This window comes from Leopardus geoffroyi, chromosome X (genome assembly GCF_018350155.1).
Source record: "Leopardus geoffroyi isolate Oge1 chromosome X, O.geoffroyi_Oge1_pat1.0, whole genome shotgun sequence".
NCBI lineage: Eukaryota > Metazoa > Chordata > Mammalia > Carnivora > Felidae > Leopardus > Leopardus geoffroyi.
The window spans coordinates 66071814-66132761 of NC_059343.1; the positions used below are offsets into that span (position 1 = coordinate 66071814).

At 37.9% G+C, this 60948-nt stretch overlaps 1 protein-coding gene and 1 non-coding gene across 2 annotated transcripts; one reads left to right on the plus strand and one right to left on the minus strand.

Annotated features, from left to right (window-relative positions):
• Positions 1-12651: 12651 nt before the first annotated feature.
• Positions 12652-58973, minus strand: LOC123594386 (charged multivesicular body protein 1b-like). The gene is made up of 4 exons (XM_045471164.1): positions 58968-58973; positions 29791-29937; positions 28932-29020; positions 12652-14514 (listed from the first exon to the last, which is right to left on the minus strand). Exons 1-4 carry the CDS (start codon positions 58971-58973, stop codon positions 14430-14432), a joined length of 327 nt encoding a protein of 108 aa, XP_045327120.1. The 3' UTR covers positions 12652-14429.
• TRNAE-CUC lies at positions 58930-59001 on the plus strand. The gene has a single exon. It is a non-coding gene; the product is annotated as a tRNA-Glu (tRNA).
• Positions 59002-60948: the final 1947 nt, after the last annotated feature.

The window sequence follows — 60948 nt, forward strand, 5'->3', positions numbered from 1 at the left end:
TCTGTGGTGCCTGGTATGGGGTCTGATCCTTTGCCTTCTTTGTGCTTGTGGTCTCCTTCCCATTTGTTATAAGTCTTCTCAGGAGTTTGGTTCGCAACCACATCTCTGTCTCTCCTACTCTTTTCCATGTGGCCTTCTCTCTACAATTAACTACAGAAAATCTATTGTGCCAGTCTTCAGGTCATTTTGAGTTGGTTGCAGAGATGTGGTTATCATCTAGGTGTGTCAGTGGGACAAGGTGATCTTAGGATCCTCCCCTCCTACTTTGACACCTTCTCCTAAAATCCTACATGTGTTACTTTTCAATTATCAAATCACTTATCAAATTTGAAATTTAATTTATTTTAACAAGAGATAAAAGTTCACAGGTTGTGGAGCTACTGTTCTAAGAATAAAGACATTTTTATTATAATAGATCCAAAAGTGAAACTTGAGGTATATCAAAGAACAATTTTTACAAGATAAATATGTTATGGCTGTTAAATAAAAGTATGAGAAGCCATATTTATCACAATTACATTTCTAGATTTAAGTAAGCTATATTAACAATTTCACAATTTTTATTAAGTCAATAAAACAAAATCTACAATTCCCACCAACAAAAAATAAGAAAAGTGTACTTCATAGATTTTTTAATCTGTAATAATCTCCTCTATGGCTTCTCAGGACATTCCAATATAATCAAATAATTTTACCCTTTAAGTAGAAAGAACAAAGCATCAATTATAAGCAAAATAGAAGATTACCACATTGAGGTCACACCATACAGTCAAGTACTAAAAAAGTTAAATAGGTTTAACCCAATGTATGAATGCTGCAATACTGAATCCATCTATGGCCCTCCATCTTGTTCATATCCTTGTAACAACCTCCATTGGGTCTATGTGTTCTAGACCCCTTGGAGGTCAAAGCTCTGACCAGAATGTGGGAAGATTTGTACTGATATTCCTTAAAGTTGTTTAGTACTAGTCAGTACAGATAACAGTTTCTTCCCCTCCTTCCCCTCTGGGGCACAGATGGCACTAGGACATCTGTTAAATGTTAAAGCCTTTGACCTCACTACAATGCCCTCTGCACACCCCCTCACTCTAAAAAATCTGTGGATTAAGATCTAGACTTTTTGGAGAATAGCTCTGCAGTGCCTGGATCATCATTTGCCCAATACCCTGTCAGTAAGTTACCCTGAATAAAACTGTGTGAATGGTATGAACCGGTTTGCTTTATTTTTTAGTCTCAAAGTGCCTTCTCAGTTTAGAGGATACTTTACTGACTTTCCTTCACCTTCAAACACCCAAACTTAGCAAAAGGGTAATTTCTCATTTCATTAACCAGTGAAAATAATCTTCATTTACACCCATTCTCATTTATGGTAGGAAACATCACATATGACTGGTGAATACTTAGCAAACAAAGAGTCTCCATAATTGCACTCTGAAGGCCTTCATGACTTACAATGAAAATATCTTCTAAATGTATCTTGTCTTCAATAGAACTTCACAAAATATGGGAATTCTTTAATGGATAAATCATGAAGTAAGAAAAAATACCTTATTTACTTTACCTAGATTACTTGCTAAAATATAACTTGGTTACCTCTCCAATTTGGAGACTGTTATATCAGAAAATTGCAGGCACATGTTAATTTGTTTTAGTTGGGTATAAAATACAGACATTCTTGGGGAGATGGCTAGTAGTACAGCTGGTCATCATATGCTTTTCCCTGAAGATGCTGGCCTTTCAGACGCTACTCTTCTTTATAATTTTATGACTTTTTTGTCCCTTCAATCCCCTATATTGTACTCCCAACTTCCATTGGACTAGAAGTTATTTTCAGGGTTTGGCAACACATTTTAATCTAACTTTTTAATTTTTACTTAATTTCTTCCAGTTACTGAAGAGCTGTTTAAGATAAAAGATGAATTCATTTAACCAGGATTTAATAGTGGTTTTAACTTGAGTTGGCTCAATTTTGTTTTCTATGTTGTTATTTTTTGCTGATTGGTTTCAAAACACTTTTTTTTTTGAAAATCCTGGCCTCTCAACAATACTATGGAAAATATAAATGATATTAAGACCATTGAAATTAGTATCCTTAATTTTTTTTTAACATTTATTCATTTCTGAGCAAGAGAGACAGAGCATGTGTGGGAGGAGAAGACAGAGAAGGAGACAGAGAAGGAGACAAAGAATCCAAAGCAGGCTCCAAACTCTGAGCTGTTAAAACAGAGCCCAACACAGAGCTTGAACTCACAGACCGCAAGATCATGACCTGAGTTGAAGTCAAATGCTTAACCAACTGAGCTACCCAGGCGCCTCAATATCCTTTTCAAAATCCAGCCGAATAAGGTTTGAGTAGAAATAAAGAGAATGATTAAAATGTGATTATATTTCATTTCAAAGTATCCAAGGTTAAATTTCTCTGAAATTCTTAACAGTGACATTTAGCAAAGAGAAAAGTTCAAAAATGAGCAAATTTAATTCTTTGATTTAATGTTACAGATTTTTTCTAGTTATATAAGAAAATTATCAAAGAAATTTTTTAATCTAAAAATTTTAAATAAAAGTCATTAGATTGCTAGGTAAAAATTCCAGTAATAATCTAAATTTAAAAGCTGGTATACAGATTAAAAGTCAACTACATTTCTGCTTGAATAAGCAAAGACAAACAAAAACTTAAAACACACACAAAAAATAGCACTCTCCATTGTAGGACACTAAATAAGGTGTTTTTTGGTTACATATATACTAAGTAAACATGTTTTCCTTGCTTTTTTTTAAGTTTGAGCTGATATTATTTAACCTGCAAAAATTTATTATTTTACTTTATTATATGAAACTTATTGTCAAATTAGTTTCCATACAACACCCAGTGCCCATCCCAAAAGATGCCCTCTTCAATGCCCATCATCTGCCCTCCCCTCCCTCCCACCCCATCAGCCCTCAGTTTGTTTTCAGTTTTTTTTAATTTTTTTTTTCAACGTTTATTTATTCTTGGGACAGAGAGAGACAGAGCATGAACGGGGGAGGGGCAGAGAGAGAGGGAGACACAGAATCGGAAACAGGCTCCAGGCTCTGAGCCATCAGCCCAGAGCCCGACGCGGGGCTCGAACTCACGGACCGCGAGATCGTGACCTGGCTGAAGTCGGACGCTTAACCGCCTGCGCCACCCAGGCGCCCCTGTTTTCAGTTTTTAAGTGTCTCTTATGCTTTGGCTCTCTCTCCCACTCTAAACTCTTTTTTCTTTTTTTTTTTTCCTTCCCCTCCCCCATGGGTTTCTGTTAAGTTTCTCGGGATCCACATAAGAGTGAAAACATACGGTATCTGTCTTTCTCTGTAAGGCTTATTTCACTTAGCATCACACTCTCCAGTTCCATCCACGTTGCTACAAAGGGCCATATTTCATTCTTTATCATTGCCATGTAGTACTCCATTGTGTATATAAACCACAATTTCTTTATCCATTCATCAGTTGATGGACATTTAGGCTCTTTCCATAATTTGGCTACTGTTGAGAGTGCTGCTATAAACATTGGGGTACAAGTGCCCCTATGCATCAGTACTCCTGTATCCCTTGGGTAAATTCCTAGCAGTGCTATTGCTGGGTCATAGGATAGGTCTATTTTTAATTTTTTGAGGAACCTCCACACTGTTTTCCAGAGTGGCTGCACCAGTTTGCATTCCCACCAACAGTGCAAGAGGATTCCCGTTTCTCCACACCCTCTCCAGCATTTATAGTCTCCTGATTTGTTCATTTTGGCCACTCTGACTGGCATGAGGTGATATCTGAGTGTGGTTTTGACTGGTATTTCCCTGATGAGGAGCGACGTTGAGCATCTTTTCAGATGTCTTTAGGGAAGTGTCTATTCATGTTTTCTGCCTATTTCTTCACTGGATTATTTGTTTTTCGGGTATGGAGTTTGGTGAGTTCTTTATAGATTTTGGATACTAGCCCTTTGTCTGATATGTCATTTGCAAATATCTTTTCCCATTCCGCTGGTTGCCTTTTAGTTTTGTTGATTGCTTCCTTTGCTGTACAGAAGCTTTTTATCTTCATGAGACCCCAAGAATTCATTTTTGCTTTTAATTCATTTGCCTTTGGGGATGGGTCGAGTAAGAGATTGCTACGGCTGAGGTCAGAGAGGTCTTTTCCTGCTTTCTCCTCTAGGGTTTTGATGGTTTCCTGTCTCACATTCAGATCCTTTATCCATTTTGAGCTTATTTTTCTAATTTGGTGTGAGAAAATGGTCTAGTTTCAACCTTCTGCATGTTGCTGTCCAGTTCTCCCAGCATCATTTGTTAAAGAGACTGTCTTTTTTCCATTGGATATTCTTTCCTGCTTTGTCAAAGATTAGTTGGCCATACTTTTGTGGGTCTAGTTCTGGGGTTTCTATTCTATTCCATTGGTCTATGTGTCTGTTTTTGTGCCAATACCATGCTGTCTTGATGATTACAGCTTTGTAGTGGAGGCTAAAGTCGGATTGTGATGCCTCCTGCTTTGGTCTTCTTCTTCAAAATTACTTTGGCTATTTGGGGCTTTTTGTGGTTCCATATGAATTTTAGGATTGCTTGTTTGTATATAATTTTTTAAGGAAGGTGTTTCATATACAACAAGCTAATGCTGGGGTGCCTGGGTGGCTCAGTAGGTTAAGTGTCTGACTCTCGAATTCAGCTCAGGTCATGATCTCATGGTTCCTGAGATAGAGCCCCATGTCAGGCTCCGTGTTAAAAGGACGGAGCCTGCTTGGGATTTTTCTCTCCCTCTCTTTCTCTCTGCCCCTCCCCCACTCACTCTCTCACCTCTCTAAATAAACTCATTCTCATTCTCTCTCAAAATAAAATAAACAACAACAAAAAAAAACAAGCTAATGCTAGCTTTATCAAAGACATACCAAAAAAAGTCTCTTACACTTTTTGACATAATATATAAAACTATAAATTCTGTCTAGGTGAAAACTGTCTGGAACATCAAAAAGTATTAGAAAGTACAGCAAGGCAAAAGTAAGCATTTCAACATAATATATAAAACTATAAATTCTCTCTAGGTGGAAACTTTCTGGAACTTCTTAAAGTATTGGAAAGTACAGCAAGGCAAAAGAAAGCATTATATACAAGTGGTGTTTAACCATTCTATAACATATGGTGTTCTCAGAGTAACAGGAGTAAAATTCTCTATATATACACACAAAATATTTCAGAAACAAGTGAAGTAAACAAAAGCACCAGTTCTCTAAATTACACTTGATCACAGATGAGCAAATGCACAATACTCTGACAAAAATAAATCACTAATATTTTATTTTTTAAATATGAAATTTATTGTCAAATTGGTTTCCATACAACACCCAGTGCTCATTCCAACAGGTGCCTTCCTCAATACCCATCACCCACCCCCCATCAACCCTCAGTTTGTTCTCAGTTTTGAAGAGTGTCTTATGTTTTGGTTCTCTCCCTATCTAACCTCTTTTATTTTTCCTTCCCCTCCCACATGGTCTTCTATTAAGTTTCTCAGGATCCACATAAGAGTGAAACACATGGTATCTGTCTTTCTCTGTATGACTTATTTCACTTATCATAACACTATCCACTTCCATCCACGTTGCTACAAAAGGCCATATTTCATGCTTTCTCATTGCCAAGTAGTATTCCATTGTGTATATAAACCACAATTTCTTCATTCATTCATCAGTTGATGGACATTTAGGCTCTTTCCCTAAGTTGGCTATTGTTGAGAGTGCTGCTATAAACCTTGGGGTACAAGTGCCCCTATATATCAGGACTCCTGTATCCCTTGGGTAACTCCCTAGCAGTGCTATTGCTGGGTCATAGGGTAAATCCATGTTTACTTTTTTGAGGAACCTCCACACTGTTTTCCAGAGTAGCTGCACCAGTTTGCATTCCCACCAACAGTGCAAGAGGGTTCCCGTTTCTCCACATCCTAGCCAGCATCTAGTCTCCTGATTTGTTCATTTTAGCCACTCTGACTGGCATGAGGGGGTATCTGAGTGTGGTTTTGATTTGTATTTCCCTGATGAGGAGTGATGCTGAGCATCTTTTCATGTGCCTCTTGGCCATCTAGGTGTCTTCCTTAGCGAAGTGTCTATTCATGTCTTCTGACCAGTTCTTCACTGGATTATTTGTTCTTCGAGGGTGGAGTTTGGTGAGTTCTTTATAGATTTTGGATACTAGCCCTTTGTCCAATATGTCATTTGCAAATATCTTTTCCCATTCCGTTGGTTGCCTTTTAGTTTTGTTGATTGTTTCCTTGCCAGTGCAGAAGCTGTTTATCTTCATGAGGTCCCAGTAGTTCATTTTTGCTTTTAATTCCCTTGCTTTTGGGGATGTGTCAACTGAGAAATTGCTGCGGCTAAGGTCAGAAAGGTTATTTTCCTGCTTTCTCCTCTAGGGTTTTGATGAATTCCTGTCTCACATTCAGCTCCTTGATCCACTTTATTTCAGTGAATGGTGTAAGAAAGGGGTCTAGTTTCATCTTTCTGCATGTTGCTGTCCAGTTCTCCCAGCACCATGTGTTAAAGAGACTGTCTTTTTTCCATTGGATATTCTCTCCTGCTTTGTCAAAGATTAGTTGGCCATACTTTTGTGGGTCCAATTCTGGGGTCTCTATTCTATTCCATTGGTCTATGTGTCTGTTTTTGTGCCAGTACCATGCTGTCTTGATGATTACAGCTTTGTAGTAGAGGCTAAAGTCTGGGATTGTGATGCCTCCCGCTTTGGTCTTCTTCAAAATTACTTTGGCTATTTGGGGTCTTTTGTGGTTCCATACAAATTTTAGGATTGCTTGTTCTAGCTTTCAGAAGAATGCTGGTGCAATTTTGATTGGGATTGCATTGAATGTGTAGATAGCTTTGGGTATTATTGACATTTTAACAATATTTATTCTTCCAATCCATGAGCATGGAATGCTTTTCCATTTCTTTATGTCTTCCTCAATTTCCTTCATAAGCTTTCTATAGTTTTCAGCATACAGATGTTTTACATCTTTGGTTAGGTTTATTCCTAGGTATTTTAGGCTTCTTGGTGCAATTGTGAATGGGATCAATTTCTTTATTTGTTTTTCTGTTGCTTCATTATTAGTGTGTAAGAATGCAACTGATTTTTGTACATTGATTTTGTATCCTGCGACTTTGCTGAATTCATGTATCAGTTCTAGCAGACTTTTGGTGGAGTCTGTCGCGTTTTCCATGTATAATAACATGTCATCTGCAAAAAGTGAAACATCATCATTGCCAATTTGGATGCCTTTGATTTCCTGTTGTTGTCTGATTGCTGATGCTAGAACTTTCAATACTATGTTAAACAACAGTGGTGAGAGTGGACATTCCTGTCATGTTCCTGATCTCAGGGGGAAAGCTCTCAGTTTTTCCCCACTGAGGATGATATTAGCTGTGGGATTTTCATAAACGGCTTTGATGATGTTTAATATGTTCCTTCTATCCCGACTTTCTCAAGGGTTTTTAAGAAAGGATGCTGAATTTTATCAAATGCTTTTTCTGCATCGATTGACAGGATCATATGATGATCTTTTCTTTTATTAAGGTGATGTATCACATTGATTGATTTGCGAATGTTGAACCAGCCCTGCAGCCCAGGAATGAATCCCTCTTGATCATGGTGCATGATTCTTTTTATATGCTGTTGAATTCGATTTGCTAGTATCTTGTTGGGAATTTTTACATCCATATTCATCAGGGATATTGGCCTGTGGTTCTCTTTTTTTTGCTGGGTTTCTGTCTGGTTTAGGAATCAAAGTAATGCTGGTTTCATAGAATGAGTCTTGAAGTTTTCTTCCCTTTCTAGTTTTTGGAACAGCTTGAAAAGAATAGGTATTATCCCTGCTTTAATGTCTGGTAGAATTCCCAAGGGAAGCCATCTGGTCCTGGACTTTTATTTATTGGGAGATTTTTGATAATTGATTCCATTTGTTCACTGGTTGTGGGTCTGTTCAAGTTTTCTATTTCTTACTGTTTGTGTTTTGGAAGTGCATGGGTACTTAGGAATATGTCCATTTCTTCCAGGTTGTCCAGTTTGTTGGCATATAAATTTTCATAGTATTCCCTGATAATTGCTTGTACTTCTGAGGGACTGGTTGTCATAATTGAATTTTCATTCATGATTTTATCTATTTGGGTCATCTCCATTTTCTTTCTGAGAAGCCTGGCTAGAGGTTTATCAATTTTGTTTATTTTTTCAAAAAACCAACTCTGGGTTTCATTGATCTGCTCTACAGTAATTTAGATTCTATCTTGTTTATTTCTGCTCTGATCTTTAATATTTCTCTTCCTCTGCTGGGTTTGGCGTGTCTTTGGTGTTCTGCTTCTATTTCCTTTAGGTGTGCTGTTAGATTTTGTATTTGGGATTTGTCTTGTTTCTTGAGATAGGCCTGGATTGCAATGTATTTTCCTCTCGGGACTGCCTTCACTGCATCCCAAAGCATTTGGATTGTTGTATTTTCATTTTCATTTGTTTCCATGTATTTTTTAATTTCTTCTCTAAATGCCTGGTTGCCCCATTCATTCGTTAGTAGGGTGTTCTTTAACCTCCATGGTTTTGGAGGTTTTCCAGGCTTTTTCCTGTAGTTGATTTCAATCTTCATAGCATTGTGGTCTGAAAGCATGCATGGTATGATCTCAGTCCTTTTATACTTATGAAGGGCTGTTTTGTGACCCAGTATGTGATCTATCTTGTAGAATGTTCCATGTGCACTTGAGATGAAAGTGTATTCTGCTGCTTTGGGATGCAGAGTTCTAAATATATATGTCAAGTCCATATGATCCAATGTGTCATTCAGGGCCCTTGTTTCTTTATTGATGCTGTTTCTAGATGATCTATCCCATGTTGTAAGTGGAGTATTCAAGTCCCCTGCAATTACCACATTCTTATCAGTAAGGTTGCTTATGTTTGTGTTAATTGTTTTGTAGATTTGTGGGCTTCCGTATTTGGTGCATAGTCATTTATAATTGTTAGCTCTTCCTGATGGATAGATCCTGTAATTATTATATAATGCCCTTTTTCATCTCTTGTTACATACTGCCTTTGTTTAAAGTCTAGTTTGTCTGCTATAAATATGGCTACTACAGCTTTCTTTTGACTTTCAGTAGCATGATAGATAGTTCTCCATCCCCTCACTTTCAATCTGAAGGTGTCCTCAGGTCTAAAATGAGTCTCTTGTAGAGAGCAAATAGATGGGTCTTGTTTTTTTTATCCATTCTGATACCCTGTGTCTTTTGGTTGGAGCATTTAGTCTATTTACATTCAGTGTTATTATAGAAAGATATGGGTTTATAGTCATTATGACGTCTGTAGGTTTCCTCCTTGTAGTAATGTCTCTGGTACTTTGTGGTCCTTGCAACATTTCACTCACAGAATCCCCCTTAGTATCTCTTGTAGGGCTGGTTTAGTGGTGATAAATTCCTTCAGTTTTTGTTTGTTTGGGAAAACCTTTATCTCTCCTTCTATTCTGAATGACAGACTTGCTGGATAAAGGATTCTCAGCTGCATTTTTTTTTTTTTCTATTCATCACATTGAAGATGTCTTGCCATTCCTTTCTAGCCTGCCAAGTTTCAGTAGATAGAACCATCACTAGTCTTATTGGTCTCCCTTTATAAGTAAGAGTCTGTTTATCCCTAGCTGCTTTCAGGATTTTCTCTTTATCCTTGTATTTTGCCAGTTTCACTATGCTGTATCATGCAGAAGGTCTATTCAAATTATGTCTGAAGGGAGTTCTCTGTTCCTCTTGGATTTCAATGCCTTTTTCCTTCCCCAGATCAGGGAAGTTCTCAGCTATGATTTTTCAAGTATGCCTTCAGCCCCTTTCTCTCTCTCTTCCTCTTCTGGAATTCCTATTATACAGATATTGTTGCACTTGATTGCATCACTTAGTTCTCTAATTCTCCCCTCATTTTCCTAGATTTTTTTTCTCTCTTTTTCTCAGCTTCCTCTTTTTCCATAATTTTATCTTCTAACTCACCTATTCTCTCCTCTGCCTCTTCAATCCGAGCTGTGGTCGCCTCCATTTTGTTTTGCGCCTCATTTATAACATGTTTTAGCTTCTCATGACTGTTTCTTAGTCCCTTGATATCTGTAGCAAGAGATTCTCTGCTGTTCTGTATACTTTTTTCAAGCCCACCTATTAATTTTATGACTATTATTCTAAATTCTTGTTCTGTTATATTGCTTAAATCGTTTTTGATCAATTCTTTAGCTGTCACTATCTCCTGGAGTTGCTTTTGAGGAGAATTCTTCCGTTTTGTCATTTTGGATAGTCCCTGGAGTGGCACAGAACTGCAGGGTACTTCCCCTGTGCTGTCTGGAGTAACTTGTGTTGGTGGGCGGGGCCGCAGTCAGCCCCGATGTATGTCCCCAGCCCACCGCTGGGGCCACAGTCAGACTGGTGTGTACCTTATGGTGTGTGTACCACATATGTGGCACATATGTACCACATATGTGTACCACACAGTCAGACTGGTGTGTACCCTCTCCCAGGGGCAGGACTCACTGTGGAGTGGTGTGGCCCCTGTCTGGGCTACTTGCACACTGCCAGGCTTGTGGTGCTGCTTTGATGGGATCTGGCATATTAGCAGGAGTGGATCCACAAGGTGCAGAGGAGCAGGAAGGGCATGCTTAGATTGCTTTGCCGTTTGTGGTCTCCTGTGGGAGGGGAGGGAGGCAGGCAGACCTGTCGAGGGATGGATCCACAGAAGCACAGCGCTGGGTGTTTGCGAAGTGCAAGCAAGTTTGGTGATGGGGGCTGGTTCCCTTTGGGATTTTGGCTGGGGGATGGGCGAGGGAGATGGCGCTGGCGAGGGCCTTTGTTCCCTGCCAAACTGAGCTCTGTCCTCTGGGGCTCAACAACTCTCCCTCCCATTGTTTTCTAGCCCTCCCGCTCTCAGAGCAGAGCTGTTGACTTATAACATTCCAGATGTTAAGTCCCACCTGCTGTCAGAACTCAAGGAGTCTGGGCCCTCCGTTTTGCAAAGCCAGACTAGGGGGCTCTGCTTTGCTTTGCTGGTGGGCTGCCCCTCCGCCCCGGCTCCCTCCCACCAGTCCATGTAACGCACACCACCTCTCCACCCTTCCTACCCTCTTCCGTAGGCCTCTTGTCTACGCTTGACTCCGGAGAGTCCATTCTGCTAGTCTTCTGGCAGTTTTCTGGGTTATTTAGGCAGATGTGGGTGGAATCTATGTGATCAGCAGGGACGGTGGGCCCAGCGTCCTCCTACACCATCTTCTCCCCTCAGATTTAAGTCACTAATATTTTAAATAGCTCACATTTTAAATAAGATTTAAAATCTTGTCTCACATCTTCACACAAAAACCAACATTGCAACTTTACTTTTTTAAACATTCTGGAGTAAATGGAGAACTTAACAGAACAGAAGCTACAAAGGGAAGTGAATTCAACCTCTAAATGAAACGTGCATGCAAACAGAAATGTCCATCATTACAGAGTTAAGAGTTATTACTCAGCCATCAAAAATAACAAAATCTTGCCATTTACAATTATGTGAATGGAGCTAGAATGTACTTATGCTTAGTGAAATAAGTTAATCAGAGAAAGACAAATACCATATGATTTCATTCATATGTCAGTTTAAGAAACAAAACAGATGAACACATGGGAAGGGAAAAAAAGAGAAGAGATGGAAATAAATTGTAAGATACTCTTAATGACAGAGAACTGAGAGTTGACAGAAGGTGTAGGGTGGGACTTGGGCTGGATGGGTGATGGGTATTAGGGAGGGCACTTGCGGTGATGAGCACTGGTTGTTGTATGTAAGTGATGAATTACTGACTTCTACTCCTGAAGCCAGTATTGCACTGTATGTTGACTAACATTTAAATTAAAAAGTTAACCACATTTTGCTAATTTATGATGTCATATTATAGTAGGAAAATACTATTCATAAAATAAAAACGTGTATATATTTATATATAAATAAATATATTTAAGTCATACACATATTCATACCAATCAAGATAAAATCCAACTTCTTTACTTGTTCCATGGAAGCAACACCTGTACCAACAGAACCTGTTTGACCCTGTGGTAGTTCCATATTGAGATCAAGGCCACAATTTAAAAGTTATTAGCATAAATTAATGTTAATATAGGCATTTTCCTCTTTATCTTATTATGATAAGCAATAAAATAGGCTTATTGCAAATTTGAATATTCCACCTAACATTGTACCTTAATTTAAATAAAAAAAGAAAACTGATTCAATTTTATAAATGTAAACAGCACTCAAACATCTTCTGAATGTCCACCTTAGGATAAATGAATTTATAAATTATAAAGCATTTTTCTTAAGCCCTAATGGTATCCCATGTGGATGATAATCTTACGATAAAAAAGCCAACAAAGAGGATAATGATCTGGTCATTTGAATAAAAGACAAACACAATAGTCATTCAATGTATTTAATTTACTGGAGATTACTATATATCTCCTACTATGAAGGAAAATTAATATACCTAAAAAAGATAAAATAGCCTAGACAAATATAGCTTCAGGTTTCATACCTAATATCTGAACTATCTTCAAGTTAGTTGGAATCATTAATTGCATCTACCTATAGAACTGAGGTTTAGACAAGTTAAGTACACTTGTCCAAGATTGCTCTAATGATAGATAGGATCTGAACCCAGGTTTGTCTGCCTCCAAGGCCCATGATTTTAATCTCTATTATATGCCTCCTCCAGGATATAAACTAGCCTTTCTGTCTGTATCTGGACCACTGTATGCAAACCAATTTGAAAACACTACTGAAAATAGAGTAACTTTAGCAGTCATTAGGAGATTCTACAGACAGATTATTATTTAAAAGATAAAGATATGCTATGCTAAATTTTGTTGAGGGAATCACAAAGAAACAAAATTTGGATACTTAAACATCTTTAAGGATGGGCATTAGTATTTTGACATCAGTGGTCTACCTGTTTCTACTGCTCCAGTCACCACCCATTATGGATATATCTCATCTCTTTTAATTTTGACCTCCCGCCCCTAAGGAACATTTGACAATGTCTGGAGACATTTTATACTGCCAATACTGCTACTTTTATCTTGTGGGTAGAAAACAGTGATGCTACCAAACATCCTACAAATTCACAGAACATTTAGCCCAAAATGTCAATAGTGTTGAGGTTGAGAAATCCTTCTCTAAATCTTATCAAAAAGTTGTCTGTTAAACTTGGTTTTCCACTGAAGGTCAGGAAAGCTATAATGTGGCAATGTCCCTTTTACAATACCTCTCGTTGTATTTTCAAGCCCAATCTTCTTATTTAGCCTTTGGTAGGAACAGAAACAAGTCCTTAGCCTCATACTACTAAGATGGAGTCTTCTGATACTCAATACCTTGGTATCTTTTATAATACTTAACAAAAGTCACCATTCCTGCTACCTGCCTGTCAATATGTGGGCTGCATCAGGATACTAACAAAGCCAAATACTGTACTACCTAACCCCCAGCTCTTTTCTCAAATACTGCAAACCTGATTTACTAACCTGTGTTTTAATTTTACTAAAGATTCATTAGTGATATAAGGAGCCGATAAACTTAATTGTTCATATTAATCAGGCATTAGACACTAGAATAATATTCATCAATTAAATTTTCCACCTGTCTTCAAATCTTCTCTTCCCAGGAGAAAATAACAGAGTACATAAACTATATTTCAATCTATTACTCTACCTTTGATGATAAAGTATAAAATTTAGTATCACCCAGTTTTACTCTATGTGTTTGAAAAATGTATTTTTATTCTTTAATACAATGTTTTCTTGAAGTAAATAATATACCAGAGACTAATGATATAACATGACTTCTATAGCATAGATATTATCATGATCAACTTATTCCCCTCAAACATGAAGGACCTGAAATAAACATCCCGTTAACACAAACTCTGTTTCTAATAGCAGTACCAGAAAGGGTGTCATTTACATTTTTAAAAAAGACCATCTGCAATGATGTAATGTTGACATCTTTTGAACCCCTTGAATATTTTGCACATATTTCTCAGATTTCAGGACTCAAACTGGGCTTAAAACTTAATGGCCCAATCACAGCAAAATTGTTTTGGGAAGATCTAGTTTAAAAAATCCAAACATTTGATACATGTTGAACACAGAAGATACTGAAGGTATTGAGGAAATGTTTAAAAACTCCTGCCCTCCTCAGTTACCTTCCTCCATTTCTTATCAACAACTAAATGAATGCATCTCCAGAGATTTTTAAGAAGATATTAGGATGATCTAAGCAGAGCCACATTTTATGAGCATGGAAAAATGTTGGATGACTGCTTCAAAAGATCTTCCAACAATAAATTCTAGGGTCAAAAATCTAACTCTATTTCTCATAAAGACAAATATCTTTATTTGCATTATATAATTTTAGACCCAAAGATATTAAATCAACATTATCCAAAAGCACTCGAATAATTTCTTACCCAGCTTCATCTGCCATTTCTTGAAGCAGCATAGCCACTTGGTTCTGGAATAAGAAAATGAGAACTTGTATTTTAATGGTATCGCATTTTACATGGTTTTTATGATTTTGCTTTAAAAAAAGAACTGCAAATGACAAAAATTCATTTTTACTGCTGAGTAGTATTCCATTATACACACACACACATGCATGCACGCACACACCACATCTTCTTTATCCATTCATCAGTTGATGGACACTTGGGCTCTTTCCATAATTTAGCTTTTGTTGATAGCACTGCTTTGTAGCAATGTAGATGGAACTAGAGGGTATTTGGATAAGCAAAAGAAATCAGAGAAAGACAGATACCATATGATTTCACTCATATGTGGAATCTGAGAAATTCAACAAATGAACAGGGGAAGGGAAGGAAAAATAAGATAAAAACAGAGAGGGAATCAAATTATAAGAGACTCTTAAATGCAGAGAACTGAGGATTGTGGGGGTGGGTTAAATGGATGATGGGCATTAAGGAGGGCACTTCTAGGGATGAGCACTGGGTATCATATATAAAAGATGAATCACTGGGTTCTACTCCTGAAGCCAAGACTATACTGTATGTCAACTAAGTTGAAAAGGAAGGGACCGGGAGAGGAGCAGGAGGAGGGGCAGAAGCAGCAGCAGCAGAAGAAGAAGCAGCAGTAGCAGAAGAAACAGCAGCAGAAGCAGAAGAAACACCATAAAACAGAAGCAGCAGCAGCAGCAGAAGAAGAAGAAGAAGAAGAAGAAGCAGAAGGAGCATGAGAAGCAGCAGAAGCAGAACAAGCAGCAGCAACAGCAGAACCAGCAGAAGCATCAGAAGCAGCAGCAGCAGCAGAAGGAGCAGGATAAGGAGCATGAGAAGCAGCAGCAGCAACAGCAGAAGCAGCAGCAGCAGGAGGATCAGGAGGGGCAGGAGCAGGAGAATCAGCAGCAGCAGCGGCGGCGGCAGAAGCAACAGCAGCAACAGTAAAAGCAGCAGCAGTGGAAGAAGCAACAGAAGCAGAAACAGAAGAAGCACTAGAAGCTGAAGCTGAGCAGCAGAAGCAGCAGAAGCAAAAGCAGCAGCAGAACTAGTCTACAATTTTTTTAATGTTTGTTTATTTCTGAGAAGAGAGACAGAGCCTGAGTGAGGGAGGGGCAGAGAGAGAGGGGCAGAGAGACAAAGAATCCGAAGCAGGCTCCAGGCTCTGACCTGTCAGCACAGGGCCCAAAGAGGGGCTTGAACCCACAAACCGTGAGATCATGATTTGAGCCAAAGTCAGACTCTTAACCAACTGAGCCACTCAGTGACCTGGTCTACAATTTTTAAAAGAAAGTTTAAAAAAATATTTTTTTTTACCACCAGAGGGAGCTAAATTACTTCAGAAAATAATTTAGTTCTCTCAATAATGTTAAAATTATAAAGCCTTCAACTATGAGGTTATGTGAAAAATATCAGCAATGATGTTCACTTATAATTTTAATCTGAGTAATGTAGCTCTCTTTAATGCAGTGAATCAGTTTCTTAAGCTCTGTTCTAGCCCAATTTACCTGTCTTTTTTTTCTTTTTTCAAGTTTTTATTTAAATTCAAGTAAGTTAACGTAGTATATTACCTTCAGGTGAAGAATTTAGCTATTCAGCACCTACATAAAACATCCAGCATTCATCACAACAAATGCCCTCCCCCATACTAACCAGCACCGATTTAGAGCCTAAAACTGCCCACCTCTCCTCCAGTAACCCTCAGTTTGTTCTCAACAGTTGAGAATCCACTTTCTGGTCTGTCACTCTTATTTTTATTTCCCCCTATGTTCATCTGTTTTGTTTCTAAATACTACAAATAAGTGAAATCATACAGTATTTGTCTATGTCTGACATTTCACTTAGCATGACACTCCCTAACTACATCCACAACATTGCAAAACACAAGATTTTATTGTTTTTTTTTTTTATGGATGAGTAATATTCCATTGTATATATACCACATCTTTATCCATTCATCAGTTGATGGGCATTTGGACTCCTTCCATAATTTGGCTAGGGTTGATAATGCTGTTCTAAATATTTGGATGCATGTATCACTTCGAATCAGTACTTTTGTATCTCTTGGGTAAATACCTAGTAGTGCCATTGCTAGGTTGTAGGGTAGTTCTAACTTTTTGAGGAAACTTCATACTGTTTTCCAGAGTGGCTTCACTATTTTGCATCCCAGGAACAGTGTAAGAGGGTTCCCTTTTCTCTGCATCCTTGCCAACCTCTGTTGTTTCCTGGTTGTTAATTTTAGCCATTCTGACAGGAGTGAGGTGATATCTCATTGTAGCTTTGATTTGCATTTTCCTAATGATGAGTGATGTTGAGTATCTTTTCATGTGTCTGTTAGCCATCTGTGACATTCCTTTGAAGAAATGTGTATACATGTCTTCAGCCTATTTATTAACTATATTATTTGTTTTCTGGGTGTTGGGTTTTACAAGTTTTTCTATCAGATATGTCAATGTCAAATATCTTCTCACATTCCAAAGGTTGCCTTATAGTTTTTTCATTGTTTCCTTTGATATGCTGAAGCTGTTCATCTTGATGAAGTTCAAATAGTTTATTTTTTCTTTTGGTTCCTTTGCCTCAGGGGATCTATCTAGTAAGAACTTGCTACAGCCAATGTCATAGAGGTTACTGGCTGTGTTCTCCTCTAGGGTTTTGATGATTTCCCTGCCTCATATTTAAGTAATTCATCCATTTTGAATTTATTTTTGCATATGGTGTGAGAAAGTGGTCCAGTTTCATTCTTTTCCATGTTATTGTCCAGTTTTCCCAACACCATTTGTTAAAGAAACTCTTTTTCCGGGGCGCCTGGGTGGCTCAGTCGGTTGAACATCTGACTTTGGCTCAGGTCATGATCTTGCAGTTCGTGAGTTCAAGTCCCATGTTGGGCTCTGTTGCTGACAGCTCAGAGCCTGAATCCTGCTTTGGATTCTGTGTCCCCCTCTCTCTCCGCCCCACCCCTGCGTGTGCTCTCTTTTAAAAATGAATAAACATAAAAAAATTTAAAAAAAAGAAACTCTTTTCCCCATTGGATATTTTTACCTTTGCTGAAGATTAGTTCACCATAAATTTGTGGGTCCATTTCTAGGTTTTCTATTCGTTTCCATTGATCTATGTCTGTTTTTTTTTTCCAGTACCATACTGTCTTGACCACTACAGCTTTGTAATATAACTTGATGTCCACGTTTGCGATGCCTCCAGCTTTGCTTTTCTTTTTCAAAATTGTGTTGGCTGTTTGGCGTCTTTTGTGGTTCCATACAAATGTCAATATTGTTTGTTCTAGCTCTGTGAAAACTGCCAGTGGTATTTTCATAGGGATTGCAATAAATATGTTGACTGCTTTGGATAGTATAAACATTTTAACAATATTCTTCCAATCCGTGGGCATGGAATGTCTTTCCATTTCTTTGTTTCCTCTTCAATTTGTATCATCAGTGTTTTAGTTTCCAGAGTAGAGATCTTTTACCTCTTTGGATGATTCCTCAGCATCTTATGGTTTTTAGTGCAATTGTAGATGGTATTGATTCCTCAATTCCTCTTTTTGCTGCTTCATTATTGGCATAGAGAAATGCAACAGATTTCTGTACATTGACTTTATATCCTGATACTTTACTGAATTCATGTATCAGTTTGAACAACTTTTTGGTGGTCTTTTGGGTTTTCTATATAGATGATTTCATGTCATATACAATAAGTAAAAGTTTGATTTCTTCCTTTATTTGGATACCTTTTTGTTGTCTGATTGCTAAGGCTAGGACTTCTAATACTGTCATACATAATCGTGGTGAGAGTGGACATTCCTGTGTTGTTCCTGACCATAGAGGAAAAGGTCTCAGTTTTTCCTCATTGAGGATATTAGCTCTGAGCTTTTCGTATATGGCCTTTATGACACTGAGGTATGTCTCATCTTTCCCAACTTTTTTGAGGGTTTTTATCGAGAATGAGTGTTGTACTTTGTCAAATGCATTTTTTGCATCTATTGTATAGTTCATATCCTTTCTTTTATTAATGTGGTACATCTCACGGATTGATTTGTGAATATTGAAACACCTTGCAGCCCAAGAATAAATTCCACTTGATCATGGTGAATGATTGTTTTAATGTACTGCTGGATTTGATTTGCTAGTATCTTATTGAGAATTTTTGCATCCATGTTCATCAGGGATATTGTCCCATAATGCTTTTTTAGTGGAGTCTTTGGTTTTGGAATAAGGGTAATGCTGGCTTCATAGAACGAGTTTTGAAGTTTTCCTTCTATTTCTTTTTTTTTTTTTTTTTTTTTTTGGAGTAATTTGAGAAGAATATGTATTAACTCTTCCTTAAATGTTTGGTAGAATTCCCCTGTGTAGCCATCTGGCCCTGGGCTTTTGTTTGTTGGGCGATTTTTGATTACTGATTTAATTTCTTTGCAGGCTATTGGTCTCTTCAAATTTTCTATTTCTTCCTGTTTCAGTTTTGGTAGCTTATATGTTTCTAGGAATTTATCCATTTCTTCTAGGTTGTCTGTTCTGGTTGCATATAATTTTTCATAACACTCTCTTATAATTGTATTTCTGTGGTTTTGGTTATTTCTCCCATCTCATTTGTAACTTTATTTACTTAGGTCCTTTCTGTTTCTTTTTGATAAATGTTGCTGTGGGTTTGTCATTAATATTTTAAAAGAACCAACTGTTGGTTTCATTGATCTCTTCTACTGTTTTTTAGCATCTATGTCATTTATTTCTGCTCTAATTTTATTATTTCACTTCTGCTGTCTTTAGGCCTCATTTGTCATTCTTTTTCTAGCTCCTTTAGGTGTGAGGTTGAGAATGTTCTTGCTTCTTGAGATAGGCCTGTATTACTATATACTTTCCTCTTATTACCATTTTATTACATCCCAAAGGTTTGGACCATTGTGTTTTCATTTCCATTTGCTTCCATTTTTATAAATCTTCTTTAATTTACTGATTAGTCCATTCTTTAGTAGCATGTTGTTTATCTTCCATGTATTTGTGGTCTTACCAAAATTTTTTAATGGTTTACTTCAAATTTCATAGAGTTGTGGGCAGAAAATATGTATGGTATGACCTCAAACTTTTGTATTTGTTGAGGCCTGATTTGTGAGCTAGTATGTGATATATTCTGGAGAATGTCCCATGTGCACTTGAAAAGAATGTGTATTCTGCTGCTTTAGGACGAAATATTCTGAATATATTTGTTAAGTCCATCTGGTCCAGAGTGTCACTGAAAGCTTTTGTTTTCTTGATTTTATCCTTAGATGATCTATGTAAGTGGGGTGTTAAAGTCCCCTACTATTATTGTATTTTTATCAATGAGTACCTTTATGTTTGTTATTGTTTTATATATTTGGGTGATTCATGCTGGGGGCATAAATATTTACAATTGTTAGATCTTCTTGCTAGATAGTCCCCTTTATTATGATACAGTACCCTTCATCTCTTCTTACAGTGTTTGGTTTAAAATCTCATTTGTCTGATAAAAGTATACCTACTCTAGCTTTCTTTTGACATCCATTAGCATGGTAAATAGTTCTCCATCCCCTCACTTTCAATATGCAGATATCTTTAGGTCTAAAGTAAATCTCTTGTAGGCAGCAAATAGATGGGTCTTGTTTTTCTATCCATTCTGACACCCAAAGTATTTCTATTGGAGTATTTAGTCCATTTACATTCAGAGTTATTATGGATAGGTATGTATTTATTGCCATTTTATTACTTGTTTTGTCATTGTTTCTGGAAATTCTCTCTGTTCCTTTCTAGTCTTTTGTCATTTTTGATCTTTCCTTCCCATTCAAAGAGGACCCTTTAATATTTCTTGCAGGGTTGGTTTAGTGTTCATGAACTTCTTTAGTATTTATTTATCTGGGAAATGCTTCATCTCTCCTTCTATTCTGAATGATGGCCTAGCTGGATAAAGTAACGCTGGCTGCAGATTTTCCCCCCATTCAACACATTGAATATATCATGCCACTCACTCCTAGCTTGTCAAGTTTCTGTAGGAGATTTGCTGTTAACCTAAGGGGTCTTCCCCTGTATGTTAGGAACTTCCTCTATCTTGCTTTTAGGAATTTTTTATCACTATATATTGCAAACTTAATTGCAATACGTGTTTGTGTTGGTCTGCATTTGTTGATTTTTATGGGAGTTCTCTGTACCTCCTGGATTTGGATGTCTGTTTCCTTTCGCATATTAGTTAAGTTGTAAGCTATTATTTCAACAACTAAACCTTTTGCTCCCTTAGTTCTCTCTTCTTCTTCCGAGACTCCTATGATATGAATGTTATTACATTTTATGGAGTCACTGAGTTTTCTTTTTTTTTTATTTTTTAAATTTTTTTTTCAACGTTTATTTATTTTTGGGACAGAGAGAGAGCATGAACGGGGGAGGGGCAGAGAGAGAGGGAGACACAGAATCAGAAACAGGCTCCAGGCTCCGAGCCATCAGCCCAGAGCCCGACGCGGGGCTCGAACTCACAGACCGTGAGATCGTGACCTGGCTGAAGTCGGACGCTCAACCGACTGCGCCACCCAGGTGCCCCATGGAGTCACTGAGTTTTCTAAGTTTACTCTCATGATCCATCACTCTTTTTTATCCCTTTTGTTCATCTTCATTATTTTCTATAATTCTATATTCTATATCACTTTTTAAAAATATTTTTGAGAGAGAGAATGAATGAATGAATGAGAATGACTAGGGGAAGGGCACAGAGAGAGGGAGACACAGAATCAGAAGCATGCTTCAGGCTCTGAGCTGTCAACACAGAGCCTGATATGGGGCTTGAACTCACGAACCATGAGATTGTGACATGAGCTGAAGTCAGATGCTTAACTAACCGAGCCACCCAGGCGCCCTTCTATCTTGTATATCACTTATTCATTTTTCTGCTTCTTCCATCCTTGTGGTCATTACATTCACACGGTTTTGAATCTCAGATTGAACATTTTGCATTTCTGCCTGTTTTTTGTTTTTGTTTTTTTTTTTTTTTTTTTACTTCTTTCATCTCTACAGTTAGGGTCTTTCTGATGTCTTCCATTCTTTTCTCAAGCCCAGAAAGTATCTTTATGATTGTTGCTTTAAATTATACATGAGGCATATTACTTACCTGTTTTGATTAAATCTCTGGCTGTGACCTTTTCTTGTTTTTTGGGGGGATGAATTCTTCCACCTCAGCATTTTGTCTATGTCTCTGACTCCTTCTGTGTTAGAAAAGCCTGTTATGTTTCCTGCTCCTGTGAAGAAGGTATTTAGAAGAGGTCAGGTCATATAATGTCCAGGGCCTAGAATTTCAGCATGTGTCTGTGGTATGTGCTGTGTGCAAACTGATGCTGTGTTTCAGGTGCTCTATCCCTCAAGCCAGTTGTCTGTAGAGGCTCTTCTTGCCTACAGTGGACAGCGTTTACACCTTGGCCAGAGTGTGATGAGTTTTAACTAGGTGTGCTCTGGTCAGCTTGATAAATGAGACTTGATGTTATTTCCACTAGAACTGAAGCACTGCAGAAATGTACAGTCAGTAGGCTGTATGGTATGAGAGTGAGGGGATTTTGCTGGTCTTCTGGGGAAGATGCCTGTTTTGTTCATCCTTAGGAACATCTGCCTACGAAAAGCAGTATCAGCAGACTGCAGGTGGCAGGACTTGGTGTAAGCAGGTTAGGCAGCGATTTTACAGTGCTTTGCTATTTACTGAAATTGGTTTGTGCTGAGGAAGTGGAGAAGGGAAATGGCATCAGCCAGCTCCTTTACCTGCAGAGATGGGAATCTGTGCTCGCTGCTCTCAGGGAAGCCCTCCCAGAATAGCGAATAATTTTCCTTTGTGTATCCTGTGTTTTTCAATTGCTGTTTTCACACTGTCTCCAGGTTGCTTGCCTACCTAGTGCAGCATAGTGCGCTAGGGCTTTGGGCTGTATCATAGCCAAGCCTGCTGACTTTAAAAATGCCAAACTTAAGGGACCTGGTGTTCCAGAAACCTGTGCTGATCTTCTTGGAGAGGGTCTAGCCATGCTGGGAGTGATACAGGTTAGATCCAGAAGGGCAGACATGCCAGAGGAGAGAGGCATGGGATTTGAAGCAAAGCAGGATAAACAGCCTGTGTCTAGGTTAATGGCACTTAGCAAGTGTCTGTGAGCCTATGCTGAGGGGCAGGGGAGTGAAATGGCACCCACTGACTCCCTTGTCCCTAGAGGCAATGACACTTCTCATAGATGTACTGCAAGAAGAGGGAATAGTCTCCTTTCCAGTTCCCCAAGCCATCTGCAGGTTGTGCTATTTGCCCTGGAGATGCTTGACTGTCTTCTCCCCAGGAGCAGGGCTGCACCCTCACAACTGTATCGCAGATGGGCCCTCAGACCTCCCAAATTCCAGTCTTTGAGCCCCACTGGTGGCAAAAACTCATGAAAATGCTGATTTTCTCTTATTTTTCCAGCCAATGGATTTGAGGAAGTGTTAAAGAGGTTAAAGAGGGAGATTAGAGAACATCCTACTAACGAATGAATGGGTCAAAATAGGATATTAAGGAAGAAGCTTAAAAAAATATATGGAAGGAAATGAAAATGAAAACACAATAGTCCAAACCCTTTGGGATGCAGAAAAAGGCAGTCCTAAGAGAAAAATACATTGCAGTTCAGGCCTATCTCAAGAAGCAAGAAAGGAACCAAATATATAACCTAAACTCACACCTAAAGGAACTAGAAAGGCAGCAGCAAAGACAGCCCGGAGTCAGCAGAAGAAGGGAAATAATAAAGAGTAGAGCAGAAATAAACAATACAGAATCCATAAAAAAAGAACAGATTAACAAATCCAAGAGTTTGTTTTTTGAAATAATAAACAAAACTGATAAACCCTTAGCCAGATTTCTCAAAAAGAAAAGAGGACCCAAACAGATAAATCAAACCAGGAATCAAAGAGGAGAAATCACAACCAATAACACAGAAATACAATTAGAGAATAGTATGAAAAATTTCATGACACCAAGCTGGACAATTTGGAAGAAATGGACAAAGTCCTAGACACTCACATACTATCAAAACTCAAATGGGGACACCTAGATGACTCGGTTAGGTGTCTGACTTTGGCTCAGGTCATGCTCTCGTGGTCTGTGGGCTCAAGCCCTTCATTAGGCTCTGTACTGACAGCTCAGAGCCTGGAGTCGGCTTCGGATTCTGTATCTCCCTCTCTCTGTGCCCCTCCCTTGCTCACGCTCTGTCTCTCTTTCTCTTTCTCAAAAATCAACATTAAAAAAAAAAGTCAAATGGGAAGAAGTAAAATTTGAACAAACCCATAATGAGCAAACAAATTGAATCGATTATCCAAAATCTCCCAACAAATAATAGTCCTGGACCAGATAGCTTCCCAGGAGAATTCTATAAGATATTTAAAGCAGAGTTAATACCTATTCTTCTGAAGCTGTTCTAAAAAACAGAAGTGGAAGGAAAGCTGCCAAGTTCATTCTATGAATCCAGCATTACTTTGATTCTAAAACCACACAAAGACCCCACTAAAAAGGACAATCACAAGCCAATCTCCCTGATGAACACGGATGCAAAAATTCTCAACAAGATACTAGCAAATCTAATTCAACACCATATTAAAAGAATTATTCACTATGGTCAAATGGGATTCATTCCCAGGCTGCAGGGCTAGTCCCATATTTGCAAATAAAACAACATGATACATCACATTAATAGAAGAAAGGATAAGAACCATGTGATCCTGTCAATAGATGCAGAAAAAGCATTTGACAAAATACAGCATCCTTTCTTAATAAAAACCCTCAAGAAAGTCAGGATATAAGGAACATACCTTCACATCATAAAAGCCATATATGAAAAGCCCACACCTAATATCATCCTCAATGAGGAGAAACTGAGAGCTTTCCCCTTGAGATCAGGAACACGATAGAGATGTCCACTCTCACCACTGCTGTTTAACATAGTGTTTGAAGTCCTGGCGTCAGCAATCAGACAACAAAATGAAATAAAAGGCATCTAAATTGGCAAAGAAGTCAAACTTTGACTTTTTGCAGATGACATGATACTCTATGTGGAAAACCTGGAAGACTCCACCAAAAAGCTGCTTGAACTGATACATGAATTTAGCAAAGTTGCAGGATATAGAATCAATGTACAGAAATCTGTTGCATTTCTAAACACCAATAATGAAGCAACAGAAAGAGATATCATGGGATCAATCCCATTTACAACTGTACCAAAAACCATAAAATACCTAGGAATAAAGCTAACCAAATAGGTAAAAGATCTGTATGCTCAAAACTATAGAAAGCTTGTAAAAGAAACTGAAGAAGATACAAAGAAATGGAAAAACATTCCATGTTCATGGATGAGAAGAACAAACATCATTAAAATTTTTGATACTATCCAAAGCAATCTATACATTTGGTGCAATCCTAATCAAGATAGCACCAGTATTTTTCACAGAAATAGAACAAACAATCCTAAAATTTGCATGGAACCACAAAAGACACTGAAAAGCCAAAGTAATGTGGAAAATGAAAACCCAAGATGGAGGAATCATAATCTTGGACTTTAACCTGTATTACAAAGCTGTAATCATCAAGATAGTATGGTACTGGCACAAAAACAGACACATAACACCAATGGAATAGAATATAGAATCCAGAACTGGACCCACAAATATATGGCCAACTAATCTTCAATCAAGAAGGAAATAGTATCCAATGGAAAAAAAAGACAATCTCTTCAGCAAATGGTGCTGGGAGACCTAGACAGCAACATGCAGAAGAATGAAACTGTACCACTTTCTCACACCATACACAAAAATAAATTCAAAATAGATGAAAAACCTAAATGTGAGACAGGAAACCACCAAAATCCTATAAGAAAAAACAAGCAGCAAACTCTATGACCTCAGTGGCAGCAACTTCTTACTAGACAAATCTCCAGAGGCAAGGGAAATAAAAGCAAAAATGAACTATTGGGACCTCATCAAGATAAAAAGCTCTGTACAGTGAAGGAAACAATCAACAAAACCAACGGCATGGGAGAAGATATTTACAAATGACATATCGGATAAAGGGTTAGTATCAAAAATCTATAAAGAATTTACCAAACTCAACACACAAAAAGCAAATAACTCTGTGAAGAAATGGGTGGAAGACATGAATAGACACTTTCCCAAAGAAGACATCCAGATGGCAAACAAAAAATGAAAAGATGCTCAACATTGCTCATCATTAGGGAAATATAAATCAAAACCACAATGAGATACCACCTCACACCTGTCAGAATGTCCACAATAACAACTCAGGAAACATCAGATGTTGGTGAGGATGTGGAGAAAGGGGAGCCCTCTTGCACTATTGGTGGAAATGAAAACTGGTGCGGCTATTCTAGAAAACAGTGTGGATGTTCCTCAAAAAATTAATAATAGAATTACCTTATGACCCAGCAATAGCACTACTAGGAATTTATCCAAAGGATTCAGGAGTGCTGATTTGAAGGGGCACATATACTCCAATATTTATAGCAGCACTATCAACAATAGCCAAATCATGGAAAGTGCCCAAATGTCCATCTATGATGAATGGATAAAGAAGATGTGGTATATATACATAATGGAATACTACTCAGCGATGAAAAATAATGAAATCTCGCCACTTGCAACAACGTGGATGGAACTGAAGGGCATTATGGTAAGAGAAGTCAGTCAGAGAAAGACAGATATAATATGATTTCACTCATATGTGGAATTTGAGAAATGTAACAGATGACCGTAGGGGAAGGGAAGGAAAAGTAAGATAAACACAGAGAGGGAGGTAAATCATAAGAGACTCTTAAATACAGGGAATTGATGGTTGATGGGGATGGGGGGGTTGGGGTGGGGAAAATGGGTGATGGGCATTGAGGAACTTGTTGGGTGAGCACTGGGTGTTGTATGTAAGTGATGAATCACACGAATCTACTGAAGCCAAGACTACAATGTATGTCAGCTAACTTAACAATAAATTTAAGAAATAAAAATAAAAATACAATAATCAATAAAAAAGAATTTTACAAGTGAAAAATTTAATTTTTGTTTCAAATAAATAATCTTTACCATTTAAAAAAAAAGAAATACTAATTGAGCACCTATATTTTATGCCAGTTGCTGCTTTTTAATACATCAATATGGTATATTAGAAAGGTCATATGTACTATGGTGAAAAATAAAGCAGGGATGGCAGATAGGGAGTACAGAGCATGTGGGTACGCTGTTGATGCACTTTTAAGTAGGATGATCAGGAAAGACATCAAAAAAAAATGACATCAGAATAAAGAACTGAAAGGAGAGTGGGCAATGAGGATATCTACAAGATGGAGGAAAAACATTCAGACTGGCACATGAAATGGATATTAGACAAAAATGTACTTGGTGTGTTTGGGAAATAACAAGGAAGCCAAGTCCCTAAGTAGAGTAATAAGCAGTAATAGAAGATAAGTTCAGAAAAAGGGGGTGAGGCAGATCCAGTAGAAGATAAGGTCAGAAAAAGGGGGTGAGGCAGATCCCATAGGGTATTATAGGGCATTGCAAGGAATTTGGCTTTTAATTTGAATCAGATGTGGAGAACGGGAAGGTTTTGAGCATAAGAATGACATGATCTGACCTGTTTTAATAGGATCACTCTGCTATGTCAAGAGCAGACTGTAGATATTACTAAATTGCTTTCCAAAGTGGTTGTGCCAATTTAAATTGTAACTACTCATTAGCATGCTATGAGAATTTGGGCAACTAAGTGTGTTCCATCATATATCTATTTCTTTTGTAAGTTTTGGTTGAGTTTTTATGAAGAATGTTTTGTATATATTTGAATGTCCCCAGTACCTAGCACAGTACCTGAAGCAGGTGAAGGTGCTTAGCAAATGTCAGGTGAATGAATCTCAAGATTTTTTAGAGCTAAAAGGCATTTATATATCATCATATCCAACCCGTACATTTTATAGCTAAGGAAACTGAAGCCCAAGGTACTGAGTATCTATCTTAAGGTCCCAAAGTTAATTAGTGGTAGAATAGGGATCAGAAATCCAAGTGTCCTGACTTCCAAGTCATTTTTCCAATTCACTTGTGTTTCCTAAACTTGACTGATCATAAACTCATCTGCAGATCAACTCAAGGAACTTGAATAAGAATCAGAAACTCTAGGACAGTGCTTCCAAAACTTGGTGCATAAAAATCACTGAGAATCTTGTTAAACTAATTCTGATTCAATACATCTGTGGATAGGGTCTGAATTTCTACATTCCTAAAGAGGTCCCAGATGATACAGATGTTCCTAATTCTTGAACCACACTTGGGGGAACAAGGCTTTAGACATATAAAATGCCTAAATATATACTCACTATAACATATACACATGAATTCTTTTTCTTAACTCTAAAACCTAAATATAGGCATGTTCTCTTATTATTTACCTCTGTGAAAAGAGTTATATAGAATAAAATTTTGATGGATGGTTGTTGATTTCTTCCTAATATGTTTTGTAAATTTACAAGATTTAAATTTTTTTTTTTATGTTTACTTATTTTTGACAGACAGAGCATGAGCGCGGGAGGGGCAGAGAGAGAGGGAGATACAAATCTGAAGCAGGCATCAGGCTCCGAGCTGTATGCACAGAGCCTGATGCGGGATTTGAACTCATGGACCTCGAGATCATGACCTGAGCCGAAGTCGAATGCTTAACTGACTGAGCCACCCAGGTGCCCCTAAATTTACTAGATTTTTAATATTGTTTCCACGTTAGCAAATGAAGTAATGGTAACAAGTTCTTTGTTCGTTTGATTGACTATGTGATAGGTGCTGGGATCAAAAAAAAAAAAAAAGGGATAATGAAATAAATTTTCTATATGGATATTTAAATTTCACAAAACTTTGTTGCTTGCTCGTGTTACATGGAAACTAGTTTCAAATTTTAATTTTTTTGTAGCACATCTCTAAGTTGCAGGTTTTGAAAATATCCTGGCTTTATGACAAATAATTGATCTTGCAATTTATTATTTGGTCACCTGTGACTTGTGCATAAATAACACTCCAAAAAAGTACATAAGGAAGCAGAAGAGTATTTGCAATGAGATTAATTAGCTGAGGATTAGGATAATACTTAATACCCACTAGCCTCAATGAGCCTCTAATGCAATGCCTTCACCAAAAAATATCACTGGAAGCAAGGTAGAACCAAGTCCTATACTTTTGAGACAGCTGATCTAATATAATTCTTAGCATTTCAAAACAGGATAAGGGATGTCATCTTCCAACATGTCCTCAGGAATCTGGAGCAGAGCGTACTTTTCTTACTTACATTTTGGGGAGACACTACGTTTAGCGCACATTCTGGAGATGATTTAGGCTCGAAAACCTTTATATTTTTATGTTGGGTTATTTTAAAAAGTTATCCGAAGTAGAGAAAGTCTTCTTACCTGGTGCTACTCATTGTGTCTTCCATTTGTTGTGTTTGAACATAAAGTGTTTCAAACTGGTGTTCAAATTTGTCCATCAGGGCAGAAATCTGTAAATAGAAATATGGTCATAAGAAAAACTTACACTGAAAAGATGCTATCTTAACATCAAATGATTTTTTTTTACCTTTTCAAGATTCATACTCCTCAATGTAGCATCAATAGACTTGACTACACCTGCCATAGACTTAGTTACCTATTGGGAGTGTAAAAAAAGGTTGAGCATCCTATAAGTGGTCTCAAAATTTATTCAGTCTTTTAAATTTTTTTTTTCCAACCTTTATTTATTTTTGGGACAGAGAGAGACAGAGCATGAACGGGGGAGGGGCAGAGAGAGAGGGAGACACAGAATCGGAAACAGGCTCCAGGCTCTGAGCCATCAGCCCAGAGCCCAACACAGGGCTCGAACTCAGGGACCGCGGGGCTCGAACTCAGGGACCGCGAGATCGTGACCTGGCTGAAGTCGGACGCTTAACCGACTGCACCACCCAGGCGCCCCTATTCAGTCTTTTAAATATATTACTTACAGATCAACTTATGAAATTTGTCTACCCTTTCCTTAACAGTAAAAATACAATATGTATTTCTTGTCTGGCACTGACCATCTTTTATTGACTCTTCATTGGAAGACAATTAATTAGACCTTAGTTTTTAAAAGCCACTTTCAAAATCATTTTCCTCACTAACCGCTTTGACTATGTCTCTCCTGACCATGAAGGCCTTTATCAGCACGCTCTAATAGATGTAGCTATCTGACAACTCAAAATACACATTGAACGTAAATCAATAGTTCCTATTATTTACAAATATTAAGCCTTACCTTGCCCATTGTTACTGCAATTTGAACTCTGGCTGCCACAGCATCAACTCTAGCACTCATTCTCAAAAAGTTAATTGCTTGGTTCCTCTGGAGGATTGCATCTTCAGCATGTATTCTTGCAACTTCTATATTGCCTCTCTGAATGGCCTGTTTTAAACAGAGCAAAATTAAATAGTGGCAAAGACAAAGAGCAAGAGTAAATATTGGCAAAGAAAGGGAGCAAAAGTAGAGCCATTTTAAAAAGTTTCCCCAATTAACCTATTTTAACATTATTTAAGAGCTTTTATAATTATTTTTTAAGAAATAAAATAATTTATACTTTACTTTTTAAATTATAATTAGAAACCATGATTAATAGGTTAGGAAATTAGAATGAAGTTTAAAAATTTGCCCATAATTACATCATTGAGCCACCATTATTATAGCGTATAATATTCCAAGTAAATAATATATTACAATATAACTTTACTACAAAAGTACATGTGTATACTGTGTTTTTACCCAGTATTTTGAAAAATAAAAACAGCTTAAGTCATTAAATACATAACTGCATCATCATTTCTGAATGCTGTGTTGTATGTACCATTAAACAGGGCTTTCCTATGCTCCTCATAATACATAAAATGATTTTAGATGTAACACACACATAAATATCTTCATTTTAATTATGGATTCACACTTTTCTTGCTATAATAGCTTTGGCCAGGGCTAAAGTTAAATGTAAATTTATAGAAAAATATGAAATAGTTCACGTGGTCTTCCAATAGAGCAAAACAGAGAAGATACAGAAGTGACTGAAGTCTGAGAACACGGATCAGTTAATATCCATGATTGCTGGGTATTTAGTTTGTTTCTAATTCTTCAATAATATAAACACCAATGTGATATACTAGTATATGCAATCTCACACACTTTCCAAGTTTTTTTTTTTTTACTAGTTAACATCCATAACCACACAGCTACACATTTTTTTCTTGCAATGAGAACATGTAAGATCTACTCTCTTAAGAACTTTCAAATATACAATACAGTATTATTAACTATAGGCACCATGGTGTGCATTACATCTCTAGGACTTATTTTATAACCAAAATTTTGTACCTTTTCACTACCTTCCCCATTTTGCCTACCCCCCTCCCAACATCCCACCTCTGGCAATCACCAATCTGTTCTCTGTATATATGAGCATTTTTTTTAAGATTCCACATAAACATAAGTGAGATTATATAGTATTTGCTTTTCTCTGACTTATTTCACTGCTAAGTTTTAATGACCTCAAAGTACATCCATGTTGTGGAAAATGGCAGGACTTCCTTCTTTCTTTGTGGCTGAATAAGATTCCATTGTACATGCATTCTACATTTTCTTTTCCCATTCATCCATCAATGGGCACAGGTTGTTTTCATGTCTTGGTTATTGTAAATAATGCTGCAATGAACATTAGGGTAAAGATATCTTTTTGACTTAGTGGTTTTATTTCCTTCGGATAAATACCCAGAAGTAGAATTCCTGGGTCATATGGCAGTGTTTTTTTTTTTTAATTACTTCAGGAAACTCCATTTTGTTTTCAACAGTGGCTGCACCAATTTACATTTCTACCAACATTGTACAGGTTTCACTTTTCTCCACATCCTTTCCTACACCTGTTTTCTTCTTGTCTTTTTGTTAATAGTCATTCTAATAGGTGTGACTTGATAATTTACTGTGGTTTTTATTTGCATTTCCATGATGATGAGTGATGCTGAGAACCTTTTCATGTGTTTCTTGGACATCTGTATGTGTTCTTTGGGGAAAAAAAATGTCTATTTGGATCCTGTGCCCATTTTTTAATTTTTTAAATTTTTTTTAGACAGAGAGTACAAGCAGGGGAGAGGGACAAGGGGGGGGAGAGAGACAGAGAGAGAGAGAGAGAGAGAGAGAGAGAGAATCTCAAGCAGGCACCATGCTCCTTGCAGAGCCCAACGCAGGGCTTGATTCCACAGTCCTGGGATCATGGTGTACTTTGAGGGCATTATGCCAAGTGAAATAAGTCAAGAAAGGTGCCCATCAACAATACATTACAAGGATAATACACTATGATCAAATGGGATTTAGTCCAGGGATGCAACGATGGTTCAACACACAAATCAAATAATATGATACAACACATTAACCAAATGAAGTCTAAAAATCATAATATCTCAATAGACATGAAATTGGAATTTGACAGAATTCAGCATCCATTTATAACAATTCTCAACAAAGTAGATACAGAAACACTATACCTCAATGTAATGAATGCCACATATGAAAAACCCACAGCTAACATCACCCTCAATGGTGAAAAGTTGAAAGCTTTTCCTTTAAGTTCAGGAACAAGACAAGGATGCCCACTATCATCACTTCTATTCAACATACTGTGGCAAGTCCTACCCAGATCAATGAGGCAAGACAAAGAAATGAAAGGCATTGAAATCAGAAAGGAAGAAGTAAAACTGTCTCTATTTGTAGGTGGCATGATGTTACATAGAGAAAACCTTAAAGATGCCACCAAAAAACTGTTAGAATAAATGAATTCAGTAAATTTGCAGGATAAAAACCAACATACAAAAATTGTGTTTTCACATACTTCTAATGAACTATTAGGAAAAGAAATGAAGAAAACATTCCCATTTACGGTTGCATCAAAAATAATAAAATACCTAAGAATACATTTAACCAAGGAAGTTCAAGACCTGTATACTGACAGCTGTAAGACTTTGTTAAATTGAAAGAGACACAAATTAAGGGAAAGATATTCTATGCTCATGGATTGGAATAATATTTTTAAATGTACATATGACCCAAAGCAATCTATATATTTGGTTCAATCCCTATCATAATTCCATTGGCATTTTAACCAGAACAAACAATCCTGAAATTCATATGAAAACACAAAAGACCCCAAATAGCCAGAGCAAACTTGAAAAAGAAGAACTAAGATGGAGACATTATGCTTCTTGACTTCAAACTATATCACCAAGCTGTAGTAATCAGAAATTTGGTACTGGTATAAAAACAGACATAAAAATCAATGGAACAGAATAAGGAGATCCAGAAATAAATCCATGCACATATAGTAAATTAATTTATGACAAAGGACCCAAAAATATACAATGAGGAAAGGACAGTCCCTTTAATAAATAGTACTGGAAAAACTGGACATTCACATGCAAAAGAATGAGATTGGATTGCTGTCACACCATACACAACAAATGTCAAAACGGATTGAAGACTTGAACATAAGAAAGCATAGGCAATATGCTCCTTGACATTGGTCTTGGTATTAACTTTTTGGATTTGACACTAAAGCCAAAGGCAAGAAAAGCAAAAATAAATGAGTGTAACTAAATCAAACTAAAAAGTTTTTCACAGCAAAGGAAACATTAACAAAATGAAAAGGCAACCTATAGAATGGGAGAAAATATTTGCAAATTGTGTATCTGGTAAGGTTTTAATATCCAAAATATATAAAGAACTCATGCAACTGAATAAAAAACAGAAAAAATCTCATTTAAAAATGGGCACAGGATCCTTGGGGCACCTGGGTGGCTCAGTCTTGATTTCAACTCAGGTCATGATCCAAGGGTTGTGGGATCGAGCCTCATGTTGGGCTCTGCGTGGAGTGTGGAGCCTGCTTAAGGTTCTCTCTCACTCTCCCTCTGACCCTCTCCCTTGTTTATGCTCTCTAAAATTAAAAAAAAAATGTTTCATGTATTATGAAATGTGGTGTTTTAATATTTTGTTGAGGATTTTTGCATGTATGTTCATCAGGGAGATTGGCCTGTAATTTTATTTCTTATAGTTTCCTTGTCTGGTTTTGGTATCAGGGTAATGCTGGCTTTGTAAAATGAGTCTGAAGTGTTCCCGCTTCTTATATTCTTTGGAAGAATTTGAGACGGATTGGGATTGTTTCTTAAATGTTTGGTATAATTCAGCAGTGAAAACAGTTGGTCCTGGACTTTGTTGTGAATTTGCATATTTTAATACTGCTGTGTTTGTGTGAGATCTGAAACTTCAAAACTCATTTTTGTTTTCAATATACAAAAATATCAAACTAAATTTCTTTTCATGCTTTCATTTCTTAAATTAATTAATTATTTATTCATTTAAGTTCAAGTTAGTTAACATACAGTATAGTATTGGTTTCAGGAGTAGAATTCAGTGATTCATCACTTACATATAACACCCAGTGGTTATCCCAACAAGTGGCCTCCTTAATGCCCATCACCTGTTTAGCCCATTACCCCAACCACCTCCCCTCCAGCAACCCTCAGTTTGTTCTCTATACTTAAGAGTCTCTTGGGACACCTGGGTGGCTCAGTCAGTTAAGCATCTGACTCTTGATTTCGGCTCAGGTCATGAACTCACAGTTCATGAGTTCAAGTCCCGTGTCAGGTTCTGAACTGAAAGCTCAGATCCCGCTTGGTTTCTGTCTCCCTGTCTGACCCTCCCCCATATGTGCTCTCTTGCTCTCTCTCTAAAAATAAACACTTAAAAACAAAGAGTCTTTTATGGTTTGCCTCCCTCGGTGTTTATCTTATTTTTTCTTCCCTTCCCCTATATACATCTGTTTTGTTTCTTAAATTCCACACACAAGTGAAATCACAGGATATTTATTTTTCTCTGACTGATTTATTTCACTTAGCATAATACCCTTTAGTTCCGTCCATATTGTTGCAAATGGCAAGATTTCATTCTTTTTCATCGCCGAGTAATATTCCATTGTATATATACATACCACATCTTCTTTATCCGTTCACCAGTCAATGAACATTTGGGCTCTTTCCATACTGTGGCTATTGTCAATAGTGCAGCTATAAACATTGGGGTGCATGTGCCCCTTCAAATCAGCACTCTGTATCCTTTAGATAAATTCCTAGTGCAATTGCTGGGTCATGGGGTAGCTTTTTAAATTTTTTTGAGGAACCTCCATACTGTTTTCCAGGGTGGCTGCACCAGTTTACATTCCCACCAAGTGTAAAAGTGTTCCCCTTTCTCCACATCCTCACCAATATATGTTGTTTCCTGAGTTAATTTTAGCCATTCTGACAGGTGTGAGGTGGTACCTCCTTCTGATTTTGATTTGTATTTCTCTGATGATGAGTGATATTGATAATCTTTTCATGTGTTTGTTAGCCATCTGGATGTCTTCTTTGGAAAAGCATCTATTCATATCTCCTGCCCATTTCTTCACTGGATTATTTATTTTTTTGGTTATTGAGCTTCATAAGTTCTTTATAGATTTTGGATACTAACCCTTTATCAGATATGTCATTTTCAAATATCTTCTCCCCTTCTGTCGGTTACCTTTCAGTTTTGTTGATTATTTCCTTTGCTGTGCAGAAGCTTTTTATCTTAATGAGGTCCCAAAAGTTCATTTTTGCTTTTATTTCCCTTGCCTTCAGAGACATGCTTTCTTTTTCCTGTAGTAGTTGGGCTTATGTTTTTAGAAAAGGATAATCCTAATATGTCAATTTTAAATTTACTTTTTCTTCTAACTCAGCTTAATTACTTCCATCTTCTTTTCTGAAAGTTTTCTTCCCTTAAAAGTTGTCTCTATTAATAGTATAAATAGGTACCCGGATAGCTCAACCAGTTAAGTGTCTGACTTCAGCTCAGGTCATGATCTCACACTCGGTGGGTTCAAGCCTTGCATTAGGCTCTCTGCTGACATTTTGGAGCCTGGAGTCTGCTTCAGATTCTGTGTCTCCCTCTCTCTCTGCTCCTGCCTGCCTCTCTCTCTCTCTCTCTCTCTCTAAAATAATAAACATTTTTTAAAAAGAGCATAAAAAAATACATAAAGTGACTCAATTTACGGCTTGAATATATGCTTATTACTAAAGATCTAAATATCTAAAACAATGGGGTGCCTGGGTGGCTCAGTCGGTTAAGCGTCTGACTCTTGGCTTTGGCTAAGGTCATGATCTCAGGGTTCGTGAGTTCGAGCCCCACATTAGGATCCACTCTGTCAAAGCAGAGCCTGCTTAGGATTCTCTCTCTTGCCCTCCTTTGCTTAGATTCTCTCACTCTCCCTCTTAAAATAAAAAAAAATAAAGTTAAAAAAATTAAAAATAAATGTCTAAGGCATTTAAATATTTTAAAATATATAAATACACATGTGCATAAAAGAGTTAACATAGAAAACCTGAAAATGCTATCCTTGGACAGGTCTAACTGCAAGTTTGGCACTTGGCTGGCACCTAAGAACTTGGATTTGAGGTGGGTTCACATCATTCCCAGAACGGTTAAGAGTGGCTTGCTCTATCTAAACTGTACATACAGTGTGGTTTATGTCAAACACTGGATATCCTTCTGGGAAACTAAAATTTTGGTGTGTGCTAGGCAGAGAATGCCTCCATGACTACTAATAAAAGTGTTAGACTTCTAGGGGCACCTGAGTGGCTCAGTCGGTTAAGCGTCCAACTTTGGCTTAGGTCATGATCTCGCGGTTTGTGCGGCGGTTTGTTAGTTCAGGCCCCATGTCAGGCTCTGTGCTGGCAGCTCAGAGCCTGGAGCCTGCTTCAGATTCTGTGTCTCCCTCTCTCTCTGCCTCTCCCCTGCTCATTCTCTGTCTCTCAATAATAAATAAACGTTAAAAATTAAAAAAAAAAGTGTTAGACTTCTAGTCACAGGAAAACTCTCCTTCCTGGCAGAGAAAATTACACACATGTTGTCACACTTTGTTGATAGAAGAATTAAACTTGTCCTGTGTGACTCCACTAGAGAGAATTCTTGAAAGCTTGAGCCCAGATTCCTCCAGACTTTGCCCCATATGCCTTTTCCCTTTATTGATTTTGGGTTGTATCCTTTTAGGGTAATACATCACAGCCATGAGCACAACTATATGCTGAGTCCTATAAATTTTCCTAGCAAATACACAATACATAAACCAAAACATACATTAATGCTATGTAAAGATTATTCTTGCTATATAAATTAATGCTATTTTAGCTATTTAGCATTAATGCTATATAAAGATTATTCTTGCATATAGGCTTTATACTTCTCAGTAAGAGTAGTTTTGGCTACAAACCAAAGGATAGTCTTCAGCTATAGGTAACTGAACAGTTACACTCTGTCTTGTGAGGCATACTTGCACATATAAATAATAATGGTTACTTTTTATTTCTTACTGTTGGATAGTAAATAATTACGTAAATAGAATTTGGTTTAGAATGCTAAGGCTGGTAATCTTTCCTCAATATAAAATAAAATGATTCAAGTACTCTCACATGACTGTGACCACTTCATGAGTTTAAAAAAAGGAAAAATGTAAAAATGACTTGCCTTTTTAATCTTGGTCTTTTCAGTCTTTCCTTCTTTATCACATTTCTTGGCATTCCTATTAAGTTCTTTTGCAGCAAACTTCAAGTTAAATAGATGTTTTGATAATACATATTAAGGCTATTCAAAAAAGTTGATTTCCCAGCCTAACTGCCTGCAAACAAGATATTAAAATCATAAAAATTATCAGATAAAATTATGTTATTTAAACCAACTAATTACAAAGTGCAGAAACTGAATATTTTTTATGTCTTTCACATTTGTTTTCTATTAAAAAACTTAATGATATGGCAAGAAAGATATAATAGCAACTTTATGGTAGAGAAACCTGTCAGACACCACCTTTCCAAGGATAACATCACCAGTAATAAGATATTTCAACATTATTTATCTTCTGAAATGATAAACTGAGAAGGTACACCATCACCTCTATGGTGGCATTATTATGTTGTTGCCGAAACATACTCTCAATGTACTCAAGAGAAAACATCAGGTAATTCTGAACTGAGAAACATTCCATGATGTAAGTGACCAGTGTACTCTTCAAATGTCACATTCATAAAATGCTGAAGAAATGTCATAGAGTAGAGAAGACTAAGGAGACATACTGACTAAATATAATATGGAATCCTGGATTGGATCCTAAAACAGAAAAAAGAACATTAGTGGAAAAATTGGTGAAATCCAAGTAAGATCTATAGTTTAGTTAATAATATTGTCGTGATTTTTTCCTCTTGTTTATACTATGGTTATATAAGATGTTAACATTAGGAGAAGCTTGGTAACTGGTATATAGGAACTTTGCTATTTTTGCAATTTTCTTTTGAAAAATAGCCTAAAACTATTTTAAGATTAAAAACTCTAAATTAAAAAAGAAAAAAATACGATGGAAAGAAAAGTACTCTGTTCAATAAGATCCCAATAAGCAATACTATAAATCTTTTATTTTCATGACACACCCCAAAAAAACCAAATATGAAGTATATGCACATTAATATGACAAATCAATGTGGATTATTTCAAAACAACTGGTTTGTGTAGATTAAATTCCTACTTAGAAAGATTCTATGTGTTTTCTGCTCTTTAATTTCTTTTTTTACATTTATTTATTTTTGAGAGACAGAGAGAGAGACAGAGCACAAGTGGGGGAGGGGCAGAAAGAGAATGAGACACAGAACCCCAAGCAGGCTCCAGGCTCTGTCAGTACAGAGCCCAATGCGGGGCTCAAACTCACAAATCATGAGATCATGACCTGAGCCAAAGTCAGACGCCCAACTGACTGAGCCACCCAGGTGACCCTGTTCTTTAGAAAAAGGTAAAATACATTTTTTAATCTTGATTCTGTATTTCTTCAGGACATCTACAAAAAAGATGTAGAATTTTTTTAAAGGTACACATACACCATATAGTTTAAAGGAATTATTTTTTGATTGATTATATCACTATCAGTAAATAGGAATTATTTGATTGTTTTATTTACCAAAGCTAAAACATCAAGTAAGCAACCTTATTCATCTCTCAATGTTTTTATGGTTCTAATTTAACACCTCCTTTATGGATAATGATAGGGATGAAGTGGCTACCCTCAGTATTTTTCATTAGCAGATAATCCTGGAATTAAGAAAGTACATACATGTGTATGAATTTGTGGGTAATTTTAATGTAAAATATACTTCACATTTATAAGTAAGATTAATTTCAGTTAGCTGAGAAAGTTATAGTTCCTTTTATAAATAGGGTTTCTTAACCTAAGCACAATTGATATTTTAGGTCAGATAATATCAGACTGATATTTTGTTGTGGTGGCCATCCTGTGAATTCTAGGAAGTTTATCAGCATCCCTGGGCTGTGCCACTATATGACACTAACACCCAAAGGCAACAACCAAAAATGTCTCCAGCCATTGTCAAGTGTCACCTGGGAGGGGAAAAAAAACCAAACCCTGCTGAGAATCTGAATCACTGATATAGATGGAAATAAAGAAAAAAAGAATGAATTTTTCATTCACCAAATCATCTTCCATATAGAATTATCTCTGCAAAAAAAAAAATCACTATAGCTAAAACTAAATTAAGAAGCCAATTATTTTAGATAATTTCATTTCATTAATATATTCTTTGTTGCTTTTAGAGAATGATTTCAGCTTCCCTTAAACGTGAAATTTATAATAAACTGCAAAAACTGAAGATAGACTATGCCTATAATAGCCAACCTTTATTTAATATCAATAGTTAAAACTGATCATGGTATAAAATATTGGCCAAAAATATAGAGGATCCATCACAAAAGAAAATTTAATGCAACAAAGCATTTTTCCCCTTCATCCTAAAAAGACATGAACCCCTTCCTATACATGGAAGCCCATAGATTTAGGAAAACACCTTGAAATACTAGAAGAACTACAAATGTCTTTTTAAATACAGAGTTTAGCTGGCAAAAAAAGAAAAAAAAAAAGTAAAATCATCAGGGGAAAGAACCAAAGTGAAAGAAGAAACTATCAATAGCAGGTAAGCACCTAAGCAAAGCCCCCATTGGGCCCACACAAGATGAGGTGCTTAAACTGAACTTTCTGAATAAAGCTAGAACACCTGAAGGCTACAATATTAGCATAAGTGTGGGAAAGAAAAGTCTTATCAGCCAGCTAAAAGAAGAGGAATTGACAAAGTAATGGTCATTATGGGCCTTGTTCACAGCTGGGGATAGAGCAAACTAGATAAAGAAAATTAGATAGAGCTGAAAGAATTAGCAAACTAAATATAGATCTGAATGTAGAGTGAAAAGTAATGGTTATATGGAAGAGAGGCTTAGAAATGAAGAAAACAGAATAAAAAGTTCTAATATCTGAAATCTCATGAAGTTTCCAAATAATAAAGGTAATGTGGGAAAGGTTATATTCAAAGAAATAATGCCTGAGAGTCTCCCATAACTCATGAGAGGAATAATTTTTTTTAGATTCAGAAAGGACAAAGCGGAGTCCCAAAACAGATGCATACAAAGTAATCCACACTTAGATACAATTTAGTAAACCTCAGAGTATCAAAGACTAAAATAACCTTAAAAGAGATAGTGTGAAAATTCAGATTACTTACAAAAGCCCTAAAATCAGACTGAGAATTTTCAAAAAGAACATTAACTTCCAAAGGATACACAATGGATTCACATTATTCACAATCATTATGTATGTATCATGAAATGACTTCAAACACTGATTTAGCAAGTACAGAACCACTGCTCTAAGGGAAAATACAGGATTGGGTTTCTGCAAGGCTCTAGTCATATCATTTTCATCAACCTATTAATATATAACCTTGTTTTATGTGTTTCCATTTTTAAGTCTTTATTTAAATTCCAGGTAATATACCAGTGTAATATTAGTTTCAGGTGTACAACATAGTGATTCAAAACTTCCATACAACACCCAGTGCTCATCATAAGTGCATGAGTTAATCCCCATCATCTATTTAACCCATACCCCCACCCACCTCCCTTCTGGTAACCATCAGTTTGTTATCTATAATTAAGAGTCTGTTTCTTCATTTGCCTTGTTTCTCTCTTTTTTCTCATGCCTTTGCTAGTTTGTTTTGCTTCTTAAATTGCACATATGAGTGAATCATTTTTTCTGAATTTTTATTTAAATTCTAGTTAACATACAGTATAATACATTTTTCAGGAGTAGAGTTTACTGATTCATCAGTTATATATAAGACCCAGTGATCCTCAAAACACGTGCCTCCTTAATACCCACCACTCATTTAGCCCATACCCCACCCACTTCCCTCCATCAATCCTCATTTTGTTCTCTATCTTTAGGAGTCTCTTATGGAGAGGGAGTTAAGATGGTGGAGAAGTAGGGGAACCAGGATTTTCCTCCTCCCTCAAACACAGCTGTATTGAGGTCAGATTACTTGATTACAGATTACAGGAAATCAATCTGTGGAGCGACAGAAAGATCTCCACAGCTGGAGGGAGACAGCTTGGCAGGATTGAGGTGCATGTATGTGAACTGGGGGAGATAAAACAGCATAGGCATGGAGGGGAGGGAACCCTTTCTGTGGAAAGACACAAGGGAGAGAGGGAGGGGCTGTGAAAGGGCACCATCAAGTTAGCACAAGAGGAAAACCTCTCTGAACCATGAAAAGGGAACAAAAAATATGGAAAGTATATTTCTTTTTTTGAAAACAGCCTTAGGAGCTGTAACTCTGAAGTTCTGAAAGTGCCCAACTTTCTCTTGAGCGAAGCCAAGAGCCTTGGGGCACCCTCCTGGGGAGGAGATCCTGCCCTGGAGTACATACCACAGTGTAGCAAACTCAGGGGCACACTAGGAGAGACAGTCCCCTTCCAGGAATAATATGGGAAGAGGGTTTATTGCCTTTCAAGGACAAAACAAAACAAAACCTTGCAGGTGCGAGCCAACGGCCTTTTATCAGCAGGGCTGAGTGACTCTACTTTGGAACAGGAGAGAGGAGCCACACTGATCTGAGTCCTTTAAGACTTAGGGTTTTGGGGGCACCTGGAGGGCTCAGTCAGTTTAAGTGTCTGACTTCGGCTCAGGTCATGATCTCAGAATTCATGAGTTCCAGCCCTGCATCAGACTCTGTACTGCCAGCTCAGCCTGGAGCCTCCTTGGGATTCTGTGTCTCCCTCTCTCTGCCCCTCCCCCACTCACACTTTTGATCTCTCTCTCTCTCTCTCTCTCTTTCTCAGGAATGAATAAATGTTTAAAAACAAAAGGACTTTAGGTTTTGAATCCCAGCTGAGTGCCTAGAAGGCAAGGCAGAACTGTGGAGAAGGGCAAATTGACCACCCTCACTATTCTGTGAGGGCTGCCTAAACAGTGTGGGTTGATATACCCAGTTGGAAAAGAAGAGATTGGGGTATTGCCATTTTCCTGCCCCCACAAACACAGTGGGATTTCACACAGCAGCTCAGCGATCCCAGTGGAAGCAGGACACCAAATGCTGCCACTCCCAGCCTCACAACTGCTTATCTACAGGAGGAAGACTGGCTCAATGCAGGCATCCTCTCCTCCAGACCAGCACAGCACCAGTCCCAGGCACCAAAAGACAACGTTTTGCTTTGTTTTTCATTCTTTGTTGTTCTTTTTCTCTTTTGGAATCAGGGTCATAGTTTCTGATTTGTTTTTGGTCAATTCTTATATATATATATATATATATATATATATATATATATATATGAAACATATAAACAAAAACATGTTGTTTGATCAGGCATTTTTATTCTTTTTCCACCTTTTCTCTTTTTCCTTCTTCATTTTCCTTTCTTTCTCTGCATTTAGCCTCAGTTTTTTAAATGCTTTTATTATTTATTTTTGAGAGAGAGACAGCAGAGCGTGAGCAGGGAAGGGACAGAGAGGGAGACACAGAATCCCTAGCAGGCTCCAGGCTCCCAGCCATCAGCACAGAGCCCGATGCGAGGCTTGAACTCATGAACCATTAGATCATGACCTGACCCGAAGTCAGATGCTTCACTGACTGAGACACCTAGGCATTCCAGCCTCATAGTTTTTTGATTCTCTGTTTAGTCTTCTTTTCTCCCTTTTCATTTTTCTCTTTTTATGGGATCAAGGTTCTCCACCCTTTTCCTTTTTTTTCCCAGAGTTACTTCAAAAAACAAATCAAAGCACAGGTGGTTGAAGGTCCAAACACTCCACCACCACAAGCAAGGAGGAGCTCTGCATAGGACTTACCAGTGGGATGGAGCAGCCAAAATGCAACAACAGAGTGCACACAACATACACCAAGAACACTTCCTGAAGTGCCAGGCTCTGGACACTGTATGACCTCTTTTTAATATAATAGTACTCTCAGGTGCAGGACACATAACAAGCTTTTAAAATATGTGAAAGACAGAAACTTAGCCAAAATCACAAGACAGAGTAATTCTCTCCAAAAGAGAGCTCAAGAAGAAATCAGAGTATTGCTCAAAACAGATATAAACAATATATATGAATAAGAATTTAGAATAAAAATCATAAGACTAATAGCTGGGTTTGAAAAAAGCATAGACACAACAGAGAATCTATTGCTGCAGAGATCAAATACCTAAGAACTAATCACAATGAATAAAAAATGCCATAATTAAGATGCAAAATAAGATATATACAGTGATAGGATGGAAGAAGCAGAGGTGAGAACAAGTGGAAGATAAACTTATGGAAAATAATGAAGCTGAAAAAAAGAGGGAAAGGAAATTACTAGATCAAAAAGGGAGAATTAGAGAGCTAAGTGATTCAATGAAATGAAATAATATACGTATTGTAGAAGTCCCAGAAGAAGAAAGTAGAGAGAAAGGGGCAGACGGTTTATTTGAACAAATTATGACTGAGAACTTCCCTAATTTGGGAAGGAAACAGGCATTCAAGTCCAAAACGCACAGAGAACTCCCTTGACAATCAACAAAAACAGGAGCACCTAAGTGACTAGTTGGTTAAGAGTCCAACTTCAGCTCAGGTCATGATCTCATGGTTTGTGGGTTCAAGCCCATTATTGGGTTCTGTGCTGAAAGCTCAAAGCCTGGAGCCTGTTTTGGATTCTGTGTCTCCCTCTTTTCTCTGCCCCCGCTTGCACTCTGTCTCTCTCTCTTTCAAAAATAATAAACATTAAAAAAACCAACAAAAACAGGTCTATACCACAACATATCATAGTGAAACTGGCAAAATACAAAGATAAAGAGAGAATTCTGAAAGCAGCTAGGGACAAACAGGTCTTAACCTTACAAGGGTAGAGACATAAGGGTATTAGCAGACTTGTCCACTGAAACTTGGCAGGCCAGAAGGGAGTGGCAGGAAATCTTCAATGTGCTGAAAAGGAAAAATATTCAGCCAAGAATCCTTTATTCAGCAAGGCTGTCATTCAGAACAGAAGGAGATGAAGACTTTCCCAGACAAACAATAACTAAAGGAGTTCATGACCCCTAAACAAGCCCTGCAAGAGATCCTAAGGGGGACTCTTGTTAAGTGCAAAGCAGCAAAGACTACAAAGGACCAGAGGCATCACAACAAACATGAAATTTATAAATAACACAGTGGCACTAAGTTCATATCTTTCAATAATCACTAAGTATAAATGGACTACATGCCCCAATCAAAATACATAGGGTATCTGGAAAACAGTGTGGAGATTCCTCAAAAAATTAAAAATAGATCTACCCTATGACCCAGCAATAGCACTGCTAGGAATTTACCCAAGGGATACAGGAGTGCTGATGCATAGGGGCACTTGTACCCCAATGTTTATAGCAGCACTCTCAACAATAGCCAAATTATGGAAAGAGCCTAAATGTCCATCAACTGATGAATGGATAAAAAATCTGTGGTTTATATACACAATGGAATACTACTTGGCAATGAGAAAGAATGAAATCCGGCCATTTGTAGCAATGTGGATAGAACTAGAGAGTGTTATGCTAAGTGAAATAAGTCAGGCAGAGAAAGACAGATACCATATGTTTTCACTCATATGTGGATTCTGAGAAACTCAACAGAAGACAAGGGGGGAGGGGAAGGGGGGAAAAAGTTACAGAGAGGGAAGGAGGCAAACCCTGAGAGACTCTTAAATACAGAGAACAAACTGAGGGTTGATGTGGCATGAAGGGGGAGGGGAAAGTGGGTGATGGGCATTGAGGGGGAGGGAAAAGTGGGTTATGGGCATTGAGAAGGGTACCTGTTGGGATGAGCACTGGGTGTTGTATGGAAACCATTTGACAATAAATTTCATTAAAAAATAGATAAATAAAATAAAAAATGAACATTAAATTTAAAAAAAATACACAGGTATCAGAATAGATAAAAAACAAAACAAGATCCATCCATACCAAAGACTCATTTTAGAGCAGAAGACACCTGGAAATATAAAGTGAGGGGATGGAGAACCATGCATCATGCCAATGGAAAACAAAAGAAATCTGAAGTTGCCATACCTATATTAGAAAAACTAGATTTTAAAACAAATACTACAAAAAGAGATGAAGACTGGCAGTATATTATAATTAAGGAGTATATCCATCAAGAAGAGCTAAGAATTGTAAATATGTGTGCTCCCAAAGTGGAAGAACCCAAATATATAAAAAATTTAACCACAAACATAAGGAAATGTTTCGATAATAATACCATATTGTAGGAGACTAATATTCCACCTATAACAATGGACAGATCATCTAGGCAGAAAATCAATAAGGAAACATTGGCTGTGAATGACACAATGGACTAGGTGAAATTAACAGATATATTCAGAACTTTTCTTCCTAAAGCAGCAAAATACACATTCTTCTCAAGTGCACATGGAACGTTTTCTAGAGAAGATCACATACTTGGTCACAAATCAGCCCTCAAGAGATACAGAATGACTGAGATCATACCATGCATATTTCAGATCACAATGTTATGAAACATGAAATCAACCACAAGAAAATATTTAGAAAGCCCTCAAATACATGGAAGTTAAAGTACATCCTACTAGAGAATGACTGGGTTAATAAAGAAATTAATGAAGAAATAAAAAACATATATAGAAGCAAATGAAATTAAAAAACCATGACAGTCCTAACCCTTTGGGACGCAGCAAAGGCAGTCCTAAGAGGAAAGTACTTTGCAATTCAGGCCTATCTCAAGAAGCAAGAAAGGTCCCAAATACACAACCTAACCTTATACCTGAAGGAGGCAGAAAAGCAGAAGCAAATGAAGCACAATGCCAGCAGAAGAAGGGAAATAAAAAATATTAGAGAAGAAATAAATGATATAGAATCCAAAAACACAGTAGAACAACCAATAAAACTAAGAGCTTGTTTTTTTTTTGAATGGATAAACAAAATTAATAAATCCCTAGCCAGACTTCTCAAAAAGAGAGAGGAACCAAATAAAATCATGAATCAAAGAGGAGAGATCACAACCAACACCACAGAAATACAAACAATTATAAGAGAATACTTAGGAAAAATTATATGCCCACAAACCGGAAAATCTGGAAGAAATGCATAAATTCCTAGACACACACTCCAAGACTCAAACAGGAAGAAACAGAAAATTTTCAAAGTGCCTGGGTGGCTCAGTCAGTTAAGCATCTGACTTGGGCTCAGATCATTATCTTGTAGTTCATGTGTTCGAGCCCTGCTAACTGCTCAGAGCCTGGAGCCTGTTGCAGATTCTGTGTCTCACTCTCTCTCTCTCTGCCCCTTCCCTGCTCACACTCTGTCTCCCTCACTCAAATATATTAAAAAAAATCTTTATTAAAAAATAGAAAATTTCAGTGGAACCATAACCAGCAAATTGTATCAGTTATCAAAAATCTCCCAAAAAATAAGAATCCTATGCCAGATGGCTTCCCAGGGAATTCTACCAGACATATAAAGCAGAGTTAATACTTATTCTTCTCAAAATGTTCCCAAAAATAGAAACAGAAGGGAAGCTTCCAAACTCATTCTATGAAGCCAGTATTACCTTGATTCCAAAATCAGACAAAAACCCCACTAAAAAGGAGAATCAAAGGCCAATATCCCTAATGAATATGGATGTAAAAATTCTCAAAAAGATACTAGCAAATAAAATTCCACAGTATATTAAAAGAATTATTCACCATGATCAAGTAATAAATCATGATCAGAAGGAATTTTCTAGACTTAAAAATTCACACTGGAAAGGGATACTGGGAAGATGGTGTAGTAGAAGGATCTTATGCTCACCTTCTCCCAAGGATATACCTAGATAAGAGCTCAGTCAGTGAAACTAACCCAGAAAACAGGACTGGCTTCCATAGTTAATCCTAGAGAGGAAACCACATCTAAATCAGGAGGAAGGGTAGGAAAGGAAGATGGTGTTGGAATATGAGGACGCTGGGCTTGTTTCAACCCATGAATACAACTAGTTAACTATTGAATCATCCTAAATACCCCAGAAATCAACCTGAAGACTGAGAGAACAAACTCCACAACTAAAGGGAGAGAAAAGGCCACACTGAAGGAGGAAGGAAGTATGGAGACATGGTTTAGGGGAGAAACAGATCATGGATGATGTGGAGGGGAGGAAGCCATGGTCACAGAGAAGGGAGAGAGAGAGAGGGGAGCACACAGGAGAACATACAAGGAGAACATTTCCCCCAAACCATTTGAATGGAAAATGAGAGGGGCTGAATTTTGTCATTTCTTGCAACCACTGGGGCTTAAAGTGTATAGTTTTAAAGGTCAGCAGGCTTGGTGTGGACAGAGCCCGGTAGACATTGTGCTGCTCCTAAAGAGAAGGCAGGCAAAAAACCCCAGTCATATAGTGTGGAAACAGCAATCTGAAGAATTCCTGGGCCACACAGAGGGTAGATTATTTTTTTCTTCTTGGAGCACATCCATAAAAGGCAGCATTCATGAAGACTCATCTCTGGGAAAATAGGAGCTGGCTAGCACCGTTTGCCTTCCTCGCCCCTCAGCATAAGCACACAGCCACCTGCAGGCAGCAGCACAGCACCAACAATGGTTGACTAGTTTACACCAAGACCCACTCTACTGTACCCTGGTGGGATTTCCCTTCTCAGTGAAGCTTACCTCAATCCCAGTGTGGAGGGCCCCTCCCCTAGAAGACCAACACAAACCCCTGCCCACACCATGTTCCTGACCACAGAGTGCTACAGGGCCTCAGTTCTGGTGGGAGAGGTGTCAGGTCTCATTTCATAATCAGACTAGAGCACACCTAGTTAAAACTCACCACATTCAGCCCAGGGAACAAATACTGCCCATAGCAGTCAAGGAGAGCTTCTGCAGATGACTGGCCTGAAGAGTAGATCAGCACAGTATCAGAGCATACACAGGACACCAGAGACACACCCTGAGGTGCCAGGCCATGGGCATTATATGACCTCTTTTTCACAAGGCCATTCCTTTCAGGTGCAGGAAACATAAGTGGCTTTTATAACACAGAGAGAAAGGTAGAGACTTAGACAAAATGCCACGACAGAAATATTTATCTCAAATGAAAGAACAAGGTAAGTCCACATCTAGAGATCTAAGCAAAAAAATATATAAATAACATGCCTGATGGAGAATTTAAAGCAACATGCCTGATGGAGAATTTAAAGCAACAATCATAAGGATGCTCACTGGGCTTAAGAAAAGAATAGATGACATGAATGAGACCCTTACCACAGAAATATAAGAGTTAAAAAGAATAAACCAGAGATAAGGAATGAAATAAATGAGATTGGAAATAGGCCTGATGCAATGAACACCAGGCTATAAGAAGCAGAGGAACAAATTGGTGACTGAGCAGAAAAAATGGAAAATAATGAGGCTGAACAAAAGAGAGAAAGAAGAATTATGAAAATCAAAAATAGACTAAGGCAACTAAATGACTCCATCAAACAATACGTATGTATTATAGGAATTCTAGAAGAAGGAGAGAGTAAAAAAGGGGTAGAAAATTTATTTGAAGAAATAACAGCTGAAACCTTCCCCAGTTTGGGGAAGGAAACAGATCCAGAACCAGGTGGCACAGAGAAGTCTGACCAAAATCAATAAAAGCAGGCCAATATCAAGACATATTATAAATTGGCAACACAGAGTTATAAAGAAAAAAATCTTAAAAGCATCAAGACAAAAGAAGTCCTTAACTTAGGAAAATCTCATAAGGCTAGATGGAGACTTCTCAACAGAAACTTAGCAAGCCAGAAGGGCTTGTGTCAAATAGGCAAAATGTCGAATGGAAAAAATATGGAGGCAAGAATCTTCTATTTAGCAAGGCTAGAATAGAATGGAAAGAGATATAAAGTAAAAATAGAAAGAGATATAAAGACCTACCCAAACAAAAACTAAAGGATATTGTGACCATGAATCAAATCTTGGAGGAAATATTAAAGGAGACTCTTTGAGTGCAAATGAGAAGGCAAAAATTAAAAAGACCAGGAAAAAAAAAAAAAGAGAAACCTCCAGAAAGAACAACAAAACAATAAAATGGCACTAAATATATCTCTATCAGTAATTACTTGGAATGTAAACAGACTAAGCATTCCAAAGACATAGGGTGTCAGAGCAGATAAAAAATCAAGACTCACCTACATGCTACCTAGAAGAGACCCATTTTAGACCTAAAGACACCTGCAGACTGAAAGTGAGGGGATGGGAGAATGATGTATCACACGAATGAATGTCAAAAGAAAGCCAGATTGCCAATACTTATATCAGACAAAGTAGACTTTAAAACAAAGACTGTGGATCCTGGGAAGATGGTGGCATAGGACGCTGGGCTCACCGCACATCCTGCTGATCACTTAGATTCCACCTACACCTGCCTAAATAACCCAGAAAACCGCCAGAGGATTAGCAGAACAGAGTCTCTGGAGCTAAGCGCAGACGAGAAGTCCACGGAAGAGGGTGGGAAGGGCGGCGAAGCAGTGCGTGCTCCAAGGACTGGCAGGAGGGAGCCGGGGCGGAGGGGTGGCCCGCCGGCCAAGCAGAGCCCCCGAGTTTGGCTTGCAAAAGCGGAGGGGCCAGACGGAGTGTGTTCTGACAGCAAGTGGGACTTGACATCTGGAAGGTTATAAGCTAACAGCTCTGCTCGGAGAACGGGAGGGCTGGAAGATAATGGGAGGGAGAGTTGTTGAGCCCTGGACCACAGAGCTCAGCTTGGCTGGGAACAAAGGCGCTTGCCAGCGCCATCTCCCTCGCCCATCCCTCAGCCATAATCCCAAAGGGAACCAGTTCCCGCCAGGGAACTTGCTTGCACCGAGCAAACACCCAACGCTGTGCTTCTGTGGATCCATCCCTCCGGCGGGTCTGACTCCCTCCTGGTGCCCCAGGATCCCTCCCGAAGCGGATCTCCGAAGAAAAATTGAGCTGAGCCTGCCCCTCCCGCCCCTGTGCACCTTGCAGAACCACCCCAGCAAATACGCCAGATCCACCCCAGCTAATACGCCAGATCCCCAGCACCACAAGCCTGGCAGTGTGCAAGTAGCCCAGACGGGCCACGCCAGCCCACAGTGAATCCCGCCCCTAGGAGAGGGGAAGAGAAGGCACACACACCAGTCTGACTGTGGCCCCAGCGGTGGGCTGGGGGCAGACATCGGGCCTGACTGCGGCCCTGGCCACCAATGCAAGTTATTCGAGACAGTACAGGGGAAGTGCCCTGCAGTTCCACACCACACAAGGGACTCTCCAAAATGACAAAACTGAAGAATTCCCCTCAGAAAAACGTCCAGCAAATAACAACAGCTAACAAACTGATCAAAAATGATTTAAACAATATAACGAAGTGAATTTAGATAGTAGTCATAAAATTAATCTCTGGGCTTGAAAACAGTATAAAGGACAGCAGAGAATCTCTTCCTAAGAGATCAAGGGACTAAGGAACAGCCAGGAGGAGCTAAAAAATGCGATCAATGAGCTGCAAAATAAAATGGAGACAACTACAGCTCAGATTGAAGAGGCAGAGGAGAGAATAGGTGAACTAGAAGATAAAATTATGGAAAAGAGGAAGCTGAGAAAAAGAGAGATAAGAAAATCCAGGAGTATGAGGGGAAAATTAGAGAACTAAATGATGCACTAAAGAGAAATACTCTATGCATAATTGCTATTCCAGAGGAGGAAGAGAGAGGGAAAGGTGCTGAAGGTATACTTGAAGAAACAATACCTGAGAACTTCCCTGATCTAGGGAAGGAAAAAACATTGAAATCCAAGAGGCACAGAGAACTCCCTTCAGACTTAACTTGAATCGATCTTCTGCACAACATATCATAGTGAAACTGGCAAAATACAAGGATAAAGAGAAAATTCTGAAAGCAGCTAGAGATAAACGTGCTCTAACAAATAAAGGGAGACATATAAGGCTCGTGACTGATCTCTCTACTGAAACTTAGCAGGCCAGAAAGGAATGGCAGGAGATCTTCAATATGATCAACAGAAAAAATATGCAGCCGAGAATCCTTTATCCAGCAAGTCTGTCATTTAGAATAGAAGGAGAGATAAAGGTCTTCCCAAACAAACAAAAACTGAAGGAATTTGTCACCACTAAACCAGCCCTACAAGAGATCCTAAGAGGGATCCTGTGAGACAAAGTACCAGAGACATCACTACAAGCATAAAACATACAGACATCACAATGACTCTAAACCCATATCTTTCTATAATAACACTGAATGTAAATGGAGTAAATGTGCCAACCAAAAGACATAGGGTATCAGAATGGATAAAAAAAACAAGACCCATCTATTTGCTGTCTACAAGAGACTCATTTTAGACCTGAGGATACCTTCAGATTGAGAGTGAGGAGATGGAGAATTATTTATCATGCCACTGGAAGGCAAAAGAAAGCTGGAGTAGCCATACTTATATCAGACAAACTAGACTTTAAATTAAAGCCTGTAACAAGAGATGAAGAAGGGCATTATATAATAATCACAGGGTCTATCCATCAGGAAGAGCTAACAATTATAAATGTCTATGCGCCGAATACGGGAGCCCCCAAATATATAAAACAATTACTCACAAACATAAGAAACCTTACTTATAAGAATGTGGTAATTGCAGGGGACTTTAACACTCCACTTACAGAAATGGATAGATCATCTAGACACACGGTCAATAAAGAAACAAGGACCCTGAATGATACATTGGATCCGATGGACTTGACAGATATATTTAGAACTCTGCATCCCAAAGCAACATAATATACTTTTTTCTCGAGTGCACATGGAACATTCTCCAAGATGGATCACATACTGGGTCACAAAACAGCCCTTCATAAGTATAAAAGAATTGACATCATTCCATGCATACTTTGAGACCAGAATGCTATGAAGCTTGAAGTCAACCACAGGAAAAAGTTTGGAAAACCTCCAAAACCATGGAGGTTAAAGAACACCCTACTAAAGAATGAGTGGGTCGGGGCACCTGGGTGGCGCAGTCGGTTAAGCGTCCGACTTCAGCCAGGTCACGATCTCGCGGTCCGTGAGTTCGAGCCCCGCGTCAGGCTCTGGGCTGATGGCTCAGAGCCTGGAGCCTGTTTCCGATTCTGTGTCTCCCTCTCTCTCTGCCCCTCCCCCGTTCATGCTCTGTCTCTCTCTGTCCCAAAAATAAATAAATGTTGAAAAAAAAATTAAAAAAAAAAAAAGAATGAGTGGGTCAACCAAGCAATTAGAGAAGAAATTTAAAAATATATGGAAAAAAATGAAAATGAAAATACAACAATCCAAACACTTTGGGATGCAGCGAAGACAGCCCTGAGAGGAAAATACATTGCAATCCAGGCCTATCTCAAGAAACAAGAAAAATCCCAAATACAAAATCTAACAGCACACCTAAAGGAAATAGAACAGCAAAGGCAGCCTAAATCCAGCAGAAGAAGAGAAATAATAAAGATCAAAGCAGAAATAAACAATATAGAATCTAAAAAATCTGTAGAGCAGATCAACGAAACCAAGAGTTGGTTTTTTGAAAAAATAAACAAAATTGATAAACCTCTAACCAGGCTTCTTAAAAAGAAAAGGGATATGACCAAAATAGATAAAATCATGAATGAAAATGGAATTATGACAACCAATCCCTCAGAAATATAAGCAATTACCAGGGGATAATAGGCAAAATTATATGCCAATTAACTGGACAACCTGGAAGAAATGGACAAATTCCTAAACACCCACACTCTTCCAAAACTCAATCAAGAGGAAATAGAAAGCTTGAACAGACCCATAACCAGCAAAGAAATTGAATCAGTCATCAAAAATCTCCCAACAAATAAGAGTCCAGGACCAGATGGCTTCCCAGGGGAGTTCTACCAGACGTTTAAAGCAGAGATAATACCTATCCTTCTCAACCTCTTCCAAGAAATAGAAAGGGACGGAAAACTTCCAGACTCATTCTATGAAGCCAGTATGACTTTGATTCCTAAACCAGACAGAGACGCAGTAAAAAAAGAGAACTACAGGCCAATATCCCTGATGAATATGGATGCAAAAATTCTCAATAAGATACTAGCAAATGGAATTCAACAGCATATAAAAAGAATGATTCACCATGATCAAGTGGGATTCATTCCTGAGATGCAGGGCTGGTTCAACATTCGCAAATCAATCAATGTGATATATCACATTAATAAAAGAAAAGATAAGAACCATATGATCCTGTCAATTGATGCAGAAAAGGCCTTTGACAAAATTCAGCAACCTTTTTTAATAAAAACCCTCGAGAAAGTCGGGTTAGAAGGAACATACTTAAAGATCATAAAAGCCATTTATGAAAAACCCACAGCTGACATCATCCTCAACGGGGGAAAAACTGAGAGCTTTTTCCCTGAGATCAGGAACACGACAGGGATGTCCACTCTCACCGCTGTTGTTTAACATAGTGCTGGAAGTTCTAGCATCAGCAATCAAACAACAACAGGAAATCAAAGGCATCCAAATTGGCAAAGTTAAGCTTTCACTTTTTGAAGATGACATGATATTATACATGGAAAATCCGATAGACTCCACCAGAAGTCTGCTAGAACTGATACATGAATTGAGCAAAGTTGCAGGATACAAAATCAATGTACAGAAATCAGTTGCATTCTTATACACTAATAATGAAGCCACAGAAAGACAAATAAAGAAACTGATCCCATTCACAATTGCACCAAGCAGCATAAAATACCTAGGAATAAATCTAACCAAAGATGTAAAAGATCTGTATGCTGAAAACTATAGAAAGCTTATGAAGGAAATTGAAGAAGATATAAAGAAATGGAAAAACATTCCGTGCTCATGGATTGGAAGAATAAATATTGTTAAAATGTCAACAATACCCAAAGCTATCTACACATTCAATGCAATCCCAATCAAAATTGCACCAGCATGCTTCTCGAAACTAGAACAAGCAATCCTAAAATTCATATGGAACCACAAAAGGCCCCGAATAGCCAAAGTAATTTTGAAGAATGCCAAAGCCGGAGGCATCACAATCCCAGACTTTAGCCTCTACTACAAAGCTGTCATCATCAAGACAGCATGGTATTGGCACAGAAACAGACAGATAGACCAATGGGATAGAATAGAAACCCCAGAACTAGACCCACAAACGTATGGCCAACTCATCTTTGACAAAGCAGGAAAGAACATCCAATGGAAAAAAGACAGTCTCTTTAACAAATGGTGCTGGGACAACTGGACAGCAACATGCAGAAGATTGAAACTAGACCACTTTCTCACACCATTCACAAAAATAAACTCAAAATGGATAAAGGACCTGAATATGAGACGGGAAACCATCAAAACCCTAGAGGAGAAAGCAGGAAAAGACCTCTCTGACCTCAGCCGTAGCAATTTCTTACTTGACACATTCCCAAAGGCAAGGGAATTAAAAGCAAAAATGAATTACTGGGAACTTATGAAGATAAGAAGCTTCTGCACAGCAAAGGAAACAACCAACAAAACTAAAAGGCAACCAACGGAATGGGAAAAGATATTTGCAAATGACATATCGGACAAAGGACCAGTATCCAAAATCTATAAAGAGCTCACCAAACTCCACACCCGAAAACAAATAACCCAGTGAAGAAATGGGCAGAAAACATGAATAGACACTTCTCTAAAGAAGACATCCGGATGGCCAACAGGCACATGAAAAGATGCTCAACGTTGCTCCTCATCAGGGAAATACAAATCAAAACCACACTCAGATATCACCTCATGGCCAGTCAGAGTGGCCAAAATGAACAAATCAGGAGACTATAGATGCTGGAGAGGATGTGGAGAAACGGGAACCCTCTTGCACTGTTGGTGGGAATGCAAACTGGTGCAGCCACTCTGGAAAGCAGTGTGGAGGTTCCTCAGAAAATCAAAAATAGACCTACCCTATGACCCAGCAATAGCACTGCTAGGAATTTACCCAAAGGATACAGGAGTACTGACGAATAGGGGCACTTGTACCCCAAGGTTTATAGCAGCACTCTCAACAATAGCCAAATTATGGAAAGAGCCTAAATGTCCATCAACTGATGAATGGATAAAGAAATTGTGGTTTATATACACAATGGAGTACTACGTGGCAATGAGAAAGAATGAAATATGGCCCTTTGTAGCAACATGGATGTAACTGGAGAGCGTTATGCTAAGTGAAATAAACCATACAGAGAAAGACAGATACCATATGTTTTCACTCTTATGTGGATCCTGAGAAACTTAACAGAAACCCATGGGGGAAGGGAAGGGAAAAAAAAAAGAGGTTAGAGTGGAAGAGAGCCAAAGCATAAGAGACTCTTAAAAACAGAGAACTGAGCGTTGATGGGGAGTGGGAGGGAGGAGAGGGTGGGTGATGGGTATTGAGGAGGGCACCTTTTGGGATGAGTACTGGGTGTTGTATGGAAACCAATTTGACAATAAACTTCATATATTGAAAAAAAACAAAACATAATGCTTGTTGTAGGATATTTAGATACACTTTGTCAAATTAAACAAGTTCCTTTCTGTTAACAGTTCACTAAGAACTTTTTTAGCATTAAAGGATATTAAACTTGAAAAAAATAAAAAATAAAACAAAGACTGTGACAAGAGACATAGAGAGACAAAAAAGGAACTATATCATAATAAAAGAGACAATCCCACGTGAAGATATAACAATTGTAAATATATATGTACCTGACATAGAGCAACAAAATATATAAAACAATGACAAACATAATGGGACTAATTGATAATAATGCAATAATATGAGGGGATTTTAACACCACACTTAAATTAATGGATAGATCATCTAAATAGAAAATAAGGAAACAATGATTTTGAATGACACACTGGACCATATGGACTTAACAGCTATATTCAGGACATTCTATCCTAAAACAGGAGAATACACACTCTCTTCAAGAGTACATGGGACATTTTCCAGTGTATATTATATATTAAATAAAAAGTCAGGCCCCTGCAAATACAAAAAAAAAAAAAAAAACTGAGATCATACCATGTATATTTTCCAACCACAACCTATGAAACTAGAAGTCACAGAAAAAAAAAATTTTGGAAAGACCACAAATACATCAAGGTTAAACATCATGACAACAAATAATGAATGGGTCAAACAAAAAATCAAAGAAGAAATAAAAAGCATACATGGAAATAAATGAAAATAAAAACAAAAAAAAAGGGCGCTTGGGTGGCTCAGTTGATTGAGCGTCAGACTTCGGTTCAGGTCATGATCTTGCTGTCCATGAGTTTGAGCCCCGCATCGGGCTCTGTGCTGACAGCTCAGAGCCTGGAGCCTGTTTCAGATTCTGTGTCTCCCTCTCTCTCTGCCCCTCCCCCACTTATGCTCTGTCTCTCTCTCTCTGTCAATAATAAATAAACATTAAAAAAAATTTAAAAATGAAAAAAAAATGGACCAAAATATTTAGGATTCAGCAAAAGCAGTTCTAGGAGGAAATTATATAGCAATACAGGCCTATATCAAGAAGGAAGAAAAATCTAAAATAAACAGCCTAACATTGTACCTAGAGGAGCTAGAAAAAGAATATAAGTGAAGTCTAAAGCCAATAGAAGGAAGGAAATAAGAAAGATTAGAGCAGAAATAAATTACATAGAAACTAAAAAAATAGAACAGATAAATGAAACAAGGAGCTGGTTCTTTAAAAATTTAACAAAATTGGGGCGCCTGAGTGGCGCAGTCGGTTAACCGTCCGACTTCAGCCAGGTCACGATCTCGCGGTCAGTGAGTTTGAGCCCCGCGTCAGGCTCTGGGCTGATGGCTCGGAGCCTGGAGCCTGTTTCCGATTCTATGTCTCCCTCTCTCTCTGCCCCTCCCCCACTCATGCTCTGTCTCTCTCTGTCCCAAAAATAAATAAAAACGTTGAAAAAAAAATTAAAAAAAAAATTTAACAAAATTGATAAAACTCTATCCAAACTTATCAAATGAAAAGAAACCCAAATAAATACAAATCACAAATGAGTATAACAAGCAAAATGACAGAACTGAAATTATGAGACTATTATGAAAAAGTATATGCCAACAAATTGGACAACCTGTCATAAATGAATAAATTTGCACAGACATATAAACTACCAAATTTGAAAAAGGAAGAAATAGAAAATGTAAATACACCAATACCAGCAAAGATATTGTATCATTACTCAAAATACTCCCAGCAAAGAAAGTGTAGGACCAGATGGCTTCACAGGCGAATTCTGCCCAATATTGAAAGAATTATTAGCTATGCTTCTCCAGGTATTCCAAAATAGAAAATGAAGGAAAATTTTCAAATTCACTCTATGAAGTCAGCATTACCCTGATTCCAAAACCAGATTAAGAATCCACTAAAGGGGTGCCTGGGTGGCTCAGTCGGTTGGGCGTCCAACTTCAGCTCAGGTCATGATCTCACAGTTTGTGGGTTTGAATCCGATGTCAGGCTCTGTGCTGATAGCTCGGAGCCTGGAGCCTGCTTCAGATTCTGTGTCTCCCTCTCTCTCTGCCTCTGCTTGTGCTCTCTCTCTCTCAAAAGTAAACAAACATTAAAAAAAAAAACTAAAAAAGAATCCACTAAAAAAGAGAACCATAGGCCAATATCCCTGATGAACATAGATGCAAATATTCTCAATAAAATACTAGCAAACCAAATCCAACAATACATTAAAAAATTTTCCACCACCATCAATCCACCATCATCCACCACCTGAGTTGCAAGTGTAGTTCAATATTAACAAAATGATGTGACACATTATATTAAGGATAAGAACCATATGATCCTCCAAATAAATGCAGAAAAAAACATTTGACAAAGTACATCATCAATTCTTGATAAAAACCCTCAACCAAGTAAGTTTAGAGGAAATGTAACTCAAAATAACAAAGGCCATATATGAAAAACAGATGGTATGTGCAATGTGGTGGAGAACAAGAAGCTGGAAGCACCATAAGAATGTCCTGAAGGAAAGGGACAGAGCAGCAAGAAACTAAAAGAAGTTTCATTCCCAGGATGGAAGGCTGCCAGGACTGCTCGTTCTCTCCAGAAGGACATCACACGGGCTCCAGGCCTGGGGATAAGAATGTTTTGTCTGGCGCCAAATGTACTCATGATCCAGTTTGAAATACACTGCAGGTGCATGACCTGTCAAGATGCCAAATAATATGTTGTATGTGCTTTCTGTTATCAGACAATTTGCAAAAATAAAAGAGGCTTGAGCCAGGGGACTGATGCTTCAGCTCCTGGAGAGTCTTTGTCCCCTGCTTTCCAATTCTCTAGTCCCCACACCTTTAGGACCTGTCTCTCTACAGCTGGTGCCCAAACAGGAACTTGAAGGTGGAAGTGTGTAGCACCGCTGAAGAAGTGCCGAGGGAACCGAAGGGAACTTTAGAGCTGGGGAAGATCATCCTTCGGGATTTCTGCAGGGTAAGTATGGAAAATTCCACCTCTAGTTATAACTCATCTAGTTATAACTCATCTAGTTATAACTCATATATTTAGCTCTTGCAGACTTTATTAAAGAGCTCAGGGGTAAAAGTGAAACATTCTGCATTTGAGAATTTGTTTTATTTAGTAAAGAAACATTGTCATTGGTTTACGCCCTCTGGCAAAAATTCTTTGAATTAGAAACAATGGAATTTGGTTTTACATGCTTTGTGTCATGCTCATCAACAAGGAGAAGTAATCCCTCTCTCTGTATGGTCTTTATGTAATTTAATTTCCCTAGCTTTACAGCCCTTGCAGTCAGAATCAGGGGAAGAAGGGGGTATTGGTCCTCACAATCCCTCACTGGCTGAAAGTGATCATGAGCTTGTGGATAATGAGGACTCAGAGCCCGAGCCCCTACCCCCACCACTGGAGGAATGGAAATGTACAGGGTCCTGGGTTAATGGCCCAGAGATAGTCACAACTCAAGCTCCCTGGTGGTCTAATGGTTAGGATTTGGTGCTCTCACCGCCATGGCCTGGCTTTGATTCCCGGCCAGGGAACCATGTCCACTTAGGAATCATAGATGCTGGTTTTAAACATGAAATTTTAATAATGATTAGTACTTCTTCTCCTTACCATGTCATGGCAGGAGATCGGATTGCTCAACTATTGTTGTTGCCTTACATTGTTTTAAGTTCCCCACTGATAAAACGACAGGGAGGGTTTGGATCTACCGGCAAACAGGTACTTTGGCAAACATTTCTAAAAGACAGAAGGCCCGAGATGACCTTACAAATTAATGGAAAATTGTTTACTGGCCTGGCAGACTCAGGAGCTCATGTCACCATCATTGCTTCTAAGTTTTGGCCTAAGAATTGGCCACTTCGACCTGTATCCACAGTCTTTACAGGTGTAGGAAAAGCTACTGATATCCAACAGAGTGTTGAATTTTTTCTATGTAAAGGGACTGAAGGCCAGGCTGCCACTATCTAGCCTTACGTTACTAATATAGCTATTAATCTGTGGAAAAGAGACCTATTAAGTCAATGGGGAGCATATATTAATATTCCTTATGTTTCTCCTGCTGCAATCAATATTATGTCCAAAATAAATTATAATCCATTAAAAGGGCTTGGACGACCAAAAAAATGGACATATGGAGCCAATTACTGCTGAAATGCGGCCTCCTTATATGGGACTTGGATATCCTGTACAGAATTCAAATTTAATGTAAGGGCCACTGTTCCTGAACAACATTATGCCTTACCATTAAAATGGTTAACAACTGCCCCGGTGTGGGTAGAATAGTGGCACCTTCTGAAAGAGAAATTAGAGGCTTTTATTAGTGCAAGAACAACTGGATGCAGGTCATATAGAAATGTCCACCAGTCCATGGAATTCTCCTGTGTTTGTGATAAAGAAAAAATCTGGGAAATGGAGAATATTAACTGACTTAAGGAAGGTAAACGAGGTTATACAACCTATGGGACCTTTGCAACCCAGGCTCCCATCTCCTACTATGCTTCCTCAGAACTGGTCATTAATTATAGATTTAAAAGATTGTTTTTTTCACAATTCTCCTACAGCCAGAGGATAGAGAAAAATTTGCTTTTTCTATACCTTCATACAATCATATGGTTCTTGTGCAACGCTATCAATGGAAAATGCTTCCACAAGGTATATATGCTTAATAGCCCTACTATGTATCAGCATTCTGTTAATCAGCTGCTGTCACAATTACATATTCAGTTCCTACAGGCACAGATTATCCATTACATAGATGATATTCTTTTTGCTGCAGAAATGCCTACACAGGTAGAAGATCTTTATCAGGCCACTAGATTATTGTTACCCAAATACGACCTAATAATAACAGAGGATAAAGTACAAACCCAAGATCTCTTCCTTTATCTTGGTGCAAAAATTCACAAGGCAACCATCATTCCCCAAAAAGTACAGATTCGCTAAGATAATTTAAAAACTTTAAATGATTTCCAGAAATTATTAAGAGATATAAATTGGTTGCAACCTGCTTTGGGAATCCCAACTTATACCTCATCTCATCTTTTCCAAACATTAGCCAGTGATCCCAACCTTAACAGCCCTAGGGTCCTCACAAAAGAGACAAAAGCTAAATTACAATGGATTAAAAATCATATTCAAAATTGTCAGCTCACTCGTATTCAACTTAATATTCCTATTCAATTATTGATTTTTCCTACTCCACATTCTCCAACTGTGGTCTTATGGCAGGATGGGGGAATCACTGAATGGCTGTTTTTACCAAGTAAGGACACTAAAATTCTTACCATATATCTGGATAAAATTAGAAATACAATTTAGAGAGGCCAATCCCAATTACATATACTTAATGGTTATGATCCCTCCTCTATAATTATTCCCTTACCATATCAACAAATTGATATGGCTTTCCAAACTAATATACAATGGCAAATAGCTTTATCCGATTACATAGGAAAATTAGACAATCACTATCCGAGAGACAA

What these genes read in the sequence shown, in the direction of transcription:
- LOC123594386 (XM_045471164.1), bottom strand. An exon ending in TTGCAGTAACAATGGGCAAG is followed by an intron (nt 29,021 to 29,790) that starts GTAAGGCTTAAT and finishes TTCTATTTACAG; the next exon opens with ATTTCTGCCCTGATGGACAA. An exon ending in GACACAATGAGTAGCACCAG is followed by an intron (nt 14,515 to 28,931) that starts GTAAGAAGACTT and finishes TTCTTATTCCAG; the next exon opens with AACCAAGTGGCTATGCTGCT.